Here is a 72,089-nt window from a genome sequence, read left to right as displayed (position 1 = left end):
AGGGAGATTGAGTTGGAGACTCAGGCCAGGGAGGAGGCCGAGTCTCAGAGGATGGATCGGCGGCCGGCTCAGTCTCAGCCGGCAGCCAAGCGGACCAAGTCCGCTGATTCGAGGACTGGAGGCCAGAAGGGCCGCACTTGCAGGAAGTGCGGCAAGGGTCATGAGGGGACCTGTCGATCGGGTGCTTGCTACAAATGTGGCAAGGAGGGGCAAATCGCCAGGGATTGCCCCAAGGGATTTATGGTTTGCTTCCATTGCAACCAGACTGGCCATCGGAAGGCCGAGTGCCCTCAGCTACACCAGGGATCAGCGCAAGGATCTGCGCCGGCTGCTAGGATTACCGAGGCTTGACCGGCGAAGGCCGAGGCTCCGAAGGCTCGTGGGAGAGCTTTTCAGTTGACTGCGGAGGAGGTCCGTGCGGCGCCCGATGTCGTGGCTGGTATGTATTCTTTCGTGTATTTATTTTTATGCTGAGATGTTGTGCTTATTTTATGATATGCGTAGGTACTTTTCTTGTGAATTCTGTACCTGCCTTGGTATTGTTTGACTCGGGTGCGAGTCGGTCTTTTGTATCTCTGGCTTTTAGTCAGCACCTTGGTATTGAGCGAGAGGTGATGAGTCGACCTCTGAGGGTTTCCATAGCTGATGAGAAAGCGGTATATGCCACCGACGTGATTCGAGGATGTGTGCTCAAGATTTTTGGTGTCGATTTTCCAATAGACCTAATTCCTATCGCTATAGGAGATGTCTGCGTCATCGTGGGCATGGACTGGTTGAGTAAGTTCGGAGCGGTCATTGACTGCGAGAGACAGCTGGTGACTATGCGAGACCCTAGTGGGGGAGTGCTTACTGTGTATGGCGAGGGGACCCGGTGCGGGTCAGCGTTCTGTTTGGCTGCCAGGGCGAGGCAGAGTTTGCAGCAGGGCTGCAGTGGATTCATAGCTTATGTGATTGACGTACGAGTGGCCACTGGGAGGCCAAGTTCGGTTGACGAGGTTCCGGTAATGCGCGAGTTCCCGGATGTTTTTCCCGAGGAGTTGTCGGGTGTGCCTCCTGAGAGGCAGGTGGAGTTTCGTATCGATTTGATTCCCGGGGCTGTGCCTATTGCTAAGGCGCCATATCGGCTAGCACCGCCAGAGATGCAGGAGTTATCCTCACAGCTGCAAGAGCTATTGGGGAAAGGGTTCATCCGTCCCAGTAGCTCTCCCTGGGGAGCGCCGATCCTTTTTGTCAAGAAAAATGATGGTTCACACCGGATGTGCATTGATTACCGGGAGTTGAACAAGTTGACGGTCAAGAACCGTTATCCATTACCAAGGATCGATGATCTATTCGATCAGTTGCAGGGGGCGTCTTGGTTCTCCAAGATAGACTTGAGGTCAGGATATCACCAGATGAGGGTTCGGGATGAGGATATCCAGAAGACGGCGTTTAGGACTCGTTACGGGCATTACGAGTTCATGGTGATGCCACTCGGGCTCACCAATGCACCAGCGGCGTTCATGGATCTCATGAACAGGGTGTGTAGGCCGATGCTGTATCGGTTGGTGATCGTATTCATTGATGATATTTTGGTATATTCGAGGTCTAGAGAGAAACATGAGGAGCATTTGAGGGAGATCCTTGGAGTTCTGAGATCGGAGAGGCTGTATGCCAAATTCTCCAAGTGTGAGTTCTGGTTACGAGAGGTCTAGTTCCTAGGACACCTTGTTAACCAGGAAAGGATATTGGTTGATCCGGCCAAGATTGAGGCAGTGATGAGATGGGACGTGTCGAGATCACCCACTGAGATCAGGAGCTTTCTGGGATTGGCCGGCTATTATCGGAGGTTTATTAGGGATTTCTCCAAGATCGTCGTGCCACTTACCAAGATGACCCGGAAGGGTGTTGCATTTTCTTGGGGTCCGGAGCAGCAGTCCTCATTTGAGACCCTACGTCAGAAGTTGTGCGAGGCCCCAATGCTCGCACTCCCGGAAGGGATGGAGGATTTTGTGGTATGTTGTGATGCATCTATATCTGGGTTAAGGGCAGTTCATATGCAGAGGGGGCACGTTATAGCGTATGCATCGAGGCAGCTGAAGCCTCATGATTCGAAATATCCCACCCACGATCTGGAGTTGGGGGCTGTGGTGTTTGCCCTCAAGATCTGGCGGCACTATCTATATGGGGTTCGGTGTACCATATACACAGACCACAAGAGTCTGAAGTACTTGATGGATCAGCCAAACCTGAATATGCGCCAGAGGAGATGGTTGGATGTGGTGAAGGATTATGATTATGAGATCCTGTACCACCCGGGCAAGGCTAATGTTGTAGCCGATGCTTTGAGCCGTAGGTCGGAGAGCGTCCCGATCCGAGACATTTGTATGAGGTTGACGGTGATGACTCTGGTATTGGACACCATCCAAGGGGCCCAGGTTGAGGCTGCGAGACCAGAGAACCGAAAGCAGGAGCAGGTTGTTGGGCAGGTGTCGGAGTTCGTAACCGATAGTCGGGGACTTATGACATTTCAAGGCCGGATTTGGGTACCATTTGTGGGCGGGACGCGTACCATTTTGAAGGAGGAGGCACATCGATCGAAGTTCTCGGTCCATCTCGGGGCTACTAAGATGTATTTGGACCTAAAGAGGGAGTATGGGTGGCCCTGTATGAAGAGGGATGTTGCATGGTTCGTCGAGAGGTGCCTAACTTCTCGCCAAGTTAAGGCCGAGCACCAGCATCCGCATGGTAAGCTGCAACCGCTGGAGATTCCCGAGTGGAAGTGGGAACAGATTACCATGGATTTTATCACCAAATTGCCAAGGACTGCAAGGGGAGTCGATGCAATTTGGGTGATTGTGGACAGATTGACGAACAGCGCTCATTTTCTTGCTATCAGTGAGAGCTCTTCTGCTGAGAGGTTGGTGGAGTTGTATGTGAGAGAGGTGGTATCGCGGCATGGGGTTCCGATGTCGATTGTTTCAGATCGAGACGTGTGATTTACTTCCAGATTTTGGAAGAAGTTTCACGAGGAGTTGGGTACGGGACTACATTTCAGTACCGCATACCACCCACAAACAGACGGGCAGAGTGAGCGGACGATTCAGACGCTCGAGGATATGCTCCGAGCGTGTGTTTTGGATTTTGGAGGGTGTTGGGACACCTATTTACCCTTGGCGGAGTTTTCGTACAACAACAGCCATCATTCGAGCATTGGTATGCCACCCTTTGAGCTGTTGTATGGGAGGAGGTGTCGGACCCCCATCTATTGAGGAGAGGTGGGGCATCGGGTAATGGGTAGTACGGAGACTGTGCTTCAGACGACAGAACAGATACAGCAGGTCAGGCTGAGATTGTTGACCGCTCAGAGTCTCCAGAAGAGTTATGCGGATAGGCGTCGGTCCGAACTCGAGTTTCAGGTTGGTGACCTTGTACTCTTAAAGGTCTCTCCTTGGAAAAGAGTGATCCGATTCAGGAAGAGGGGAAAATTGGGGCCTCGATATATCGGACCTTTCAGGGTAATCGCGAGGATAGGCAGGGTAGCCTACCGTTTAGATCTACCTGTGGAGCTAGGACAGATTCACGACACCTTCCATGTGTCTCAATTGAGGAAATATATTGCCGACGAGTTGGCAGTGGTACCATTAGAGGATATTCAAGTGGATGCGCACCTGAACTATATTGAGAGACCGGTGGCAATTAGGGATCGAAAGGTTAAGGTTTTGAGGAACAAGGAAGTGCCCTTGGTGCCAGTGCAGTGGCAGCATCAGAAGGGGTCCGAGCTGACATGGGAGCCCGATTCGGAGATGCGGGAGCAGTATGCGGGGCTGTTTTCAGTATAAGACTTCGGGGACGAAGTCTGGTTCTAGTGGGGGAGAATTGTAACAGCCCGGAATTCAGGTATAACCCTTTAGCCCTTCATCTTTTCATAAATGTCATGTTGGCCCTTTTGTGTTGGGGCGAGTACGCTGGGCGTACAAAGAGTATGTTGCGTGTACTCGCGCGCTTAAATTGAACGCGTTGCCACCCGGGTACGCTGGGCGTAACCGGTCCAGACCCAAAACCCTAATTTGAGTTGTTGGCTACAAAAGGAATGAGATGGCTTGGTTCCTCAGCCACCATCCTTCAGAAAGAAACCCTAAGAGAGTGTCCCTTCGTTCCTAGCCCTTTTTGTGAGTGTTCTAAGTTTGGTGGTGTCATTTCAAGGTAGCAAAGGAGAAGAAGAGTCCATTGTGAAGGCTAGAAGTTTGTGTTCAAGTGTAGATCCGGGCTTAGCAAATGTTGGAGCTTCTTTCTAAGGTAAAAAGTTCGGATCTTGACTTGTAGATCTTGTGATATGCTTTATGGACCATTTTCTAGGGTTTTGGTCACAAAGGTGGAGACTTTATGAGCAAGTGGTCTCCATTAGCTTAGATTCATCATATTTCTGGTCCATTTGAGTTGTAGATCCATAAAAATGTAATCTTGGACGTGAATGATTAGCCATGCATGAGATCTAGATCCTTGAGTTGAAATGGAAAAGTGTTAAGAAGTATAAGAGCCTTTACATCCATGCCAAGGCTTAAAGGTTCCGACTTTATGAGTAAGGATGCTTAAATAAGGCCGGATCTAGAAGTTGAAGTAGTGGCTTAACCGATTAAGACCAGAAATGAAGAGTGTCTAGATCTGACTATTACGTTGTGCGTAACTCCTAGTACGTGCAGCGTACTGGGTGGAGACCCCGATTATTGAGTCGGCGATGTACGCCCCGCGTACTGAAGATGTTGACTTTTGCTGACTTTTAGGGTCTTGGTCAACATGTGGACTTTGAGTCAAGGGAGGGTAAAATGGTCTTTTACCCCTGTGAGGAATTTTAATAAGGGGTAAAGTCTAGTGGTGGAAGTCTATATTAATTAAAATGATATTCGTTATGATTAGGCGAGGTTGAGTCTTCGTTTGGGATTCGGAGATAGCGACCACGTGAGATTCTAGACTTTCCACGAGGTGAGTTTTCTCACTATATTGTACCCGGAAGGGTTTTATTGTGTGACCGGAAGGTCGGGTATGTTATGAGTTGTATGCATTGAATGTGATTAAGTTAGCCGTTTATATGTGCTATGTATGCTATGCTTGATGGGGGCTGGAAGGCATTATGTTATAGGCCGGAAGGCATTTATGTTATGGGCCGGAAGGCATTTATGTTATTGGCCGGAAGGCATTGTGGTGTGGACCGGAAGGTCGATGCGGGTAAGACCGAAAGGTTTACCGGGTTGGGAAGGAAGTCCCCTGAGACACATGGACCGGAAGATCATGGCCTGGAAAGGCGTATGTGCGTAAGAAGTATATTGGGGAACTCACTAAGCATTTATGCTTACAGTTGTTGTGTTATGTGTTTCAGGTACTAGCGAGGACCGTGGGAAGGCGCCGGCATGATCTGTACACACTGATGGGGGATTTATGATCTTGGGATTTATATGATGTGTATTATGATATGATACATGGGATCTTTATGTCTTGTTTTGGAGGAAAACATGTTTTTAAGAAATGAAAATTGTGTTTTGAAAATTTACGTTGTTACAATATACCTCCAAAATGATGCTCTGAGCTCCAAAATCGAAGGATGTCCACCTCCATTGCCTCCTCTTAGCTAGAATCTCCTTTGCCTTGCCAAACAAAGCTTCAAGGGTCAATAATGGCCTCTTCTCCCTCCCAAAACGCTCAAAATCTCTTTAGGTTTTCCCTTTGGGGTTGGTGGCCGAAAATGACGGCCATAAGCCCCTTTAAATAGGTCTCAAACCCTGGAAATTAGGGTTTCATAATACAGCGTGGACTCGCCGAGTCCACTTTTGGACTCACCGAGTCCAGACGCGAAACCGCGTACAAAATCGTGATCCTACTCGGCGAGTTTGGACTCCAACTCGCCGAGTCTCCTCACAATCACCCAAAAATAAAGAATAAAATAATACTTGGGAATCCGGGGTGTTACATAATTCGCCTTATGAGGCTTCAGCTGTCTCGAAGCGTAAGTAACAACGCAAACCCTATGCATCAGAATGACACCCAAAACCGTGATCGATGCATCACAATAAACCACGAAATCCTCAACACCTCCGACAGGGTCAAAATCAATGCCTCATACAATCTCTGTCTCGGGGTCTCAAAAGTTGTATGTTGCTCAGGCCCCCATCGAAAAGTGACAGTCTTATTCGAAAACCGAGTCAGAGTTGGAGAACTCCTTAATGAACCTCCGATAGTAACCTGCCAATCCAAGGAAATTTTGAATCTCGGATGGAGACCTAAGAACCTCCCACCTCATCACGACCTCGACCTTGGCCAGATCAACCATAATATCATTTTGGTTGACAAGGTGCCTTAGAAACTGCACCTCACGCAACCAGAACTCACACTTGGAGAACTTCGCATATAGTCTCTCCCTCCTCAAAGTCTCCAATACCTCTCTCAATTACTCGGCATGCAGCTCTCGGGTCTTGGAATAGACCAGGATGTCATCAATGAATATAATCACAAACCGATCTATCATCAGCTTGCATACGCAGTTCATGAGGTCCATGAATGCGGCAGGAGCATTGGTGAGCCCAAAGGGTATCACCACGAACTCGTAATGACCATAACGAGTGCAAAAGTCCATCTTCTGCATATACTCCTCTATGACCCTCATTTGATGATAACCTGAACGTAGATCGATCTTGGAAAACCAAGATGCACCCTGAAGTTGGTCAACCAAATCATTAATCCATGGGAGTGGATAACGGTTCTTCACCGTCAGCTTATTCAGCTCCCGGTAGTCAATACACATTCGACACGACCTATCCTTCTTTTTCACAAATAGGATCGGTGCTACCCAAGGCAAACTACTTGGTCAAATGAACCCCTTGTCTAACAGCTCCTACAACTATGTAACATCTCCAAAGGTACTCTAGGCAAATCCTTCGGAAACACATCCGGGTGCTCCCGTATAATCGGCATATCATCCACAGTCACCTTACCCATACCCCGGGTATCATAACACAGGCGACATATTCGGAACAACCCTATTGGAGATAGCGTATAGCCCTAGCTACTGAACATAGAATTGGCCCATGCTAAGCAATCTCCCACCCTGAATCACTATCTCTCCCCCACTTCGGTTACGAATGCATACCAACTAACACTCGCAATCAATCACCACCCAATTGGGGCTCAACCAGTCCATCCTTACAGTAACCTTGTTCCTACGCAAAGGAATAGGAACCAAATCAATCGGATACTGCTTGCTGAACATATCAAGAACACAACCCCAATGAACCCTCGATACCCAAACAAATCAATCATCCGCAATCTCAGCCTCTAAGGGACAATCTAGCTCCCCTGGAGCTCTAACAAACCTCTTGCAAAGCGTAAGCGATACAAAAGATCAGGTAGACCCCGAATTAAACAATACCAACATAGAGATACCGTTCACAAGGAATGATCCTAAAACAAAAACACAAATATAATCAGAGAAACCAATATAAATAAAGAGATAAGGAAAAGATACATACCCGTCACCACATCAGGTGTTGCGCGAGCCTCCTCGGTTGTCAGTTAAAAAACCCTGGTCCTCACCACAGGCGCATCTGCCTCGCCTCGGCGGCGATCAGTAATCCATGGAGTCACTGGAGTGGGTGTACCATTGGTCCCGCTTCTTCCAAACTTGGACAATTGGCCCTTTCTTTGGCCCATTTGATTCCAATGGAAACAAATCATATTAGATATTGGGTGGTGGTGGTAGTAGTAGTGAAATCCCTGCTAATATGACCCGTTCGATGACACTTGAAGCAGCCAGAACCACCCACCCTACATGCCCTATCGTGCGTCTTTCTGCACTTGCTATAGTTGCTCTGGCTCTCCTGGCCTCTCGATCTTGTAACACCTGGTTTTGAATCGTTTCATTATTTGGGGTTGTGACCTGAAGATCAGTTATCATAAGGCTTCGAGCCTTGAGGAAAGAGAGATGTAGACCCTTTTTGGATGTGAGTATTATAGATTAGGTGATCCAGAAGTTTGGTTTGTGTTTTGGATCCCAATGGTATATCGATAATGTGTCAGTTCGGGCCTTTATGGATTTTGTATTGTAATTTGAAAGGATTTAATGCAAGGATGAGTTGATATAAGTGTAGAGCTCCTTATTACCTTTTCATGGATATACTTTGGGCGTACAATGGGCATACTAGGTAGAAGAATTGCGGGCAACTTATGGAGTATGTTGGGCATACTGAGAGTACACGGGGTGTACTACAACCAGCTTAAAACCCTAATTTTAGGGTCTTTTCCGTATTTAAACAACTTATATCACTTTGGGCCATCTTATTGATCAACCTCCATCATCCTAAACCCTAATCTCGACCCTTAGTCACCTCCTTAGTGTTCTTGAACTCTTGTGAAGGATCTTAGTGTCTTTTTGTGCTTTTTGAAGAGATAGAAGGTTATTGAAGAATCATCTATTTGTGTGAAGCTTAGACATCCAGATTCATCATCTTTGCAAGCCATTTGAGGTATAAAGTTCTCTACTTGATGGTTTATTATGCTAAATCTAGTTTTGGGACCTTGTTTACGCATTTTTGGGTCTTTTGAGCTAAATTTGAGCTTTTGATCTACTCTAGAAGACATGGATGTTAGATCTTAGCTCCATGGTGGTCCCTTGTTCATAAAAATGCAAGCTTTACGGAAGATTTTGGTCCATGCATATGTTAAGAGCCTTATTAAGCCTCTTTTTGAGTGTTGGGGCCCATCAAGTTAATGCATGGGTGTAAAGTTGCCAACTTTACATCTTAAGTCACCCTTTAGAATTAGATCTAGGAGTTTGGCTTAAGGTCTTAACCACATAAGTGCTTAATGGAGTGGTTTGGTAATATGGGGAGTACGAGTTGGTTGTGCATTGATGATACATAAACGCATCAATAACTTGATGTTATAAAATGTATTATTGTACATGATTTGATGAGTAAATAGTACAAGCATATAAGTCAAAGTTTATTTCTTGCTTTTCATCCGTAGGGGGGAAAAAGCGATATATTTGGGACCCTCGATGATTTGGTGTTGACTTATAGTGTTGGGCTCGGCCAGGACTAAATTGATGTGTTCGATTAGTAGTTCTTTGTCATTACAAATCAGAAATCAGGAAACAAAGTATTGGACATGAGATTGATTTTGTTCCATGTCTCATATTTGTGCGATATCTTGCAGAACGGAGGATTATATGATCACTTGTCTTAGGACACATATCTGACTGGGTCATAGTTCATCAACGGTTTTTGAGAGCAATAATTTGCTAATCAAATTTTGAAGTTATACTATCAACTATAGTTATTAGACTTATCCGACTGGGAGACTATTGGATTAGGTGTCTAAGCCCATAACTATAATTGTTATATATATACTTAAATTAATAGTAGCTCAGTCTTTTTGGGTTGCCATCAAAACTAGCAACCAAACAGGATGATTTTGGAGAGAGAGATTGATTTATTATTTGATAAAAATTTGAAATAAATAATTTATTAATATATTATAAAAATAATATGTTAATTAGAAATAGTAATATCTAATCAGAAATTAATTTTGGGATTAAAAGAATTAATTAAAAGTGTAGGGACTGAAGTGAAATTGTTCAATAGTTGAGCAAGAGGCAATCTAGAACCCTCCATAAAGGATTGGACGGTTTTCTTAAGGCCTAAGGGATTCTAGAATAATCCTAGTGGATAAACCGGAAAGTGGATAATTACTCGGTTAAAGATTATCTTGAATTAGGGATTATTTAGGGTTTCTTGATTGCACTATATAAACAGCCTAAACCCTAGAAATTTCGGCCACATAGACCAACTAATAGGGTTGCATGAACACATAGGATTATTATGTTTTGCATAATAACCATAATGCCTAGCAATGGACCGAAGTCAGAAGTCCAATGGACCAACAAGGCCAACACCCTAAAAGTCCAAAATATGGCCCAAACCTGTGAAATTCAACTGAAAGTCAAGCTCCTAAGTACGCTGGGCGTACGTAGACTTACGCTTAGCATGCTCTTTCTGAGGCCAATACCCGCAGCGGACGACCTGAGTACGCCCCGCATACTCCGCATATAACCAATCCAACCCAATAAGCACTTAATCGGTTAATCCATCAATCCAAACTCTCATATCTGATCCTAAATGGTGACTTAACACGTAAAGTTGCCATCTTTACTCCCATGCATGACATAACGGGACTCAAAACTCAAAAAGAAGCTTATTAAGGATCCAAACACATGCATGGACCAATAAAACTCATAAAGGTTGCATTTTTATGGACAAACAACCTCAAAAGTGCTAATATCTAACATCCATGGATTATAGAGTAGACCATAATCTCAAATATGGCTTAAAGGACCCAAAAATGCACAAATAACACCCTAAGTTGGATCTAGCATAAGGAACCATCAAAATGGGAGCTTTTTACCTCAAATGGCTTGCTAAGTTAAAGATGACTCTGGATCTACAAACTCAAGCCACTCCCAAGAAACCACTAAGTGTTCTTCTTCTTCTACTTCACCAAAACTCACTTTCAACCTCAAATCTCACAAATGGTAGTTAGAGTTTTGATCTTAGGTTATAGAGATAGTGAGGTTGTTCATTTGGAGGTCCAAGGGTGTCATAAGTTGTTTAAATAGGGAACAAACCCTAAAAATTAGGGTTTTTCCCTGCATTGCATACGCCCTGCATACTCCCACATACTCCCAGTAATGTAGGTGCATTCGCGATCCATCAATGGGCTAGTACGCTAAGCATACTTATAGAGTATGCCCTGCGTACAAGCTAGGGACTATAAATGAGAGAAATTTTACATTAAGGTTTAAAAGGAAATAAACCAAGAATCTTGAATGTTACATATAACGTTGACTTAATGGAAATGTTATGGTTGTTATCAGTAGTTCTATATGGAGCTTCTTTTTAATAGATCCATGTTCGTTTTGTGATAATAGTTTCATGTGAGTTAAGTTTCCAGTAATGGAATTCTTTGTAGATCTCTCGAATAATTTCTCAAGTGGTTTGCAGAGCTGTTATGGGAGTTTGGATGTCACACAATATTTTTTTGGATTGGCCAAGGTTACGCTCGTGGGAACGGTTGGATTAGTGATGACTTTTCAAGAAGTCAAGTGCATACTTGAGGTCTTTTGGGCATGAATTTACGGATTTAGGGTTGGTTGAAATTCACAATCGGCATGTTTTGAGCGTTCATTATGCATTTTTTGATAGTGCTCCTATTAAGGGACCGGGGGAAGGTGCGAAGAATGGATGATCGTTTGTCTTTAGATATGGTTTCTGGAGTTTAGACTAATGGGTTCACATTATTGTGAAGTATATTGATGAAGTTGGGTTGTAGTTGCAGTTTTGAGAGTTTCCCGATTTGAGTGGTTTTCGTTGTGAGTTTGGTCTTATAGCTGGAGAGAGAAGGGTGGTTATTGCAGTTGGGTGTTTTCAAGCGATTGGGTTGTTTGTTGGAATCGGTTGGGTTCCAAGTTGTCTTAGGATATTTTGTTTTTGGTGTTTCATCCGTCCAGTAACTAGTTTTGAGAAAAACACAAAATATTTTCTTTTAGGTATGTTTATGAATTATAGCAAAATCAGATTTCGAGGTCGCAATCCAATTAAAGTAGGAGAAAGCTCTGACACCCGTTCTATGGATTATTTAGTTTAGGAATTTGAACTCTTGAGTATTTCAATTTTGAATAAAAACCTTCAAGTATAGCTTGGTGGTTTGGGGTCCACAGTACGACCACATCATTAATTAAAGGGGGTCTGCATAACAACCATGACGCGATACTAGTATATACCATAGTGTGTTGGCCGCCACAGCCCAAAATACTAGGACTCGGGCCTTGAGCCCTATTTAAGGAATGCAAGGATTAGGTTTTGCCCATTTTGTAGCCTCAAGCTCCAAAACTGAAACCATATATATCTCTCTCTCCCTCTATCCCTTGTGTTGTTGGAGTTTAACCTTGATTTTCCAATGATGGTGAAGATTGTGGTTGTAGAAGCTGGTTCTTATGGTCTTGAAGTCTTGTTCCAACATTCCCATTATGCTCCTGCAGCTACTTCAGGTATAAAGTCTCAAACTTGTTCATTACATTCTTAGATCTTGGTTTTATTCCATTTTGGTCTATTTTATCCCATTTCTTTGGAGGTCTTGGAGTTTATAGAACTCCAAAGCAATATTCTGAGATGTAATGACTTTTGGAGTTGTTGATTGGCAGAAAAAATGCATATACATGCTTCTCATTTGAGCTATGCTCGGAGATTTGTCCCAATTGTAATTACTAATTAGGGTTTAAGATCCTGACTTATTGGATGGAAGAAATGGATAAGGTTGAAAATTTTATTCAATAAGAGGATAAATTGATCCAGATATGATTTTTAGAGCTCTGAACTTAAGGGTTAAGATCTTAATGGAACTGTAGAGAATGTTCATTGCTGCACGGTGGGGTATTGGCCATGACACAGTGGTCTGTGTACTCGCATCTGTTTTGTCCTCTAGTTACCACGATGCGGCCAAGAAGATTGGCCACAACGTGGTGGTTGGTGGTTGGTTGGCCGTTGACTTTGACTATTAACCATTAACTTTTTGACCAAATTGACTTTTGGTCAAACTTTGGTAGAACCAAGTACTTGACTAAGGAATGGTCTCGGTTTAGAATTAGGCAGCTTGGTTTATCTATTGTGTTGATGAGGTAGTTGTTGATCTTATGTTGAGTAGTTCATGTGAGTCTTCTGACGATATTGTGTAGGATGCTAGACGGCCTTTGTGACTCTTGCATGTGCATTACGTATGTTGGGCATGGCCCATTATGTATGTTTAGTACGACCCATTATTGTAACACACACTTTCCAGGATGGATCAAATGAGGGCTCTGAGGGATCAAAGGTAAGATTTTCGGGAAAAATCAAGTGCCACGACGTGGTGAATGGATCACCATGACGTGACATGTCTAATGCAAGAATGCGTGTTTGGATGGTCGCCACGACGTAGCAAGCGGAAGACCACAACATGGAAACTGATGCAGCCTATGCCTATGAGTTTAGGGTTTTCTCCATATTTAAACACCTAATCTCAAGGATTAAGGCATCATCTTCAACCTCCAACCCGTCTCCAATGAAACCCTAGCCTCTATGATGATTTGAGAGCTTGTTCTTTTGATTTGAAGGTTATTCCTTGGATTTTGGTGAAGCTTGAGAAGAAGGAAGTTTACAAGGAAGTAAGAAAGAAAGGAGCTGGTTTGGATCTGTTATTCTCTTCATCTTCTGAGCTATTTGGGGTATAAAGTTCTCATATTGAAACCTCTTCTTCTAGATTCAAGTTTAATGTCATTTTTGGGGTAGTTTTGGTTCCTTCCATGAATGCTCTTGGAGTTTAAGGAACTCTAGAGCTTGTTATTTCTCTTTAATGATCCATAGGTTCTGTTGAGTTAGAAAAAGGCCTTAGTTTTGGATGGTTCTTGGTCCCATGCATAAGTTTTGGCCCCATTAAACACTTAATGGACTTAGCATGTAGATCTAGCCTTGGAATGGAGTCATAATGGATAAAGTTGGAAACTTTATCCATTAAGTCATTCAAAAGAAGTAGATCTAGAGTTTTGGGCTTAAATCTGTAAGGATTGAGCACTTAATAATGAATATTGCAATCTTTCAGTTCCCACGATGTGGCAATGGGCTTTCCACGACGTGGTGATTCTCAGCTTCATGATTTTTTTGTCTTGATGTTCCCATGATGTGGCCAAAATTCCTCCACGTTGTGGTGGGGGTTGACTAGGTTGACCATTGACCATTGACTTTTGACCGGTTTGACTTGGGTCAAACTTGAAGGAATTGGGTTATTGATTCAGGTTCCACCTTTTCGGTGCTAGTTGGTTCACGGGAGTAATTAGTGCAGGGAGTGAGTGTGTTGTTGTGTTTCCTTGGGTCTTAGATTCAGGTGATTTTTCTCACTATACTATGTGTTACAATATATATCCTTGTGTGTCAAGATATAGGAGAAGTGTTATGTTGGTTAGAGTTCTAGTAAGTGGGTAATCGCCTAGTGTGGTGCCCTAGGGGTTGTATGTAGTCACGTATGATAGCCTAAGAACTCTTGATCTAGGATTGCTGGCCTGTTCCTTGTTTCGTTGTGGCTCTAGAGTGGGATCACCTATTTGAATGTCTGTCTCACCTCTAGTTACATATAGTTATACATTCCTTGGAAATCTATCAATAGTGGCATAACGTATTATATGAGGCCTGGTGTACGGTAGTGATTTGTTAGACATGTAGACTAGGGTAGATAGTTGCATGTGTTTATATGTTTACTTGGTTGTTTGCTTGTTACATATGTTGACATATTGGGCGGTGGGTTGAGGCGGACTTTCTTTGTGTTGTATGCCAAGATACATGGGTGGGCCAACGGTGTGTTGTAGGTGAAGTGTGGATCAACTGTATGCTAAGAAAGAGCGGCCCATGTGTACTTTAGGCCTTCCCAGGCTGACCAGTTAGACTGTAGGCTCAAGAGCAGTTTAGGCATGCTTTAGGCCTTGCGAGGCAGGCCAAACAGACCGAAGGCTATTGTGTGCATGCATTGTATGTGTATTGTAGTGTGTGGTATTTTTGGAAAAATCACTAAGCTTTGGCTTATAGTTCTGTATTAAATGTTTTTCAGGTACCATTGGTGATTGTGGGTAGGCGAAGGTATGATTGTACACGCTCAACAACAACAATGGGTTTCTATAGTATTTATATTAACCTAATTTTCAAATGACTGGATTTTGGAACAAACGGGTTTTCTTAACTTCGGTTTTATGTAAATGATGATTTTACCTTATTTAAAAATGAAAATCTTGTTTGTGAAAAAGGGACGTTGCATTTATGTATGATGGGCGATGTAAGAACCTGAATTTAGAGAAAGTTTACTTTTAGTGAAATATTAGCCAAAAGGGTAAAATGGTCAATTATGAAAAATAGATGGGATTATGAAGTTGTGAATTCACAAAGATGTCCAATAAGATTTTAAGTCACTAAGATGATATTAGATGATTAAGTTCAAGAGAAAGAATGCATGAGAAGATGCATTTTGGGTCAAAAGGGTAAAATGGGAATTTTATGCTTTGTGGGCCAACTTTTTGACTTAATAGATTAAGACCCATATTAATTTAGTAAGTTATGAGTAAATAAAAGTATAGAGTATGTTCCCACCTTCATGTGTATATAAAGAACATCAAAAATAGGTAATAAACAAAGAACTTATGAAGGCTAGAAGTTAGGACAAAAATGTCCAAAAGCAGAAACTGAATCAGCCCAAAGGCTTGCTGTCAAGCAGTCACCGCGGTGCAATGAATGGATCACCATGGTGCGGTAAGTGTTCCAAAGCATTCATAATTTTTCATATGATAAAGAAATAAATATCAATGAACTTTTTCGTGACGCGACAATATGTTCCCCACGGTGCGGTGGTACAAAGTAGGCTGCCTTTAATAGCGATTCAAGTGGTTACCGTAGTGCAGTAAATAGACCACAGTGGCGCGGTTATGCACTTAGAACATAGTTGTTAATAACTCGTTCGATCCATTTATATGGGGAGATCAATTTGGAGCTCAAAGGGGCGATTTGGTTGCCTAAATGGTGCCAAGAGAAGCTAGAGATGGTGGGTTGTTAGGATTTTCATCCTCTCCACATCAAGGTAAGATTTCTCATTTTTGGTGAAATGTTTGATTAGAGTAGATTGATTGAATTGATCAAACTATAGCTTGGTTAAGATGTTAATGATAGTGTTTAGATATATTAATCAAGCTTAGAAAGTGATTTCCCTGATGAAATCTATGTATGTGAAGTTAGGGTTTGAAACCCTAACAAATGAGATTATGAATTGATGTACTAGAGTATATTATAATGAACTGAGTAGCATAGGATGTTTAATTCATTAATTGGACTGGATTAAGGTGAGTTATTACTCTCATTCTCTCTCTCTATCTCTTTCTCTCTCAATTTAAATTATTGTATACATTTTATGTATATATGCATGTATGTTTATGTATGTTAGAGTCATGTACCTGCATGACATAAAGGAAGAAAGTAAAGGGTTATACAGATTATAATTGTATGTAAGATTATGTAAATGTGGTTATACATCTAAGACATGTATCTGAGCATGTATGTAACAACCCGGATTTATATACATCTTTTTTAGGGGATTTATCAGAGTTTTATCGATAAAACACATAATTCTACTCAAATTAAAACCTTTACATCCCCGGAATAATCACGGGTTTACAATAAAAATCTTACATACAATTTGAAACAACAAGTAATATAATAATAACATCATACTATCTATTTCTTCATTGTGCTCTTGTCTTCTCTTCTGGTACAACGACTGTTATAACCTGAACCTGCAAAACATAAAAATCTGCGGTATCAGACACATAGTGTTTGATGGGTTATTCTTCTTTTTTTATTTCTAATCTTTCTTTCCTTCTCTTTCTCATACTCTATCTTTTAACTCTTTCTCTAATATCATACACTTCTATTCTTCTCATCCATCTATCTCGTTCATCTTTCTCTCTTTCTTTCATAGCATACACTACTATCTTTTTCTTTTCTCATCTATCTCCTTCTCTACTCTATTCTTTCTTTCTACTCTTACTCTTAAGACTCTTATAATGCACTTCTCATATTCTTCTATTAGCCTTTTAACAAGCCCTTCTCATGCTCTATTACTTAGTCCCTTTATAGTCTCTTTTCATACTCTATATTCGTTGTTAACTTTGTCTCTTCTTTAATATGTCTCTTACTCTACTCTTATCTATTAACAAGCTCTTCTCATGTTATATACATACACTAACTCTTTCTCTAAACTCATCTCTAGTTCCTCAACAATCTAGACTCATCTAGACCCAAGCGTCACATCTCATACTCTAAAGGAATAACATCCTGCTTTCATTACTAGGAACACTAACCTATTCTTACCCCTCTCACTTGTGATTCCTAGTGGATCCTTACTCTTTCTTCTTACTCTTGAATCCTTATGGATTCCTTACACTTAACCCCTTATTGGTTACATCTAAGTTCTTACAAAGAACTCTCTAATCTTGTCCCTTGCAAGGCACCTTTCTTTATCTCTTCTAATCATACTCAATCTAGATTCTTGCAAGAATCATCTATTTATATTACCAGAGGGAATCATCTATCTTTTTCCCTGTAAGGACATAATCTCATTCCCGAAGGAATCATATTCTTTTTCCCCATAGGAACCTCTACTCTATTCTCGAAGGAATCTTTATCTCTTGTCCCCAAAGGAACCATACTCTTGTCCCCAAAGGAACCTTACTCTTTTTCTCGAAAGAACCTTACTTTTGTTCCCGTAGGAACCATACTCTTATTACCGAATGAATCATGCTCTTGTCCCCGAAGGAACCATCTATCTCTTATTCCTAAAGGAATCTTCTCTCTTTTATCCCCATATAAACCTTACTCTTATCCCCAAAGAAATTTCTATCTTTTCTCCCCTTATGAACCTTACTCTTATTCCCGTAGGAATCTTCTATCTTTTTGTCCCCGGAGGAACCGTACTCTTTTTCTCGTAGGAACAACTATATTTTGTCCCCAAAGGAACATCTATCTCTATGTCTCATCAAGAGACCTTCTAATCTTTCTCTTCTAGTACTTAACTCATTAAGTACTTAATATTTATCTATGTATAGTACCATATATCATTCTACAATCTAATGGTAGCTAGAAATACTTACCTACTCTTATGATTATATTACATATAATCATCTTCTATCTCTTAGGTAACCATTTATACCTTTCTTATCATCTATTCATACATAGGAGAAACTTTACCTTAATGGAGAGAGGATGTTAATCCTTATTATACTCCATCTCTACTTCATCGAGCCTCCTTCTTAGCATTAAATCTCCTTCTCCGAGCTCCTAATCGATTTCCAAAGAAAATGATCGAGAATGAGGCTCTTAACAGGTTAATACTTGTGTTTTCATGTGTTTTGGCATCGCACATTATATTCTCCATGTCACGGTGACCCCTTTGACCTCAGTCAAGGTCCACTTAATCCCACACCTCGGCAAACACTTTCTGTGTCGTGGGAACTACTTGACAGCAATCCCTTGGTTGATCCCATTCTAGCTTTGGACATTTTTTTCCTAACATCTAACCCTCATATCTTCTTTGTTTCTTACCCATTTTCAATGTTGTCTATATCCACGCCAAGGAGGGAACATACTCTACACATATATTAAGTCACATCTCACTAATCGAATATGGGTCTTAATATATTAATTCCTAAAGTTGGCCTCAAAAGCATAAAATACCTATTTTATCCTTTTGACAAAAAATGCATCTTCTCATGCATTCTTTCTCTTTAACTTACTCTTCTAACCTCGTCTTAGTGAGATAAACTTATTTTGGCCATTTTTCATGATTTCACAACTTCACAATCTAATATTTTTCTCATAAATGACCTAATTGCCTTTTTGGTCAATATTTAACTAAAAGTCAGCTTTCTCAAAATTTTGGGTTCTTACAATGTATGTATAACCACAAGATATATAAGTGGGTAAAATAAGAATAAGGGTATTATGAGTAACACCCATAAGATTAAATAAAGAAAGAATCAGATTATATGTAATATAATCCTATGTGTGAATAGAAAATGAGAATGGTGTCTATGGATACCTAAGAGTTTGTAGATAAGGACAGAAATATAATCACAAGAGTATGTATGTATGTCTAGACATTATTGGTATTGTATAGAATACCAATATCTTATTAGACATAGATAAAGATTTAGTACTTAATGAGTTTAGTACTATAAGAGAAATATTAGATGGTCTATTGATGAGACAAAAAGATAGATTGTCCATGGGACAAGTGTCATGTGATGAGTCACATAACAAAGATAGAGATGTAGAGAAAGATGGTCTCTTGATGATACAGAGAGATAGATTGTTTATGGGATAAGTGTTATGTGATGAGTCACATAAAAACATTGAGATGCAGAGGAAAATGGCTCATTCAGGGACAAGAGATAGAGGTTTCTTTGGGGACGAGAGATAGAGTTTCTTTTAGGAACAAGAGTATGATTCCTTCGGGGACAATATATAGAAATTCCTTCGGATATAAGAGTTGGTTCTTACGGAGACAAGAGTATGATTCCTCCGGAAATGAGATTATCACCATGTAGGGAAAGAGATGATGATCCCTTTAGGGACGTAGGTAGATGATAGTTTCATTTTATTTACTTTTTTTATAGTTTATTTTAGCATATTTCATTATAAATTTAGTTAATCATCATGCATATTCTCCTTTTTATTATTTTATATCTATATCGGGTACTTTCTAGTCTTTTGATCTTAAATGTACGTTTGTTAAAGACTATATAACGTTGCATGATTGTGGGAGTGCGAGATATTAAAACATGAAGCTTGCGGTATATTTCCAAATTAGTGGATGCAAACAATTAGGCTTGGTGTTGAGAAGAGTATGGAATCAGTACATGCTAATGATATAATGAGGACATGATGATTTGGGATTTAGAAGATTAAAGGAAGAGTTGGGCTACCGTGGAAATGTTAAGATGACAATCAATTGGTATTAAAAGTCAATGAATTGGGCTAGAACAAATACAAGGAGAGAACGGAAGGAGAATGCTTTTAAAAGTAACGATTCTTCATTTCAGTGCATCTCACACGGTCCACGTGAGAATCCAAATGATTTATGTGAACGTTGCAGGGATAGATTCGAATTTTGGTTGCGGCAGATATATGGGGAAAGTTGGTGGGACTCTTTTCAAAAACTTTTGGTTCCGAAAAATTGTGTCTTTTCTCTGCACTTTGGAGCTCTTGAAGAACATCAAGAAAACTTTGAATATTATCATTTTTCTATAATTTTTTAATTGGAATGTTTGATACATTTAACTTGTATTTTGTTTTCTTGAGTTTAGCCATGTTAGGTTAAACTTCTATTGATTGACTTTGGTGGAAATCCTTGAATTTTTGGTTGATCTTGAAGAACTTCATGAACTTGTTCTTGAATCTTTATGAAAGTGTTTTCTATTTTAACATCTTCTTTCTACTTATATGTCTTTATTCATGTGTTTAGATGTAAATGTAGTGATTAGTTGGCTAGTTTCTTGATTAAGTAATGGATCTTCAAATTAGCAAGAAACAATGGTTCTAGTGTTAATTTTCACTTCACACAGTCATAAAATCGTTTTCTCCAACATGATAGTGCAAGCATTTGACTCCTCTTGGAGTTGGTGACTTTTTGGTTCTTAATGGCAGTTAACTTTCATTAATTACATGCTTAATGGAAATTGTGACTTTAACTAAGGAAATACGTTATGAGCTTCTCTAGCTATTTTATTAACTAATAAAGGTCTAGGTAATCTCAAGCTTCTTGGATTGCTATAGCCAAATTAGAGATTCATTACAAGTATTGCACGTTTAGTTCTAATGATTTATTTACCAAATGTTCAAGTGATGAAACCTAATTTTAACCATCTTTCCCTCATTGATTTACATCAAACCTTTGCTTTTGTTGAATGATGATTTCAATTTCTTAGTATATTTTTAGTTTCTTTAAACAACTAAAAGATTAAAACCCCTTTTTTTTTACTTCTATTTTAGTTTCACAAGTATTTGTACAACAAGACTTTCATAGAAGTTACAAATTCAACCAATCTCCATGGATATGATCCCTTTACCATACACAACATTGTGTGCAATATTTAGGGTATTTATTTTGTTGGCCTCGACAACTACCAATAGATGGTTCCTGAGGGGATCCATATTGTGCATGGTTAGAGAAAATAGAGAAAGGATCCTTGTAACGCCCGTGTTTCTAGGCTTGCCATTTTTAGCAATGTAATAGTCTAGGTTAGCCATTGTAACCCCAATTTGAAATAATAAAATGTATTATTTGTGAATTTGTGTATTATGTGAGTTATGTGTTTATTTGCTTAATTATGTGATGTAATTAAATTAAGAATAAAATAAAGCGTCAAAATTAAAGTGTGAGATAAGCCCAATATCTTTGCATTAAGTTGTAGTGGTTGAAACAAGGATTCCGGAGATATAAGGAATGCCAAAATCCGAGTTATAACGAAGAAGTTATGACCTGTCGAAGTTTCGTGACGGAACCGGCACGACGCCGAGTGACGTAAAATATGAATTTAAGATAGAGCGATATTTAGCCTTAGCGATCTAAACGAAAGTCGTAGATTTCGTTAAACCGAGAGCGTACGTGAAAGGAACGCCCAAATCTGACTTCGTATGATGAAGTTATGATTTTCTGAAGTTTCGACATGGCAGTATGCAGCCCGAATACTCGACTTGAGATCGAGCGATTTCTAGTCGAAACAATCTAAATGAGAATCGAAGATCTCGTTGTTAGTAGCGAAACGATGAAAAGATAGGCGAGAACGGACGTCGGACGAAGAAGTTATGGTTTTATAATGAAGTTTTCCTGTCCGAGCCTTCTAAAAATAATTAATAAAAATAAAAGTCAAAATTAGCCGACGGAGTCTAAACGAAAGTTGTAGAGCGTAGTCTCACCTTCGCGTGGATATAAAGAACGTCGAAAACGGAGTTCGTATGAAAGAGATATGAATTTTTGAAGTTTTAATAAATATTTAATATTTATTTTAATTTAACCCCGATATTATCCGAAGAGAAGCGAGGCGGTCTATCCGAAGTACGCAGCGCGTACTGCTGTACGCCCCGCATATAGAGTAGGGCACTCGAGTTCTACGGAGTAGTGAGTCGTATGCAAGGACGAAGATGGACCGGTGACGTAAGCGTTGACGACCACCGAGGCGTACGCCCCGCGTACGTGCGAGGGTTCAGCACCTATAAAAGGAGGTCCGAAGCAGCTTCTTTTCTTTTGCAAATTCCTCATTCTCTCTAGCCCTTTTGCCTCGATTTGCGTGCCAATTATACCCCGAATCCCCGGTATTATTCCCGAGCCCCAAAGCGAGATCCGAAGCCCCGAGAATCCCGAAGAGCGTTATTCCCGAGCCGAAGCCCTGCCCGCAAGGAGCCGGTTTTTGTGAAGATCTTCCAGATCTACGGAGAGACGCTACTTCTATAAGCCGTAGTGCTGTCGGATCATCTTCTGATCAAGTGAGTGTGTAGTTATTTTCTCTCCAATGCAATATTATGAAGTATTTAATATAAAATACGTGCTACGTGTATATATATTTTGTGGTTATATGTGTGAATGTATATTCTCTATGAAATACGTGTTATGTGTGTATGTCTCATCTGTTATGTGGAATATGTATTGATTAAAGCATGCTATACAGGTTTTATAAGCAATGTATAAAAATGTATATTTTTATCTACTAATGTGTTGGGTAGAACATGGGTAGATAATTGGTGTGAAATAAACAGATGAGAGGCCTCGGTGTTATTGGTGTTATTCTAGTCATTCAGCGGAGTATGGATGACGACCACGGACTATTCTAGACTGTCTTGTGGAACACTAGCAGGCTCATTACCTGTAGGTGTTGTGAACGACGTGTTCACCGGTGTACTCTATCCCCCACATGGTTGCCTTTAGGACACTTATTGTTGAGGAAGCCCCTCTGCAGTAATGTCCGTCCCGATGAAAATCCTGAAATAAGTTCCTTATAATAGACGTTATTTTTAGGAACGTAAGGTGAGGATAACGGGAATGGGTAATCGGGTTTATTGTTGATTGATGAAATTAAATATAATTATTGTGGGTTTGAAAACCCTATATGCTCACCAGGCTCCCAAGCCTGACCCACTCAGTTTAATTGTATTACAGGAAGTGGCGCAAGAGCTTAAAATGGGCGAATCATCAAGTCATTTTTGTTTACAAGTCTGCATATGTATATAGTTGTTGAATGACTTGTAATGTAATCGTTTATGCTTTGTGATCTGTATCGGAACATGACATCCCGACTTTTGATTATGAAATGAAATCATATTTCTATATGAAATGTTTTGATAAATATCTATCTTATCATGTTTTGTTTTTGGGAACAAATTCCGCATCTCTTTTAAAAATCAAATGGATTTACTCTGAAAATGTTTTAAAAAGCATAAATGAAATCGGTCTTTTCTGGCTGAGATTTTGGGGATGTCACAATCCTTGAGAGGCAGAAGAGAAGATAGTTCTTTGAAAGAACGTATATATAATCCACGGGGGATTAAGAGTAAGGAATCCGTGAGGGATTTAAGAGAAAAATAAAGATTAATGATCCATAATGGATCATAAGAGAAAGGGGTAAGACTAGATAAGTGTATCTGGTAAGGTAGTGGGGTGTTGATTCCCTTAGAAGATAAAGAATATTGCAGAATGAGATGTGGCCATTGGGTCTAGAAAAGAAACGAATATTAAGGCATTAGAAAATAGATAGGGTATAGGAGATAGAGCAGAGCAAGAGATATAGAAGGGTATGAGATAGAGAAGAGTAAGAGATAGAGCAAAGAAGAGACAGAGTAGAGAAGAGATAGAGTTAGAGACAGGGATATAGTATGGGTAGAGTATGAGAAGAGCCTGAAAAGAGGATAATAGAAGAGCATGAGAAGTATAGTAGATGACGAAGAAAGAGATAAATGAGATAAGAGAAAGTAGAACGAATGATTAGAGAAGAAGGATAGAAGAGATAGGTGAATGAAAAGAATAGCAATGTATGCTATTAAGAGAAAGAGCTTAGATGATAGAGTATGAGAAAGAAGAGCAAGAAGAAATATAAGAAAAGACAGAAAGAATAACTCACCAGACAATAGTGTCTGATGTTGTAGATATGTTTTATATTTTGCAGGTCCAGGTAGCAGCGGCCGTGGTACTAGAGGAGAAGACATGAACACAAGGACAAGAAATAGATAATAGATTGTTATTATTGTATTTTTGTTGTTGTTCCATTGTGTAGTAAATTTTTATTGTAAACCTATGATTTGTTCTGGGATGTAAAGTGCTTTATTATAGTAGAATTCCGCACTTGTTAGATAAAACTCTGATATATCCCTTAGATCAGATGTTAGAGAATCCGGGTCATTACAATTGGTATCAAATCCATAGTTTATGTGAATTAGGTTTGATGTATCCATTCCTAGTCTTAAACTACGGGACATAGATAAAAAGCAGATATTATGAGCTGGTTTTGTGATAAACCATGCTAAGAGATCAAGATGAACGATTGAATGTATGTGAAGACAAAGAACTTGTAGAATATAAGTTTAGTAGATTCACCGACCTTGAAGGTTTAGGTCTAGAATGCAAAGAAAGAAAGAATGGTCGTTTTGTTAAATGACATAAGAATTGATCTCTAGCTAAAGAGATGTCAATAATATATGTAGATAATGATAATGTAGTATCATGACAGAAAGATGTGTTAGAAAGAAATTAAAATTAACCTAAATTCAAATATCTTGTTACATTAAACTCAAAATAATAGTTTATATTTGACCATCATAGGAAAAAAGTCAAAGAAGTTTTTTTTTTTTTTTTTTTAAGATTTGTAATAATATCAATAATTAAAAATAACATTAAATAAAAACTTATATTTATTATTTATTAAAATAATACAATTCATATATATATAACATTTTACAATAATAATTAGTTATAATAAAATATAAAAAATTATCTTTAATTTTTTTATACATAACATGTGAGTGAAAAACATCAAGGCAATATAATTTTAATTGATTTCAACAAAATAATATATTTAGAGGGTGTTTGAGATTTTCATCTAAAAATGACTTATGGACTTATTGACTCTTGAAAAGTCAATAAGTTAAAAATGTGTTTAGATATATAAAAAGGACTTTTAAGTGAGTGTCTCTCAAATTGGTTTATTAGCTTATTGGCTTTTCAAAAAGCCAATAAGCTAAAAAGTGTTTGGGTTGTTCAAAATGACTTTTCAAGTGACTTTTTGGTTAAGCAAAATAAGGGAGTTTCAAAAAGCCATAAATCATGGTTTTTAGTGGTTTATTGGCTTTTTAGCTTTTTAGTGGTCATTTTACCCCTAAAAAGCTTTTTAGTGGTCATTTTACCCCTAAAAAGCTAAAACAAACACCTTTTAATATCAATTTATTTGACTTTTTAGTTTTTCCCACCATACAAGCTAATCTAGACACTTTTTAAAAACTCATTTTCCAAAAAGCTATAAGTTAGTAAGGGTTTTTCCCAAACACGTTAGAAGATTAAAAAACACTCCCAAACACACCTTAAAATAACTTTTTGTTAACTCTTTGAAAATGAGTTTTTAAGAAGTTACGATTTCTAATTTCTTAAAACAACGTATAACTTATCACGTTGAAAAATGAGATTTTAAGCCTTTTTGGTCATTTTACATGATACGCTAAGCAAAATACTTTTTAGAAAATATAACTTATTGACTTATTGACTTTTATTACTAATCCAAATACATTTTAAAAATTCATTTTCCCATCTTCATAAGTCAATAAGTCATTTTGCCTAAAAATCGTTTTGATGTTCAAAATGAAATTTCAAACACCCTCTTAAAATAACTATAACTAGAAAATGCCCATCCTCGCTTCGTCGGGGACGCATACAAGGTTTTGTTTACATTACAATAACCATTTTTGAAAAAAAAAACTCACAAGGACCCTTTTTGTAATTCATTTTCTATGTAGGGATAAAAGCTCGCTTTTTAAAATTTATTATTAGGAAGTGGCATTTATATAAATTTTAACATATACACCATTCCTATAAATATAATTATGAATAAGGACCTATTATGTAAATTACAAGGACCGTTTTTGTAATTTATTTTCTATGGAGGGACCAAACATGTGAAACCTACAAACTATAGAGATACGAAAGGTAAGAGATGAAAATGTTGGTGTTCAAAATTAAAGGGATTGCTAGGGAAAACAGTTGATACTTATCAAGACTCAAAACAAATCTGATGCCACTTACCAAGTTCTGATAACCCTTGTTAGGAAGTAATGTGGATAACACACAAAACTAAAAGCATACAAAGACACATTATTTACATGGTTCAGTCAAGGTGGCATATGTCAACGGGCAGGAGGGGAGTACTCTTTATTCACAGAGGTCTCAAATAGAGATTACAAATACACACAACAAAGATTCGTCCTACTCACTAAGGATACAAAAGACACAACACAAATGACTTAGCATGCATCCCTATTTATACATGAGAGATTAGACCTAAACCCCTAATCGGATAAGCCTATTAGCTCATGGGCCCATGAATGGTGACAACCAATCACAATCCGCCATGCATCACCTTCTAGAACATTCATCATTGCATGAGCATCAACAACACACATAATGGAGCAGCATGATCCATAGTGGCACATCAAGATCACCAAGGCATATCAACCATCATGGTGACACATCAAACGATATTGAGCATCCTTGAGTATCTTCAACTTTTGAGCTTCCTTGAACAATATTGAGCATCATAGGGGACTTCATAGCATACGACTCATCAAGGGATACATTGGCATATCAAGGAACTAAGTGGCGCATCCTTGCATCAAGATGGCACATCAGGCATGTGGATGACGCATCTTGATCAAAGGATGACACATCCTCTCCAAGGTTGGCAGATCCTCTTCCAAGTTGGCATATCTAGACTCCAAGTTGGCACATCCTCTCCACAATGGTGCATCTACCTCATGAATGGCATATCCTGCCACTTGGTGACATATCATGCCCACCTTAGCTCTCTGTATAAAAGTTAAGACTTTAAGCGGGGCTAACTTAAGCCACTCAATGCGATTGTGAAGGAAGGCATAATTGAATTCTGCTAATATAGACCGCACTGCACTAGTTGTAAATTTGTCACTAGAGTCCAGCCTGCACCTCTACCCATCACAAGTAGTGCTTGGGGTGAACAATCCAACAACCATGATATTGGCTAGCTCCTATGATAGACCAACTCCATTGACATCACAACTCCAGTCACGTTCAAACCCATACAACTTAATTCTTTCAGCCACTATACATCTTTTTCCCCTTTAATCAAATATAGTCCTAGAAACCGGTCTTTTAATTTACCTCCCTCGACCCATTCATCCTGCCAAAATAATATCGACATACTTGAATTGACTGTCTTCATTATGATGTCTTTGAATTGCAAACTAATGCTCTCCAATTCTGATTTTACCCCTACAATGTTGTTCTAAACACCCGAGATAGTCTCTTGTGATAAGTGGTCTACCGGTTTGTCCTTTAATTTGTGCATGGTTGTGATCATTTAGGCCCATAAGGACATATTATCAAGTGTACACCTCCACCACCATTTTACCAATAACGTTAGATTAAGTGATTGCAGTGAACCCACACCTAGCCCGTCTTTCTTTTTAGAAACTATAACCTTATTCATGAGACCCAAGTGATCTTCTTTTTGTCTTCACACTTCCCAGAAAGTTTCTTTTGATCTTCTCAAGGGACTTAATCACTCCACGAGGAGCTTTAAACACGGATTAATTTTTTATATCCATTTTGTATGAAAAAATATTTTTTGTTGATTGTGATATAATTATTTTTAAAAACACATCAATCAATGTTTTTTGTAGCATAACTATATTACGTTGAAGTTTGAACACAAACAAATCTCTATTCTAATCTACCCTAATAAATAAGAATGGTTTTGCCACATGTCATTCTCTTATTCAATTTGTCACATGTAATTTTGTCATAATTTAGAGATATATTTATTTTTCACTTGTCATTTATTTCATTTTCCATTTCTAATATATTATTAATTAGTTTCCATAAATTAAACTTACCATAATGAAATTAATTTCAAATTTTAAATTTTAAATTTCAATTTCAATTTCAAATAAATTTACAGTTTAAACCTTTGTGTTTAACATTTTGTTATAATTAACCTGTTTAGTATACGAGTCTGATAACTAAACAATAATTTTAATTTATTTATTTTTTACATGTTTTTTTTCTCATAATTTTTATTTATTTTAAATTTCGAATTCAAATAAACTTCTCATTTAATCGTTTTTATTTAACATTTTGTTTTAATCAACCCATATAATATACGGGTTTCACAACTAGTAAAAGAATAGTTTTAATCTCCTATTAACAAGTGTCATACAATTAAAACTCGTCATTAATGTTATATATCAATTATCATGCCACTTGTCAACCTATTAATTATTCATTTCAAATTTCAAATTTTAAATATTTACTCTAATTACATTAAATTAATAATTGATTCTTCATTTTTAATTTCAAATTTTAAATTTTTCACTCTAATTATATTAAATTAATAACATTAAATTGAAAAATAAAATAAAATTAATACATATTATAAGATGATATAACTTTATGTATTTATTTAAATCAACGATTATAATTTTATATAACTAAAAAAATATCTTTTAAGTAATAATTTATTTAAAATAATTAATTAATAATTTTGAATTTTGATATGAAAGTTTAATTAATTTTATAACCATGATTTTTACGGGTTATAAATTAGTGGCAAATAAATGCAATAATAAATTTCCAAATATGAAAAAGATTTGTTTTGAAATTTTGAAAAAGTGGGTCTTTGAAAAAATAATAAAGACTACTAAACGGTATAAAATATTTAAAAAACACGTTTATAGAGATATCACTGCTCCACATGCTTGACCATTGACCACACAGTCGCACACCACCACCACCACCAACAGGTGCACCATCGCCGTCGCGACCACACAACCACGACGGAGCTCTGAAGAAAGAAGGAAGCAAAGCATTGAAGAGGTTTGTATCTGAGGCTTGAACTTCTATCAAGCCTGGTTACAAAATCACACAGATACGTACCGCAGTGTGTGTGCGGCTGTGGTGGTGGATAACGTCGTAATTTTTTACGGAAACCGATTCTCCCTCTCTTTCAATCGTATGCCTACAGATAAAGCTATTCGAGAATAACAAAAGCTACACAGTTAGCTCAAGGTAGTTGTTCATAACACCACTAGTCGGTTCACGGATATTCATCGTTCTCGATTCTCGTGATATGCCCTACCAAAAGGTAATATTCCTTTTAGTGTTAATCATTGCTCCCAAATTTATGTAGCTTGATTACGTTCTATTCATAATTTGATTGAACTCTTCATAGAAATCGTTGAATTTTTCATTTGATCATATCGTCAATCGTAGAATTTCAACTTTCTGATTTTAATGTTCAATTCCGTTTGCATGCTTTTCAGATCATCAAAGGTGATTGATATCCGATTCAACCTAAAAGTGCGTGTGGTGTGGTGGTCCTTTTGAAGTAAACAGTAACCTCTAAAGTTTCCCCCCTTAAAAAGGGACATTTAGAGTTCCTTTTGGCCCCTTTTTATTCAACTCAAATTACACCCACACATAAAGCCTCAATATAGAGTCTCACCTTAGCATGCGAGAAGTGGATCTTCTGGATAAAGGAGATAGAGGCACTGATACTCATAACTGCAGAATATGAAGAAGAAAGCTTGTGATTGTAGTAACAGTGATAAAGATGATCCGAAGCAGAAAGAGAGGCACATAGTTTCATGGTCTGAAGAGGTTCAGTTTAACTTTCATCTCCCTGATTAAGCCTTTATACTTTTTACTCATATTGTAGCTTATTACTTATTTCTCCTTCAGGATGATGATATATTAAGGGAGCAAATTCGTATTCATGGAACCAATAAGTATGATTCCTTTACTTCAAATAATCAATTAGGGTTTCACTTTTCAGTTTTCCCATTTCAAATGTTTTGAAACCAATAATGATTTACATATGTTATATCATATTTTCAGTTGGGCAATTATTGCATCCAAGTTTGAGAACAAAACTACAAGGCAATGCAGAAGAAGGTAAAGTAAACTACAAGCTTTTATCACTTTCATCAATTATCATATATATGGAATTACTAATCTTGGATAATGATGTAAAACCTGTAATGCAGATGGTTTACTTATTTAAATTCTGATTTCAAAAAAGGAGGATGGTCACATGAGGAAGATATGCTCTTATGCCAAGTAAAGTTCTACTTTTACAAAACTCTTTTTTAATCTACTTCAAGTCATGAATGTATACTTTATTACTATTGGGACCCAATGAACATAATCAAAGCATCATATTTTCATCCCACTATAACTGTGTACTCTGAAAAAGTGGATTAGGTAATAACCCTACTGACTTAATCACTTTATTTATAGGCACAAAAGATTTTTGGCAACAGATGGACTGAGATTGCAAAAGTGGTTCCAGGAAGGTAGATAAAATAAATTGTTCAATTTGATTGTCATATTTTCATTAAGAACTTAATTATAAGATTTTTGTATAACAATTTTTAAATAAATGTCACTCTAAACAGGACAGACAATGCTGTGAAGAATCGGTTTTCCATCTTATCTAAGAAGAAAGAAAAGTGTGAGTCATCAACTAAAGAGAACAACAATGGAGTTAACATGAATACCAATAACAAAAGAACAAGACAAAATACAGATAAAATTTTAGAAACTTCGATGCAACATATGAATATAAGGTATGTTACATATAATATTATATAGTTTTGATCACATGTATATGAAAAAAAAAATTAAATTTTTAAATTTGAATAGGAGGAAACAAATTGTTGCTACAATGGAAGATTGTGATGCTAAAGAGCAGAAAGTAAGACCTCCATTTGTTGTAATATTGCAGAACTGTATGAAACCCTGTATAGAAGGTAAAATTCTTGGATTTTTTTTTTTTTTTTTAAATAATAAAATAAAATGAACGCTAATAAGGTCTTATTGGTTGATAAAAAGAATCTAGTGGAAATACAGTTGAAGGAAAATCTCTCATTGAATTAAATCAAGGATCCCCCGAAACTATTTCCTCTAAAACAATTGAGAAAGCAAATGATTTATGTGATGGACGAAAATGCCCCTTGCCAAATTCAGAGTTCAATTCCCCACTCCAAGTAACTCCATTGTTTAGATCAATGGCAGAAGGAATTCCAAGCCCACAGTTTTCAGAAAGCGTAATTTTATTTATTTATTTATTTATTTTTGTTGTAATTGATGTCATTTAGAAGCAATAATCTGACCTTTATTTTATTATTTTACAGGAAAGGAACTTCCTGCTCAAAACACTTGGAATGGAATCAGCGATTCCGAATCCAACCTCCAGAACCTCACAATCTCCACCTTGCAAACGAGCCCTACTCCATTGCCTTTAAACAAAAACCTTTCTAGATTCTATGGAATCAGTGATTCCAGTGTTTTATTGCATCTTGTTTTTTTTAGTGTGTTTGGTTTTTGGGGGAATTCAGATTCCGGTATTTGATATTCCCATCACAAGGATTTGGCTTGAAACATGTCAAATTCTGTACAGAACATTTTTTTGTGTGTGTTTGAGAGTGCGAGTATACATCGGCATATAGCTGATAATTACATTTATGCCCCCCACTATACATATAGTTAGAGAAAAGATGGGGGGTAATTAAAGTATAAAAAGAGAGTGAATTAGACTCCTGTTTGTTTGTTTCTTGTATTGTAGTGTATGGATTTTCGTCATTTGATTGGTTTTCATATAATATGATTTTTGTGATTGTGTATTGAACATGAGTAACTAACTATCTATTAAAGACAACAAATATAATAAGTAACAAAATAATTATTAGAATCATTTGATAGTTTTTTTTTTTCAAAAAAGAATGGTGCACTAATAGAAAAAATGTTTTTTTTTTTGTTTGTTTTTTGTTTTTTGTTTTTTTTTTTTTTTTTTTTTTTTGTTTTTTTTTTTTTTGTTTTTTTTTTTTTTTTTTGTGATGTATCCTCTAATCGGTGCATATATGTTTTTTATATTATTATGAAAAAAAGCATCTAAAAAAAATTCAGGTTTTCACCATCTAAAAAGAAGTATTATGCGAAATAAAAATTATCAATTTGACTGTTTCCAATAAGAGTATATAAACGTTGGATAAGGATGGCGTTGAGGTGATGTCAATATTTTGAGTCTTAACAAAAATTAAATTTATGAATCATTAACAATTTCTGTCAATTATAAAAGATAAAATGACCAATTCAAAAAGAGCATTAATTCATGATTTTGAATGTGGGTCTCCTGTCAAGATAACAATTATTTTGGCTACCACTGAAGTGATTGTCAAGACTCAAGCGTCACGTATTGCTATAAAGAACTGATGTCACGTATTGATATAAAAAAGTAAAATACGAATTATTTAAAATTAATAAAAGATTTTTCAGTCAATTAGGTTGTTAAAGTATTTTTTTTTAAAGACGACTACTAAAATTATTTCTTAGATCATCCTATAGGAACTGAACTCTCATGGAAGAACATCTGACGTTAGATTAAAAACATGTTGGTAGGACGTTAAACTATCTGAAATTTATTCAACATAATGTAAATAAATTTAGTGCAAATTATATAGATAATAAAGGTAAAAATTTAAATTATGAATTAATATAAAAAGAACCAGTCCTTTTAAACTTAAAATGTAAAATTTGATTTGATCAAGTAAGACATTTAGAAAGAACAAACATTATGAGTCTTGTGATGTTTGCTTTTCATGAGGCAAAGAAGCAAGAATAAGTCAATGCGAACATTAAAATAATCAAAGAAAATATAATCAAGATACATATCAACAATACATATTAACTTCAGAAATTATTCATGTAAAATTGTTTTTTTATATATATATATATATATATATATATATATATATATATATATATATATATATATATATATATATATATATATATATATATATATATATATATTCTGGTTGTGAAATATTTATTTTTATAAAAAGTATATTATTGAGTTTTATTATAGTTTTATCAAAGAACTTCTAATCCGACCAACATTTTCGAAACCAAAACCTCAATCGGACCAGAAATGTTGCATCTAAGAGAGATCCATGCTCCAAAAAAAAAAGATTTTATGATTTTTTTTGGAATTTGCTTATATGCACATTTTTTTTTTTTTGAGATTTTAAAATTGCAATTCTCTTAGACGCTGATATTAGAGTCCTATTATTGTGTTGGTTTTGAAAAGCTATTAAAAAAAATACAAAATGTTCATATATTGCACATTTAAATGTCCATATATGCACATTTAAAAAAAAACGTCAATTTTTTTTGAGTCTACATTTGACTTAAATGCAGCTCTAGGAGTCCAGTGGTGGTGTCGATTTTGAAAAAAATGGATTATGATTTCTCAAGTCACCCTTCAAGCCATTGCCACAATCTCTTTGTTCATTGCTTCCATAATCATACTCCCGATTTCAAGATGAGATCACTTAATATTGTAACACGCGGACTCCCATGTATAAAATTTAAAAGCTTAAAGTCATATTCTTAGACCTACTTGATGAGTTGGTTGTCCCCAACTCGTTGTGTAGAAGTGGATCAAGCCACGTGATTTATGAGGTCTACTCGACGAGTTGGAGGACCCCGACTCGACGAGTAGGAGCTGAAAAATGAAACCCAAATTTTTAGGGTTTTCCCCTATATAAAGAACTTAATCAACCTCATGTGGCTTCCTTTACCACTTCATTACCCAGAAAGGAAACCCTAGTCGTTATTTGTTGTCCCCTTGAGCTTGTGAGACTAAAAGAGTGCTTTTGGTGTATTTTGTTGAAGAAGTTGGAAGGTTGAGAAGCTTGGAACAGGAAAGAGCTTGTAGATCCAGCATCTACAATGTTTGGGCATCCATTTGAAGGTAACAAGTTGTTACCTTGATCATTCTAGCATTAGATCCCTTTTTTCTTGGGTTTAAGGTCATTTTTAGTATATTTGTGAACCATTTTGGGTATTGGTCATGATCTAAAGTTGTAACTTCAGATCTGGACTCCTCTATTTCCATATAGTCATACAGTTATCAAATTTAGCAAGCCTTGGTCTTTCTCCTTGGGTTAAACCTTTCCCTTAGCTTGGTTTTGGCATTTAGGGCCATGCATGTATGTAAAGTTTGCAACTTTACGTGGAAACCATGCCCTAGGAGGTTAGATCTGCAATTTGGAGCTTTGGGGTAGCTTAAAAACATCTAAATGAGAAAATGACTGAAGGGACTCGACGAGTTGCATGGTCAACTCGACGAGTCGGATGAAGATTGGTTGTTTTGGGTTTCTGCATGGACTCGGCGAGTTAGTGAGACTACTCGACGAGTCAGTTAGGGTTTTCCCAACATTTGGACACGCATGGACTCGACGAGTTTTCTGGAAACTCGGCGAGTCAACTAAGATTTTCATGATTTCTTGAGTTCTGGAAGGACTCGACGAGTCAGTGAGTTGCACTCGACGAGTTGGCTCAACATGGACTGTTGACCTTGACCGTTGACTTTGACTTTAACCAAGGGTTGACAAGTTTAACTTATGGGGGTATTTTAGTAAATTGAGAATTTATGGAAGTGGTCCTATGATGAATATAGGTAGTGGAGTTCATGGATGTGATTCGAGAGTTTGATCTTATCACTACAGTTCGACATTTGTGAGGTGAGTTTTTCTCACTATATCAACAGGGTCTAAGGCACCAATATCGGCCCTTTCGGATTTGTATTCGGGTTTATTGCATGATATGCTTATTGATTTACATCCTAGTAGTTAGGATGCTGATATGCTTAGTGACATGGTAAGTCGGTATCCTGGTATATAGGATAATGCTATGTTAGTGATTGGTTAGGTCGGTATCTTGGTTATAGGATGTTGTTATGATTAGTAATATGTTAGATCGGTTTGACTGTTATATATATGCTAGCGTATGATATCTATGTGCACATGTTTATTTGATTTGGGGGTTGGGTTGAGGCGGAGTTGCTTTGTGCTGAAGGCCAACATACCCTGGGCGGACAAGATAGACTGCAGACCCAGGAGGGCTATTTTGAAAACAAGTTTGTAATAATTGTTGGTTTTTGAATGTTTTAAAAAGTTTAAATTTGGCATGATTTTTATGGGTGTTACAAATATTTTTAAATCCTTCTTGCCTTCCATAATCATAGTCTCGAATTCAAGATGAGATCACTTAATATTTCTAAATCCTTCTTGCCTGATACACTTGATGTTTGGAAGGAAAAACATATCCTCATTAGAGAGAAGATGAGAGGTCTCTAGAAAGGATTGAATTGTATATTGGTGTCATTATTTTGTGTTTCTATTTGATTCATACGCGACTGTTCGAATTTTAGGACTAACATGAAGTTTACGATCTCTAATAATGGTAGATCATCCTTGATGTATCCAAATTATAATTTATAACACACATATTTTTAGGTAATATTTTTTTTACATATTTTAGTAAATTATTTTTTTGAAAATTAAATACAATGTTAAAAATATAAAATGTGAAGTAAATAATTATTAGTAAGTTTAAAGTGTCTAAGATGATTAGAAGATAAACTTTAAAGTTAAAGATATAATTTGAATTAGAGTGACTAAAGTTTTCAATTTCATGAAACCTAGGTTTAACCATGTTTTTCTTTAATTGGGGCAAAAAAATTTAAGAAACTTATTTGCCTAAGTTCCTTGTAAGAATTATAACTTTTTGGGTAAAGTGAACTTAGTTAAGGATACTAGTGAGGAACTTAATAGTTGAGGGAGCAAAACATTATAAGGGTGAATATTTGAAATCAAATCCCCAACTTTCCTTTTCCCTTTCATTCACAGTTATGGGAAGAAATAGGAGAGCTTGGTGGTGATTTTTGAGCTAGGAGGAGAGTTAGAGGTGGATTGGAGGTGTAACAAAATATTAGAAGATAGAATCACTTTCTTGAGATACTAAAATGTATAATTATTCCTTCTTATTTAAAGATTAACGTAGGGTTTGGGTTTTTCCCAAAATATAAAGCTTCTATTGTTCAGAGAGTTCAATTAAGTCTCTAACTTTGTTTTAACCATTTGTTTATGAATCTAAAGTCGTATCTCTCATTCATAGCTTGATTTGGAGCTTAGATTTCATTTTGAGTTTTCAAATCCTAATAACGGTGGATTCGAAGTTTGAATCTTATATGTGTGTTTGATCTATGAATTAAACTTATCTTCGGTTTCTAAACTCCTTCAACAAATGAATCCATCATATATTAATAATTACACATATTGATTAAATGAAGTGTTAGCTTATAGCTTTAATAAAGTTTGGAGTTGTGATTATGACATGATATAACTTTGGAATGGATTAAAATTCAAATATTTTCATTAACCTAACTCACAATGTCCATTAAATTCAAGTTTTAAGATGATCCAATATTTATTTACAAGTTACAACTAATTTTGAAGTCCAATCGATTCATATAAGCATAACTTATGTAGTAAACCATTGGATCATCATATTTTAATCATTCATAGCATAATTAATTTTTTCATAAATTTTGCATATTTTGGCATTCGTTGTACGACTTCAATGAATAATATATTTATTTGTAAGGTTTTTATATGATTCATGAATTTTTCATATTCTAAGTCTTGTCTTTCTTTCCTCAATCTTTGAGGATATGGAATGGTAGGTTTGTATTCATTTAGTTTTGATGGTTCCCCATTTGACCTTTTTGGTTCTGGTGTATTTTTCGTTTGTTCTTGCTCCACTATTTTCTTACCTATGTTAGGTTTTACAGGTAGAGGTTCTAGTGCTTTTCCGCTTCTCGTTCCAACGACTTCTACTTCTTCCTTTTGTCCTTCTGTAAATTGATTTATCTTATTTTCTATGGTTTTAAAGGATTCTCTATGTTTTTGTAAAGATAGATCTATGGACTCTTTAGTTTTGATAACTAACTATTTCGTATCTTTCTGTCTTTGAGTAGAGATCCCAATGAATTAGGCAATCAAATCTTCTAGTTATCATTTCTTCTTTGAACAAATTTTCTTATTTCTAACTATACATCACATAGTCTATACTAATCATATTTATCTCCTGACCATAGACATATTTCTTCTTTTTTATTTCTGTTTTTATCAAAAGGACAATTCTATTTAAGATGAGCTTCCTTATAATTATCACATCCCCTTTTTATTGCTTGTAGCTCACTGTTCATCAACTTTATATGACTTCCTAGATCTTCTAACTTTGCTAAAACTATAGATAGATTTTCTAATTTCTTTAATCTATTATCAAGAGAGGCCATTCTTTTGTATGTTGTGCCATTTCTTCTATTATTTCTTTTGCTTCCACTGGTATTTTCTTCAAAATTGGTCCTTTACAGTCCATTATCTTTCTAGTTTTTATATTTATTCCGTTATAAAAGATGTTCATGATTTGATGTTGGTTTCAATCATGTTAAAGGCATACTATTAACTTTTCTCTATACATATTCCAAACTTCATAGAGTGATTCTTCTCGTTCTTGTTGGATATTATAGATTTTCTTTTTGAGTTTTTCTATCCTAGATAGTAGACTATATTTCTTTACAAATTCAACCTTTAATAATTGTTAAGTATTTATATTTCCTATTGTTATAGATTTGGACAATCTTTTTTTTCCATTCCACGTAAAGTTATTGGGAATACTTGGAGCATATACTCCCAAAATATTGAATATGTGGACAATTTCTTCCATATCTTCTGTATGTTGTATTAGATCTTCTTGTTCAGTGTCGAAAAAGGTTTTTTTCTTTTAATATTCCTAAGAATTGTTATTTTAATTCGAATTTGGTTTATGTTTGGATTTTTGGTCCAACTATTCCGGGTGTTATAATATCTATATTTCTAAGAGTATATTTTTCTAATGCCAGCTTCTCCATTATTTTGTTTTTAGCAAGAAATCTCGACGAAATTTTCCGGTTGCAACGCGATTTTGTTACAGGTTTAATTATTTTGATTTTTATGATTTTTCCTACTAACGGAAAACTATTCCTCGACAGCGCCGCCAAAAACAAAATAGTCTAATAAAATAAACTTAATTCGAACTACAAATCTTAGTTTTAAATTTATAAATCCTAACAAACTAAACCGACTATTAGCACTAGGCAGTGTACCTCATCAGGAATAATATTAGTTGAAGAAAGTAAGAGCATCGAACTCAAGGAAATTAGAGATGTTTCAATTAAGAAAAATCTAACTAAATCAAAATACTAAAATTATCAAACAAATAATTAAAGAGTACTTTCGTTTAGAATTTGAGTCTCCTTATGATTATGTTTAATTCATTCATGTAACGCCCATAGATCAGAGCTAGTCAATTTAGAGACGATAAGCGTCAAAAATAACTTTTTGATAGAATATTATTTAGGATGAATAATCTTAACTAAGTTGTAGTATATGTTACAAGGATTCCGTATATATAAAGAACGCCGAAATCCGAGTTATAACGAAGAAGTTATGACCTGTCGAAGTTTCACGACAGAACCAGCACGACACTGAATGATGTAAAAAGTGAATTTACGTTGGAGCGATTTTTAGCCTTAGTGATCTAAACTAAAGTCGTAGGTTCGTTAAACCGAGAGTGCGCATAAAAAGAACGCCCAAATCTGACTTCGCATGAAGAAGTTATGATTTTCTAGAGTTTCAGCTTAGCGTTATGCAACCCGAATACTTGATTTGAGATTGAGTGATTTCTAGCTGAAACAATCAAAACGAGAGTCAAAGATCTCGTTAATAGTAGTGCAACAGTAAAAAGACAGACGAAAACGAACGTCAGATGAAGAAGTTATGAATTTATAACGGAGTTTTCCTATCCCGGCCTACTAAAATAATATAATAAAAATAAATTCAAAATTAGCCGACGAGTCTAAACGAAAGTTGTAGAATGTAGTCTCACCTACGCGTGGATATAAAGAATGTCGAAAACGGAATTCGTATGAGGAAGATATGAATTTTTGAAGTTTATTAAATATTTAAAATATTAAATTTAAATATAAATGTCCGATATTATCCGAAGGGGGGGAGTCACCGGACTTATCGGGGTTACGCCCAACGTAACTGGGGAACTACGCCCAGCGTAGTGCGTAGGTTTAGCCCCTATAAAAGGGATACGAGGGCAGCCGAGTTCTTTGCTCCTTTTCTCTTCTCTCTCTCCCGTTTTACCTCTTTTTTTGTGCAAGAAATATCCTGAAGCCCCGGTATCATTCCCGAGTCCCGAAGCCCCGAAGATCCTGAGAAGTAAAGTTTCCGAGCCGAAACTCTGCCCGCGTGAAGCCCGGTTTTGGAGAAAACGTCCCGGTTTCATAGCAGAAGATTATTTTAAGAAACGAGGCGCTGTCCAATAATCATCTTATCAAGTGAGTATATAGTCACTTTCTTCTTACACATAAATATTAAGTATTTGCTATGAAATACGTGCTATATGTGTATATATTGTTGTTTATTTAAGATGATTGTGGAATGGATGAATTATATAGATTTTAATGAATTAAACTGTATATGTATTTTGTATCTACAAATATGTTGGGTAGAACATGGGTAAATGAGATTGTTGGTACAGGATAAAAGGGTAAAGAGATAAACTTGTTTTAGATCTGGGAGTATGAATCAGATCAGGAGGTTAGTTTTAGATCCAGAAATATGGATTAGGTAATGAGGTAAATTTTAGATCCGGGAGTACGGATTATGTATTGTGAACTATGTGTTCATTCGATAAGGTATCATGTGTATAGTCCCTTTCATAAACACGATTTTAATACAAGTATTGTTTGAATGTATTAAGTATATGTTTTGGATGAGTGTGTAGTCACTCTTTTCTAACACATAAAAATGAAGTATTTGCTATAAAATACATGCTGTGTGTTTATATATTGTTGTTTATTTGAGATGAGTGTGGAATGGATGTTTTATTTAGTTTTAAATGTGTTAAACTGTATATGTATTTTATATCTACAAATATGTTGGGTAGAACATGGGTAGATGAGATAGTTGGTGTGTGATGCCGGATGAGTTTAAGGATGAGACAAAAGACGAACCTTGGTAGCTATGGATTTAGTATCGTATAGACAAACGTTGGTAGCTATGGACTTAGTACCTACACTGGTAGCTATGGATTTAGTACTGTTAGATAAACGTTGGTAGCTATGGACTTAGTACCTACACCGGTAGCTATGGATTTAGTATTGTTAGATAAAAGTTGGTAGCTATGGACTTAGTACCTACACTAGTAGCTTTGGATTTAGTACTGTTAGATAAACGTTGGTAGCTATGGACTTAGTACCTGGTAGCTATGGATTTAGTACCTGGTGAATGAACCATAGCAGCTATGGAATAAGTGCTTTACAAAAGAACCTTGGCAGTTATTGTCTTAGTGCCTAATAAAGAATCCTGACAGCTATTGTCTTAGTGCCTAATATGGAGTGAACGAATAGATGACTCTTAGGGTAGACCCTTAAGAGTAAGGAAGATAATGGGAATGGGTAATTGGAATTGATGTTTTTATACGGGTGTTAAATGATTTAAAATGTGTTTGTATTTATATCTACAAAAATGTTGGGTAGAACATGGGTGGATGGAATAGTTGGTGACGATGCGACTTCGTGCCTATTGAGTAAGCCTTGGTGACGATGCGACTTTGTGCCTATTGAGTAAACCTTGGTGACAATGCGACTTCGTGCCTATTTGATAAACCTTGGTGACGATGTGACTTCGTGCCTGTTGAGTAAACCTTGGTGACTATGGAGTTAGCACCTAATAACTATGGATTTAGTACCTGATAGATAAACTTTGGCAGCAATGGACTTCGTTCCAATCCCTTAGATAAATCCTTAGGAATGAATGGATAAAGGATAGTTGATTCTTAGGGTAAACCCTTAAGAAATAAAGGAGATATGGGGATGGATAATTGGATTGATTGTTTGATAATTAAATATAATAATTATATTATTGTGGGTTGAAAACCCTATATGCTCACCAGGCTCCCAAGCCTGACCCTCTCAATTTTCTTTGTATTACAGGTTATGACACGAGAGCATAAGTTGGCTGACATAACGATAGATTTTGGATTATAGGCCAGTAGTTATGAATAACTGTTGTAAGGTCTATTTTGTTTTGTTTATGCTTTTGGTCTGTATTGACATGACATCCCGAGATTTTGTTATATAATGAAAATACATTTCTTTAAAGGAATGCTTTGATAAATTCTTATCATATTTTTGTTTTAGGAGCAAATTCCGCAACTGTTTTCTTTAAATGATTTCTCTGATTTTAAAAACAAAGCATAAACAAATCGGTCTTTTATGGACGTGAAATTGGGGATGTCACAATTCAAGTGCAAATGAAATTAATAGTCATTCACCAATTTCTAATTTGATTAACTAAATGCTAATATCATAGATCTTATGATTTTGAGTTATCTATCGACAATGATAGTTTTCTTAGACTCGGTCTATTCGTTCATATTATCTACTAATGTAATAGGTACGATTACTCCCAAGGTTAGTGGCAAAACATTCATATGCCCAAGAGTAATTATAGAATGATATTGCTAGATAATATATGAACCTAAGGTTGATACTAACAACAACTTGATGCAAATGTATTATTTATAAGAATTTGAATCTTGATAAATAAGTATATATCTTGTAATTAATTAGAAATTATTTATTTCATAGAAATATTAATTTTAAATATTAAGTATCATAACATATCATAATATATCATAAGGTATGATTTATTATGTCATGTATATCTTTTTGGACTAGAAAAACTTTTGTCTTTTAGCTAAATAGATAGGGGTTTATAAGTCATAAAATATATAAGAGTTTTTCTAAAACTTCTCCTTTTTTTATATATTAAATCCCAAAAAGAGAAAGGAGACAAGAAAGTGATAAAACAACATGCTTGTATTTTTTTATTCATAAAGCCATACTCTTGATTTTGTAGCCTTTTGTTACTAGAAGCATGATGCTCTAAAGTGACAAGGTTCATTTGGTAAGGACTCATCTTAAAGCTAATACAAGGCTTGCATTTGGTTCACTAATAAGCTACTGAAATCTTATTTTTCATATACGCTCCATGAACTCTCTCTAGTTTTGTCTCAAAGTGTTAAGATCATTAAGGAAAGAGTTGATACTTGAATACTCTATTTTAAGGCAAACTAGTTTCTTTGTCTTAAAAGCTTAAGATATTCTTTTATTACAATAAGAAGATTAGCCTCTTATCAAGTTGGATAATTATTGGTGGATACTTCTAAAGAACTTCAACTTGGAGTTTTAAAGCCATCTTCATCAACTTCTAGAGTTACCAATGTCTGCCATTTGGTAGACTCGGGGCCTGCCATGGCTTCCGCGTAACTGTTAGGTTCATCCAGACTTACCAATGTATCATCACTGATAAGTGTCTCACCTTCCTTAGTACTATGGAAACCATAATAATGATTAGGTGTATTCCTAATCCTTGTGGAACGCCTCAGAGGTACAGACTTGTCAATTGGCTCAACATGAGTTTCCTCCTCAGGTTAAGAGCTAGGGTTTGAAGTTCCTTCACCACTTGACTCTTGAATTTCTTCAAGGTCAATTTGCCTCCCACTGTTTCCTTGGCTGATGAACTCTCTCTCTCTCTCAAGACACCTCTCCTCGCTACAAAGACCACATTGTCACTAGGTCTATAGAAGAGGTAACCAAAGGATTTCTATGGGTAGCCGATGAAAATACACCTCTCACTTCAAGGTTCGAGCTTATCATGAGTCTCGCGTCTCACAAAAGCCTCGCAACCCTAAATCTTGATGTGGTCTAGTTTGGGAACTTTACCAGTCCACATCTCATGAGGAGTTTTGGAAACTTTCTTTGTGGGGACCATATTAAGGATATGGGCGACAGTCTCTAAGGCATATCCCTAAAATGAGATTGGTAGCGAAGCTCGACTCATCATGGAACGAACCATATCCAACAAGGTTCGATTGCACCTCTCAGCCACACCATTAAGCTGTGGTGTCCTGGGAGGTGTCAATTGTGAGATAATCCAACATTCCTTAAGATAGTCGAGGAACTCTGTACTAAGATACTCACCACCACGATCGGATCGAAGCATCTTAATGTTCTTGCCCAATTGATTCTCGACTTCCTGTTTAAACTCTTTAAACATTTCAAAAGTCTCTGACTTATGCTTGATTAAATAGACATACCCATATCTACTATAATCATCAGTAAAAGTCAGATAATAACGATTAGCATCCCTTGTGGTAGATTTGAAGGGTCCACACACATCTGTGTGTACCAGATCCAACAAACCTTCACCCCTAGCACAAGAACCAGTGAAGGGTGACTTTGTCATTTTTCCAAGTAAGCATGATTCACAACTATCATCTGACTTTAGGTCAAATGAATCGAAGAATCCATCCTTTTGGAGTTGGCCTATGCGTTTCTTGCTCACATGTCCAAGACGACAATGCCATAATGATGCTTTATCCAAGTTATTATTACTTGAAGAATCAATACACAACACATTATTTCCTAGATTATCTACAGCAGATACAACTTCATACACACCATCACAAGTTAATGCTTTAAAATAAAGAAACTTTTAAAGAAAACATTTATTCCACCAATTTATTATCAAAAGAAAAGGTAAACCCTTGTTTGTACAAAGCATGAAAGGAAATAATATTTCTTGCCATTTCTGGCGAATAACAACATTTATTCAAATCTAAAGTAAACCCACTACTTAGCAACAAAGAATAAACTCCAATCTTGGTGACAGGTGAAGCTTTCCTATTCCCCATGATCAAGTTTATCTTTCCATGCTCCACATTCTCACTTCTTCTTAGTCCCTGCAAATCAGGACATATATGAATACCACAACCGGTATCAAGGACCCAAGAGTTAGAATAGGGTGAGTTATTAGATAGAATAGTGTAAATACCTGCATGGTTGGGTTTAACTTTCCCATCCTTCACATCTTGCTGGTACTTTGGGCAGTTCCGCTTCCAATGCGATTTTTCATGACAATAGAAGCATTCAGCCTCTTTTGGGTCAGAAGAAGGAGTGAAAAAACCTTTCTTGGTTCCACTTGAAGAAGAGCCATCAAGGGTCCTAGCCTTGGTACCCTTCGAAGAGATCTTCCTCTTCTTCCCTCTACCTTTCCCGATTGCCAAGATAGGGTCGGAGTTTGGAGTAGGAGTAGGAGTGTTAACAACCGACTTACCTTTAAGACCTGTTTATGCGGTCTTTAGGAGTCCCTGAAGTTTGCTGAGTGTAACTTCTTCCTTATTCATGTGGTATGTCATGCGGAATTGATCATAACACGAGGGTAAGGAGTGCAAAGTGATATCTATTGCAAGCTCCTCAGGGAAGTTCACATTAAGCTTCAGCAAACGATCCACATACCTTTGCATTTTCTGCATGTGGCTCATGACGGATTCTCCGTCCTTCATCCTGGTTGTTATCATGGAGGAGATTATTTCATACCGCTCTTGACGAGCACTCTGATGGTATCTTTCCATCATATCTTGGTGCATCTCAAAAGGGTAGTAGTCCTCATAGGACTTCTGTAGTTTAGCTGTCATGGTGGCCATCATGATGCATGCCACTTTGGTGGCATCTGTTTCATGAGTCCGGAAGTCAGCAATCTCTTAGGGAGTAGCAATGGACTCATCGATCTCCTTTAGCTCCTTGTCGAGGACATATTCCTTGTCCTCGTAACGAGTCACCATCCTGATGTTCCGAATCCAATCCATAAAGTTGGAAACATCGAAGATGACCCTACCACATAGGTTCATGAGGGAGAAGGAGCCAATAGGGTTTGAGCCAGAAGTAGTGTTGTTAGAAGACATCTGAAAAAGAAGAGAACATGTTTAGTTTAGATATAAGGATAGTCCTTAATAAAACACCCAAATGTAATACTAAGGCTAGGATCCAATCACAATATATCATAACTTAGAAGAGGTATGCCGTAATCTAAGCTATAACATATTTGAAAGGTAGGTGAATGACGATTCACTAATTTCCACCAAAAACCGAAATATAAATTATTAGGTTTTAATTGGTTCTTAGAAATTCGTAGATTCTTTTGAGATTCAATGAACTTTTCAAAGGTATGTTTCAATCTCGAGTGTGCCCTCCAAGTTTTGTAACTAGGATACCGAGGATCACAAAAAGAGGTGTGAAGTAACCATGTTAATCACTTGGTACCCTTAATGTTTATCACTCAATCGATGTGCCGGTTAACCACATGCGCTCCACCAATACTATGAGAAACCTTAAGTCACCCTTTACCTACCTTGTTAAGTCCATGTTAGTGTGCCAGTTAACCACACACGCTCCACTAACGACTTAAATAAAGTGTAAAGTGTAATTTGATGGATTAGCACCTTATTCAAATTTTCCTAAAGTAACTAAGATTGGGAATTTAATAAAACATTTAGTTACTTTATAATATTCATCATACATTTAATGAGAAATTATAAGTCCTTGTCCTACCCGTTCGGCTAACGACCATCCACCGATCAAGGAAGCGGTGGGTAAGAGTGAACACCCATTAAGCTTCCATTTTATAGGTAGCAACCTTATACCCCCCTTATCGACCGACTTCGTGAATGAGGCCTACTAATGGTAGGACGACTTGCTCTTATATATATATATATATATATATATATATATATATATATATATATATATATATATATATATATATATATATATATATATATATATTATTAACTTATAATATTATAAAGTATAAGGGTTGATTTTTAACTTTTTAAAAATCTAGGGGTTGGAACTAAAGTTTATTAGATGACTTTACATGTTCCAAAATTTGAAGGCAAGTTTTGTAACTTTACAAAACCTTTTAAATTCATAACTTATGAGTTATTAAAATGAAGACTCTTCATTTTATAACTTATGTGTTCTTTTTAATGGTTTTTAACACAAAGTGACTTTTGGTTATCCATAACTTGAGGACAAGTTATGGACTCCATTAAAACACATAAAGATCACAAATTAAACATTTAAACAACTAATTCCTATGATCTATCAAAAACTCATAAGAACATGAATATTCATATCAAAGTTTCAAGAACATATGAACACATAAGATAACGAAAAATTGATATTAGCCATTGAAAATTGATTAGAACAACCATTACACCATCTAAAACAAGTTTTACAACACCAAAACATTTTAGGGTAATGTTTCTAGTCCATTTCGAACAGCAAAAATCAAAATTCTACACTCTGCCTGGCCAACTCGCCGAGTGCACGAACTGACTCGCCGGGTTGGTTGCATTTTCACTTGGACTTGTTGAGTCCCCCTGGACTCATCGAGTCCCCTGTGCAGACAGCTCAAAAATCGATTTTTTCCACTATTTTGCATCAAGTATTTACAAACAAACATGGCTCTTATACCATTGAAGAGTTTTTGAGCATTCTAACACCCCTAAGTGTACATGCAACCCTAGAAAACCTTGGATCTATGTTTGTCTAAAATACATGCAAAATATGATTTCCAAGGTTCATAATCCTATCTAGCATACATGGAGAACTTTTAATCTAAAATATGGCTAGAATTACATACCTTGTAGTTGATTTTATTCCTTGAAAACCTTGAGAGTCTAGCACCCCAAGTGTGCTGCCTCAAATGCTTCACACAACACCAAATGCTTTGGAATAACTTTAGAGTATGTATAACACTTGTATAAATCAGCTTGCCCTCTCTAGTTCTTAGTGTGTAGCCGATTTTGGTGAGTATTGTGTCCTTTATATAGTGTGTCACATCTAGGGTTACACCATGTAAACCCTAATGTGACATGACTCTTCATTTCCATGACCCATGGGTTTGTAACTCCCATGGAGCATCTTATGGGTTTAACCCAACTTGATAATCCATGGAGCCTTTTAGCCCACCATACAAGTTATGGATGATTTACATAATCAACCCATATATTTAATTAGTTATCTTTTGATCACTTAATTAATTCCAAATTAATTCTTGATCAATACTAATTAAATAATACTATTAATATATTAGAACTTGTAATATATTAATAAACCACAAGTGTTATTTCTCTCATTAAGTCTATCCAAATGCATGATGCCATGCAACCCAAATGGACCATGTCGGGTCGGGTCAAATACATACCAAATATAGTTATGGACTTGGACACCTTATCCAATAATTTTTTCATTATGAATCGTGTCTCATACGCTTCGAGTATAGGATCGATTGCATATGCTGTAATATTTGACCGTTTTAAAATTTTCCAAATGCCTATGACATTAAGAGGGAAAAAGAACTAGAACCGGATTTGACTAAAATAATTAAACGACTGTCAAGGACAATCTAAGGTTCGCCAAGGATTGGTCGCTTGTGATCAGTTGGAAGTATAGTGATGAATGGACCATAATGACATTATTATGATTAGATATGATTCTATTAATAATAAGTTGTCGTATGGAAAATATGGAAATGTTTCCATATTGGGAGTTGGACGTTAAAAATTTATGTCTAGATTAGAAACTTTTATGCAAGAAGAATGTTCAAAAGAATGTACTTTGAATGTGAGACTTCACATCTATGGGATTGTCTTGTAACAATCACCAATAGAGCACTTTGTAATATCATTGATAAAGTCTTGGTGGCTTTGGTGTTGTGACATTACGAAAGGATCATTGCATAAAATGTTAGAATCTAACATATTCTAGTAGTAGCGAGAATTTTTTGTTCTTACACTAAAGATAAGGATTAGGGATTGTGAAATGAGCATCATTGGAAATGTTTTCAATTGATCTATTTCACAAAGTGTGGACCATAGGTAAACAGATTGTGCATGCTTGGTGCATGGGACAATTGCTATTATAATTCAAGTAATAAGTTAATTATCTGAAACATTATACAATGAATAATGTGTAATCAATATGGCGACTAAATAAAAGGAGTTTTATTTATACTCAAAAGGTTTGGGCCATGTTGGATTCGATTATTATTGTGTTTCACTTTGCATGTTTTGACTTCCTGAATAATAAGATTATTCGAACGTTTTACAGTCGCTCATACTTTGGGAGTAGGTATGAAAGAAGATTGTCATGAATTGGTTTGTAGATTGTAAACCCACGCTCACTTGGATCGCTTCATGGATTTTATCACGAGTGATTGGTGAGACGATAATATCTTATATTCTTGAAACTGAGACGTGTGAGTTGTATTCTGCAAGTTGGTTGCACATTGATGATATATAAACGCACCGGTAACTTGGTGTTATAAAACATATTGTTGTGTGTGATTTGATGGGTAGGTACAAGCGAGCATTGAGTCAAATTTTATCCGTTCCTTTTACCCAAAGTGGAATAAAAGCGATATCTATGGGCCTCTCGATGATTTAGTGATGACACCCTAAGTGCTTGGCCAAGCTGGGACTAAGTTGATATGTTCAATTATAGTCTGTTGTCCGTCGTCATAAATCGGAAATCGGGAAACAACACATAAACTGAGAAATTGATTATAATCCATGTCTCATGTCTATACGATATCTAGAATGGAGGAATTTATGATCCCTTATCTAAAGGACACGTTTCTGATATGATCAAAGTTCGACAATGGCTTTTGAAAGCTACGATTGCTGATCAGGTTCCGAAGTCATACGCAATATAGCTATTAGACTTATCCAAGTGGGAGACTGCTGGATTAGGTGTCTAAGCCCATAACTATTTTGGTATGTACTTGACCCGATTGTGAGCATGATCCTTTTGGGTTGCTTTCACAATAGCAATTGATAGGATGAACTAAGGAGAAAGAGGATTAATTATGATTTATTAATATATTATATTAATAATATATTAAAAGAGAAATCATATTGTTTAATTAATATTAGTCAAGAATTAATAAGAATTAATTTTGTGGCTAAAAGACATTAATTAAATAAAGGGGACTAGCACTGTCAATTATGTGATAGTTGAATATTGGGCTAATGGAATCCATAGAAGTTGGAGTGGACGAAATCTATGGGGAAACCCATTAGAATTCGTCCAAAGCTTCTAAGGAGGGAGTCCATGGGCTGCTTAGGGCCTAAGCAGTCAGCTTACAGTTTCCTGGTTGAAAACCTTAATAGCCTAAGTATAAAAGGAACCCTTGGCAAGCCAAAAACGTACCTAACCTTCTAAGAGAAACCCTAGGATGTTTTTGGTGCCTCCTCCCTCTCTCCTTGTTCATCTTGTTGCTCATGGTGTTTGTGACTCCATTAGAGGTGCAACATTTGAGGCACTAAGCTTTCAAAGGTCAAGATCAAAAGGAATTGAGATTTTTATTGCTACATAACAATCAATGTAAGATCTAAACCCTAATTCATATGTTAATTCGATTATTGTATGCTAGAACTAGGGTTTATGAGCTTTGGATGATTATTGCATGTTCATTAGACAAACTAGATCCAAAGCTTTAGGGTTTGCATGTACACCATAGGATTGTTGTAGTGCTCAAAACCCATCAGCATGCTATACAAATATTTACACACTGAATCAAAAAAAACATGAATGGGTATTTATGGAAATACTTACTTGAGCTCGGCCGATTGCACGCATCACACCCCCTTTTTTATATAAAAACCCTTTAGAAAATATTTTCTTTTTACCAATTCCTCAATTTGAGTTCAGACACACCTGAGAGTGTGTCCGAATCCCTCAAACCAAGGCTCTGATACCAACTTGCAACATCCCAAAAATACTAAGTAAATTGTTTTTGTTTTTAAATCAACCAAACCATCAACGATACATTTCAAAAACCATCAAAGTATGTCACTATAGAAAACCGTTATCAGAGTACAATCTCAAAATCATAAAATGTAGAACACGGGTTGATGTTGTATGATCATGCCTTGCCCTTCCCCTTCGAATCGGAAGTACCTGAAAACATTTTAAACGTAAACCGTAATCACAGATCTTAGTGAGTTCCATAAAATACCTCATACCATACATACATTGCCATGTGCTACCCCTATTGTCTTACATATAAGTGTTATGGGCTACCCCCATGGTCTTTCCCTGAAAATGCCATGGGCTACCCCCAGGGTCTTAAAACTAAGTGTTATGGGCTACTAACATGGTCTAACATCAAAGTGTCATGGCTACCCCCATGGTCTTTCATACGAATGCCCCGGGCTACCCGTGAGGTCTTCCATGCAAGTATCACAATAACAACTATCATCCTACATAGTGTAGTGGGAATAATCACCTCGATCTGATGATAAACAATCACACATACGAGATGCTGCTACAAAGGCTCCTCACACTGATCATATCCAAAAATCGACCATAATTAATAATTAGGGCAATAACCCATAATCAAATGTCCAAATCAAATTCTCTCTTACTAAGGGTAAAAGACTATTTTACCCATCCCATACTAGACCCAACTAAACATGGCCCATGGCTAAAAAATGGCCCAAAATGCACCTTTAGGAGTACGCCATGAGTTCCCCTTAATTACAACCTATGTACTCAGTGTCCATAAAGAATATCACAGGAAAAAACCCATTACTCCCCGCGTACATAGAGGTTACAGCCTGTGTAAACATTTATTGTCCAAAACCACCTTTTAAGCACTTAATACCTAACGACTAAACGTCCAACTTACAGATCTTAATATTGGGAAGGTCTTAGCTGATAAAGTCGACAACTTTAAGATTTACATGGCTTAAAAGAGCCCAAAATCAAACACTAGGTTCATAACTTCAAAAAATGACCAAAAATTTATGCATGGGTGGAATATAACCCTTAAGATCCAGTTTTTATGCCATGAAAACCTTAGAAACACCAATAAATGCTAATCCTAAGCTCTGGAGTAGCTTTTACTCACAAGAAACAAAACATTGCAAATCACTAAAGTAACCTATATCTACATAAAAGAAGCATAAAGGTGAGAGATTTATACCTCCAGAACTTGGCAAATGAGAAGAAAACTCTAGATATACAAACTCTAAGTCCAACAATCCTCAATGGTGAACTTCCTCTTCTTCCAAAATGCACCAAATACACTATAAAGGTCCAAAACAAGCTCTTAAGGATTAAGGTTTCAAAATGGTCGTTTAGGGAGAGTGGAGGTTGATTATGAGGAGACCTAATGGGACTTAAAGTGTTTAAATAGGGGCTCAACCCTAAAAATTTAGGGTTTTGGGTCAGCTCGAGTACACAATACGTACTTAATGTGTATACCTAACGTACTCAAAGAAATCCCTTCCTCCTTTAATGAGCTATGTCCAACATACTCAAGGAGTACGCCCCGCATAATGGACCAAAATGCATCATTTTTATAATTTAAGTCATAAATGAAAATACTTGGGAACACAGGTGTTACAAAAAGATTATTACTCCATCCAAAAGTAGATCAAAACGTGGAATCATTAGAAGGTTTCAAGTGGAAATGTTTCCTAGATGCCTACAAAGGCTACCACTAAATACTGATGAGGAAAGAAGAAGAAGAGAAAACAACATTTTACATAGACCATGACACCTTTTTCTATCAGAAGATGCCATTTGGGGTCAAAAATATTGCGACAACTTATTAGTGCCTCGTCGACAAAATATTCAAAGACCAAATTGGGCAAAATGTCGAAGTACACATCGAACATTGTAATTTATCTAGCGGCTCGCCAAGAAGCGATCAGTGTCGTCCTTATAGTAGAACATGAAAAGAAACAATTACCAATCTACTTTGTCGGTAGATCTCTATAAGGCCCATAGTTAAATTACCCAATGCTAAAGAAACTGGTACTTGTACTAGTCTATGTAGTCGATGACTACGGAGATACTTCCAAGCACATCACGTTGAAGTACTGACTACCCAAATAATATGCCATATCCTTTTAAAGATAGAAATATCAGGTTGATTAGCCAAATAGGTTATCGAGCTAGGGGAGCACGATATTGAACACAAACCAAAAGCAAGTATTAACGCACAAACAATGATTGATTTCCTCGTGGAAATACCAACGCCGGAAGAAACACAACAATCGTGGAAATACTAAACTATTTGTAAAAATCACATACTAAAAACCAGATCATATGGTCTTTTAAATACATTACTCATTTTATGTTTTTTTTCAATTACATTTGAAATATTCAGAAGTTTTAGGTCCCGTTTGATAGTTGCTGGTTGAGAAAATGCTGATCGGGAAAAGTCTATATGGGTAAGAAATTCTAATTGAGTAAGAAACCATGTTGTTTGATTGTACATCTGACTAAATGTGTGGACTGATAAAAAATGACCAATTTATTTTGCTGACAGTGATGGATGAAGTTGCTGAAACTTAAATAAAAAAAATATGAAAAAGTAATTACAAGCATACAAGATGTACATGAAACTTAAATAAAAAAACTATGAAACATTTTCTAGTTCATCTATTGATTCACAAACACGTTTTTTCTTTTTGATGGTTTTAATAATGAACCAACTTTTATTTGTTAATAAGTAATATATGTAAATGAATTCAAATATTCAATCCCTGAATGTACAGTGGAAAACAAAGACAATAGAACCAGGGAAAACAAAGACAATAGAATAGTTTAAACAAGAACTCAATATAATCAAACAACTCAAATTCACCGTATTAAATAAACACAATTGTGTAAAAAAATCACAGAACAATTGCAACTCTTATTAATCTTGATCTAATCATGATGAGTTTCAACGATCTATTCAAAAATCACATATTTTAACCTATCAAGTACCAATTATTTTGGCATTCAAAATTGCAATAACTTTAATGAAAAGTAACAAATATTTGAACATAAACTACCAAACTGATAACTGTTTTGACGTTTCAAATTGCAAGAACATAATTGTGGATTCTTCTAGACATAAACGATCTATTCAAAAATCACATATTTTAACCTATCAAGTACCAATTATTTTGGCATTCAAAATTGCAATAACTTTAATGAAAAGTAACAAATATTTGAACATGAACTACCAAACTGATAACTGTTTTGACGTTTCAAATTGCAAGAACATAATTGTGGATTCTTCTAGACATAAACAGAAAACATGTTTGTATCTATAAAATGCATAACATCTGAAAACATACCAAATAACTATTAGATAGCCCCAAAGATAATAGAAAACAGAAACATTATGCCAAACAACCCCAATTCATACCTATAAAAGTGTAACAATGCTTAATTTTAACCATTATAGTGGACTAAAAGTGTCAAAAGAAGGTATATATGTACAATTGATTCAACCCTAATTTATATAGCACAACGATTTGGATATAATTTGATTACTAATTCTTTTTCCGATTTGATGAAAATATTTGGAGAAATCGATTTGATAACTAGCGATTTCGAGAACGTTGATGGAAGAAGGAAGCGATGTCAACAACGATGATGGAGGATTGTCGATGGTGCTGGCAACGACGAAACACGGAAGCGGTGTCAATTGCGACAAGGATGAGGATTTTCGTCGCTCAAAAGAGGAGCGATTTGGCTCAAGACCGTTGGAGATGGGCGACGGGTAAGCTTGGAAAATTTCTCAGTCAACAATTTTTTTTGAAGGAATCGATTAGATGGAAAAATACCCGGTTTATCTAAATGTGCAAATCAAACAGACCGGACCGTACCGAGTCAGACAAAATGTTTGATCCAGTTTCGGTCAGACCCAAATCAAATAGAACCTTAATCAAAGGTTTATTTTCAAAACTTGCAAAACATAGATTTTGCATAAAAATATTGTTTTTAAATCATCTTATACGTGTTTTGGCCATATATATATATATATATATATATATATATATATATATATATATATATATATATATATATATATATATATATATATATATATATATATATATATATATATATATATATATATATATATATATATATATATATATATATATATATATATATATATATATATATATATATATATATATATATATATATATATATATATATATTTGACATATTTGAGCATGTTAGCCACAAAGCCTGTTTTACATTTATGTTCGACTTATCATGAGCCCAAAAAAATATGATTATAGTGCATTGATTTTGCCATTATAAAACCGTTCCAATGTAAAAAATGCACTATACCTATTCTACTTTATAAACTAAACCAAACCACAACTAAAAGGACATACCTCACCAAATACAACTAAAACTGAGTACCTCACCAACTACAAATATTGAATTGTACGGTTTTAACAAGCTAAAACCGATCTTTGTAGTTTTCATACGCTTTTAATCAATAATCATAGCCAACTGGAGTATGATTTTTTTCTTCTTATTTTCATTATATATAATTCAATTAGCTATGGATGTAAACAATTCGGCAAAAATACAATATAGATAAGATTATGGTACTAGGAAATAAAAGAATTTAATTAGGCGCATGAAAATAACAAGGGTTTAAAAATTTATACCTTGTGTTCAAAAAAGTTTTTAAATATAGTTTGCATAAACTTGACTAATAATGGTATAGATTCTTATGTTCTTAGATTAAAACTTAATATTATATTTATAACTTTGTTTTTAATATCATATCTTTGATACTCATATCAAATCATGTCGTTGTCCATGTGTAAACACGAAAAAACTTTGTTGATAAAAAAATATGTGATTTTGATAGTAAGGGTTTTATACTTAAAAAAATAGAAAATGGAAATCATGGATAGATTAAAAATTAATTAAGTTAGAGGACATGATTCTAGATATATCCTGTAAACTGTTTTATTTTGACCCCTTCAATTATAAAAATATATAAAAATGCCTAATTTTACTTGTAACATTCCATTAAATTTACAACTATTTTTTTTTTTGTTTTTAATATAATAAATCATAAGATGCCGAGTCAATTGAAAACGAAGGTTACTTTTCAGAGAGACTGATTTGGTCAATGGCCAAATTTCTCTTCGTCTTCTATATGATTGTCTCTGCTTCGCCCCCTTTTTCACTTTTGATAGCGATATGCTCTTCCTTAAAAGGGCCACCATATGTGAACTCCTAGTTCCTTTTCTCACTAAACCCTTTCTTGACTTCTTATCTCCATCCACTACCTTCATTAAACACCTATCCTAGGTTTCTGATTTCAAATCATTTCCTCATTTCTAATATGGGTAACTGTTTGAAGTCTCCTTCCCCGAAAGTCGACGCCACTCTTAGCTCCCGAACCTCTGGTAATTTCTTTGATTTCAATGGAATTTTATTGTTTTGTGCGCGATTATCAGTTCTAATGGATTGTATCTAAAACAGGGAGCTCGAAAATCAACAGCAAAATCAGTTCATCTTCAGGTCTTTCCAGCATAACAGTTTCAACTTTCAGTGGAGGTAGCAGCATTGATGGTGTTTATACCCCAAAATCCGAAGGTGAAATATTATCGTCTCCGAATGTAAAACCCTTCTCCTTCATGGAGCTAAAGAACGCCACAAGAAACTTCAAAGTCGACAGTCTTCTCGGAGAAGGAGGATTCGGGTACGTTTTCAAAGGTTGGATCGATGAATTCACCCATATCGCTTCAAAACCCGGATCCGGAACTGTCATCGCTGTCAAAAAGCTTAAACCTGAAAGTTTTCAAGGCCATAAAGAATGGCTGGTATGCATAATTTTCCATATTACTCTTTTGATTCATCTCTCTGTTCATCTTCTTCGCTAATTCTCTGTTATTTGCAGACAGAAGTAACCTATCTTGGCCAGCTACACCACCCGAATCTTGTAAAACTCATCGGCTACTGTTCAGAGGGTGAAAACAGGCTCTTGGTTTACGAGTACATGCCAAAAGGAAGCTTGGAGAATCATCTTTTCAGAAGTATATATTCTTAAAGTCTTGCAATTTGCACATAACTCTTCATCTTCTTCCATTAAAACGTTTTCTTTCGATTTACAGGGGGGCCACAACCACTTCCATGGGCAACAAGGCTGAAAGTCGCCATAGGTGCTGCAAAAGGTCTAGCTTTTCTTCACGACGCGAAAGACCAAGTCATATATCGTGATTTCAAAGCTTCAAACATCCTTCTTGATGCGGAATTCAATGCAAAACTTTCCGATTTTGGATTAGCGAAAGCAGGGCCAACGGGAGATAGAACACACGTGTCAACTCAAGTAATGGGTACACATGGATACGCAGCTCCGGAATACATTGCTACAGGTCGATTAACAACAAAGAGTGATGTATACAGTTTTGGGGTTGTTTTGTTAGAGCTATTAACAGGTCGTCGTGCTGTTGACAAGTCAAAGATTGGTGTTGAGCAAGATCTTATTGAATGGACAAAACCGTATCTTGGAGACAAAAGAAGATTGTTTAGGATCATGGACACTGGATTAGAAGGACAATATCCTCAGAAGAGTGTGTACACCGCAGCCATGATTGCTTTACAGTGTCTTAGTATTGAACCCAAAACTAGACCTCGTATGTCTGAAGTTGTAGTAAATCTAGAAGAGCTTCAATCTGCTAAAAATGTTTCAAAAGATAATCATCGAAAGTCATCTAGTCCTGTTGCTCTCAAATCGCCAGCTGGACATCGTAAACGGCGTTCGACACCTTCGGGGTCTCCTTTGCCGACCCCACGAGGGAGTAATAATAGAGTTTGATCATAAGAAATGTGGTTCACTTAAGTTTTGTATGTTGTAGACATAGTGTGTTGAATTAGAATCTTGTTTTGTAAGTTTGTGTATTTGGTAAATAAGCAGAAAAGTTGACGTTTCTCATAGATTTGGAATGTCATATGAAAAGAAGGGAAGTGATTCGTACACAACAGTTTTTTGTCGTACACAACAATTTATGTATTATATAGTTGTACAGTATAACATTTTAAAGCACCAATTGTTGTGTATGGAGAAAAAGTGTTGTGTATAAATCATCTAAAAACTCAAAGAATTTGTGAGGTTGTATCATGTCACAAAGGAAGTGTAAATCTATCTCTAGATGTTTGTTATGATGATGAGATACTAGATTCATAGCAAGATAAGTGGCCCCAAATTAGCACACCATAATGTGGACAAACAAATGAGCTACAAAGAAAGATTAGTAACCAAAAATGTAGTCCAATGCAACTTAGAAGTAGTAGTAACTAATGCTCGGTAGTTGGTCTCTATACTAGATCAAGATTATAATAATATGATGTTTCGTGGAAGTTGGACCCCAAACTAACGAGAGTGGGTCATGAAACGCACAATGATCACAAGTGGACCTTAGTTCCTAAACACAATCTTTAGTTTCAAAATATCAAGGTTGTTTCCTATTTGCATGATGAATAGATTAGGTGCAATTTAGCAAGTTAATGTGTTACATTTGTATTTAAAGGTCCACTTGTGCTCATTTTTATTTTCTAGATTTTGATTTTTTTTTCCCGGTTTATTCTATTTCGTATCTTCCTTGACAACAAGAATTTAAGCTTGTAGATATTTGTTATATGATTTTATGCATCTATTCAAGAGTAAACTTTCTAACTGAAAAACACGTGGTCTCTCTTTCGGTGAAAGGCTAACTATCTATTTTGTGAGGTTTGAATATATTAAATGACAAAGAATTGATTTAGATTTGAAAAAAAAAAGATGTTTTATAGCCTTGAAAGTATGGATAATCTTGAGAATTGTCAGCATTCAAAACAAAATTTATATATGAAGGATCTATGGTAGCAAAGAAATGAAAAGAGTTTAAGAGTTGAAATTGGATATGAAATATGCCAATAATATACTCTATTAAAAAAGAGAAAAAAATTCATGAATTCTAACACTTTTAAAATTTTTTATTGAGTTAATATTAGATTTTTAAGATAATAATTTTTATACAAAAATATGTCAACAACCATTTAAAAACTAAACACGAGGCAAAAATTATGTAGCCAATCTTGTGTGATTGTATAAAGGTAATATCATATTCACCATACTTTTCAAATGACATGTCATTTTTTATTACATCCCACAAAATTAGTGGGTATCATACCTCACTTTGCCACTAAAATAACCTACCCCCTATTCCTACATCGGATTCGAACCGATTCTTTCAAGTGAGAAAAAGCTCCAAATCATCGTCGTCGAGGTTGTCTACTTTCATTTTCAAGATTTTCATATCGGTTTTGTTTGAAGCGTCTCTTGTGCCTCTTGAAATGACGTTTGTTCTTCAATCATTTTTTGTTCCATCCGAGTTATCATCTCCGCCTTCGTCTCTTGAACTTGCACATATCGATCAAATTTCACTCCAAAATGATCCATAAAACTAGAGCCCAAAGTCGCCGAAGCCACTTTTTTTTTTTTGCTTTATTTCTTCCAAAGGACCGACGGAGAGGTTGTTCGTCTTCAAGATCGAGCGGATCATCGTTGATGTCGATGTGTGTTCGTCCGTTCGATTGTTGGGAAGTTGCATCGGGGTTTCGTGAACGCTTTGAATCGGAAGATTGTGAAGTTCCTTCCGTTTGCTCTTTCCATTTTGGAACATCTTTCAACTTTAGTCATAGTTTCACATATGGAAAAGCTTTGCGGGTTGGCGTTATTTTTTCAAACTGGTCCAAAGCTGCCTCGAAGACTTCGAAATCGTTTGACCTGCTTCTTCGTATGTTAGAAGGTTGTTGTAAATTACTCAAAATTCGGTGCATTTTAGTCGAGTATCGCGCCACTTCGAGCTAATTTAATCTGGATTTCATTTTTCACTTCCCGTTAAATCATAGAACACGGCTCGAACTTTCTCCCAAAAACAACCGAAGGTTTGACTATCTCTTTCAAGTGGGTCTTGGGAAGCCGAAATTCATGCATCCACTAGCTTTTCTTCTTTTTCTTTTGTCCATGGGACTCTTTCTTGGGTGATGGTGGGTCGGGCTGAGTTTTTTTTTTTCATTTTTTCTTTTTTGGTTGAGGTGGCGGTGGTGAAGATTGTGTTTTCGAAATAAAATCCGACGAATAAGGGGGTTGTCATGGTTGTGGTTGTGATGGTTGTGGTTGAAATTGTTGTTGTTGGAAGGTCGTGAAAGGTTGATATTGTTGTTGGAAAAGTTGTATTTGTTGGATAAGAGAACCGGTTTGAAGCAAATTGACAAAACCACCTTGATGTGATTTCATGGTCGGAAATTGGCGAGGGGTTGTATCTAACGCAAAAACGTTATTGAGTTTGCGATTTCTAAAGTTTGGTTGGGATCCATGTTTTTTGGTTGTAAAAAGATTGTGTGTGTATTGTGTATATAGAGAAAAAAATGGTGTAAGAAATATAAGTGTATAATGTGATTTTTATAGATAAAAGCTGTTAAAATTTATGTTTATTTTTTTTTTTAAAGTTAGCCGTTCAAGGGCTAGAATATTTGGTCAAACATCGGATTCAATTTCATTGGCCGTTGTTCGTCGTTTCCCCCACCACGAACCATCACAAAAAAAGCCAACCACGAACAAGCGTGCTAGTGTGCACGGCCGTTGTCTATGGCCAGCTAGACCACAAGATTGCTTGTGGTATACATACCGTAAGGTCTAAGTTATGGCATGTGAAAAAGTATCACTGGTTCGAATCCTTGTCGTGATGCTATTGTAACGGCCAGATAAGCAAAACGGATGAATCACCATGTAATAACTTATTATCATACTAAAGAGTAAAAATGCCTAAACGAAAAGGTATACCAGTATTCTGGTGTAACTTATGAAAAATGTTAGCGGTATTAAAAATAGCCAAACGTTGTGTATTTTGCAAATAACCCTATTCAAAATATAGTAAATGTTGAATATAGTAAATGTATAAAAAATAAAAAAAATAAAAAAATAAAAAAATAAAAAAACTAAAAATCTAAGGGATATAGTTATAACACATTAGATATGTTAATGGGTTATTATTGAAACTTTAGAGGGGCTGTTTTGTAACTTTTACACATGTTATTGAATTGTGGGAAATGTGCAATGGCCGCTTTTGCAAAAACTCACTGAAAAACAACTTCTTCGTCAGTTTTTGGCAAATAAATAGTTCATCAACGAGTGCTTCACTTTCACGTGAACCTACAACAAAAGTAATTCCTTCAGCCATATAAATTGCCCAATTAAAAACTTAATAAATTCGTTGAAGTAATTAAATCTCGTTTCAACTTAGTTTTGGAAAAACTATATATATATATATATATATATATATATATATATATATATATATATATATATATATATATATATATATTCCATTTTTAATTTTTTATATTCATCCCTGTGACTTATATAATACATTTTCTTTTAAAACATTCTTTATATTTATTATGTTTTATTACAAACTTATATATAGAAAAATATAATCAAAGGTTATGCCTTATTTTTAAATATAAAAAAATTAAAATAAAGTGTGTAAATACAATAGATCATTTAACTAGGTAAAAAGCTAAAGTTTAAAAGGTTAGAAATGTAAATATCGAGTGGCCCATTGTCCCATTACAACATTAATGTATATATTTTGAAATATCTAATAGCATCGTACTTTCATAGAAAGCTTCCTAAGGCATTCCACGGACAAGAAGAAAACAAATAAAACAGATAGATTAACACTACTCTAATACCATATAAGAATATTTCTTTTTCACAATCAGTTAACTAAATTCATAATCTTCAACGCCATGTAGATAAGTACTCCACTCCAGCGGATGAAACAAAGAGCTGAAAAATGCAACCACCAATCAAGACCCGTTCCTTATATCATGCATTAGATCGCAATCCAATACATAGAAAAAATGACGAAGTCTCATCTATAATAATAAATTACATTGCATTTACAAGATTGTATATCTCAAATCACATGGCTTCTTACGATTGTTATTTCTTTCATCTTTCTTCTTCTATACTTTTGTCATTGTCGAGTGGTTAACCATCTCTTGTACCTACACCTTCGGATGTACATTGATGTTTCATGAACTTGTATGAATCTTGAAATTGTGAGAATGAAGTCCTCTTAGCACTATCTCTAATTAATACATTCAAACATTTGATGGACACAAAGAGTTGTCATGGCTACGACAAGATTACGAAGAAGTTGTTGTGTGGTACCCATGGCAATTGTTTGTTTCCATCAAATGTTCGAAGGTATTAATTAGAGATAGTATTAGGCTTCGATCAATGCCAAGAACGCTTCTGTAACGCCTTTGTTTCGAGGCTAAGCATTAATTCGATGATGTAATAGTCAAAGTCAACCATTGTAACCTACTTTAAAGTAATAAAGATGAATTACTGGAATATTATGTGATTTTATGTCATTATATACTTGTTTGTAAAGATATAATAAAAATAAGCGTAAAAAATAAAACGTTAGATAATCCCGATATCTATGAAGAAAGTTGTAGAGGTCGTGATAAGGATTTCGGAGATATAAAGAACGCTGAAATCCGAGTTAGAACGAAGAAGTTATGACCTGCCGAAGTTTCGCGACAGAACCGGCATGACATTGCGTAACGTAAAAAGTAAGTTTATGATAAATTGCTTTTTAGCCTTAGCAATCTAAATGAAAGTCGTAGTATACGTTAAACCAAGAGCGTGAATAAATAGAACGTCCAAATCTGACTTAGTATGAGGAAGTTATCAATTTTCTAAGATTTGGTATAGTTGTGTGCAACTCGAAATTCGAATTATGGATCAAGCAATTTTTAGCAGACACAACCTAAACGAGAATCTATGATCTCATCAATAGTAGTTCAGCGGTAAAAAGACAGACAAAAACGGACGTCGGATGAAAAAGTTATGAATTTTTAACAGACTTTACCTGTCCCGACCTGTTAAAAATATAACTTTAAAAATCAAGTCGAAATTAGCCAACAGAGTCTAAACGAAAGTCGTAGAGTACGGTCCCACATACGCGTGGATATAAATAACGTCGAAAACAGAGCTCGTATGCAAAAGTTATGAATTTTAGAAGTCCGGAGTACCATTTGCGAGGTTGCTCAAGTACGCCTCACGTACTCGCATGCTTGGTCCGGAGAAGTCCACATCGCTCCACCCAATTTCGGACACTTGTCCCTCGGAACGCCCAGCGTACGCAGGTACACCCTGTGTAGACCGAGGCCAACAACTATAAAAGGGTGCGAGGTGTAACCTCATTTTTCACACATTTCACCCACACTTTCTCTCTCTACTCTCTCTAGCCTCCCTAAACCACCCCGAAGCCTAGGAAACCTTCCTAGCACTAGAAGAAAGCACCAAAGTGTCTGAAGACCCTTATAACAGCCAATGAGAGATGGTCGATGGATAAGCTTGCAAATGCTTAAGTGAAGGAAGTTGTAAGACTTAACGGTGTTCCTCTAACGATTGTACCGGATCGTGATAGTCGTTTCATGTCAAGGTTTTGTAGGAGTCTACAAGAGGAAATGGGTACGAAGTTGTGTTTAAGTACAAATTACCGTCCTCAAACTGATGATCAGAGCGAAAGAACGGTTCAAACATTGTAAGACATGCTAAGAGCTTGTACCCTAGAATTCCAAGGTAACTGGGATGAACACTTACCTCTGGCAGAGTTTTCCTACAACAATAGTTACCATGCGAGCATCAAGATGGCACCCTATCAAGCTTTGTATGGAGAAAAGTGTCGTACGCCGTCTTGTTGGCTTGAGGCTAGAGAAAAGCAGTTCAAGGATCCCTAGATAATCCATCAGACTGTTGAAAAGCTAAAGGTGACTAAGGAAAGAATGTTAGCAACTTAGGATCGTCAAAAGAGTTATGATGATAAGAAAAGACGACCGATGACATTCAAAGTTGGAAATTCGGTTTTTCTTAAAGTCTCACCATGGAAGGGACTTATAAAGTTCGGGAAAAGAGGAAAGTTGAGTCCAATATTCGTTGGACCATTCAAAGTTCTTCAGAGGACTGGAAACCAAGCTTACAAACTAGAACTACCAGAAGAACTAGATGGTATTCATAACACTTTCCATGTTTGTTATTTGAGGAAGTTCATGGGAGAAGTTCCCGACATAATTCCAATTTCTGAGTTAAGGATGGATGAAAATAAGAGGCTAATTGAAGAACCAGAGGCGATTGTTGACCATAAGATGAAGAAGTTACGACGCACGATGGTCGACTTAGTGCTTGTACGATGGAAACACTCGAATGGGCCAAACCTTACCTGGGAAACGGAGAGTGACACGATGAGCCGCTATCCGCATTTGTTTGCTGATGCATGATTCCGGGATGGAATCAACCTAAGGGGGAGATGTTCGATGGATATGCATGCAAATGCTTAAGTGAAGGAAGTTGTAAGACTTCACGGTGTTCCTCTAACGATTGTACCAGATCGTGATAGTCGTCTCATGTCAAGGTTTTGGAGGAGTCTACAAGAGGAAATGGGTACAAAGTTCTGTTTAAGTACAGACTACCGTCCACAGACTAATGATCAGAGCGAAAGAATGGTTCAAACATTGTAAGACATGCTAATAGCATGTACCTGCAATTGTTTGTTGATGCATGGCACCTGCCTCTCGGAACAACCAGCACACGTAGGTACGCCCCGCGCAGCAAGGTACGCCCAGCGTACCTCCGCAGGTACGCCTTATGTAGACCGAGGCCAATAACTATAAAAGGGTGCGAGGTGCAACCTTATTTTTCACTCGTTTCACCCACACTTTCTCCCTCTACTCTCTCTCTCTCTCTCTCTATCCTCCCTAAACCATCCTGAAGCCTAGGAAACCTCCCTAGCGCTAGAAGAAAGCCCTGGAGTGCCCGAAGACTCCAAGAAAAAGAGTTTTTCGGTTTAGAAACTTTGCCCCCGCAGAACACGGTTTTCAAGGAAACCTCTCGGTTTCGTCAAAGGAGATTATTTTAAGAAGCGAAGAATTATCCAAATCATCTCATTATCAAGTGAGTGTATAGTTACTTTCATCTTACACATAGATATGAAGTATTTTATATAAATTATGTGCTATGTGTGCATATTTAATTGAGATCTGTGCTAGATGAAAGATTTAAACTTCTTTTTTTTAGATCTAAACCGTATATGTATTTTGTTTTAAGATCTGAACATTTTCTTCTGATCTAGACTGTCAATGTATTTTTTTTTCAGATCTTAACCTTTTCTTCAGATCTAGACTGTAGATGTATTTCGTTTTTAGATGTGAACCTTTTCTTCAGATCTAGACTGTAGATCTATTTTGTTTTCAGATCTGAACCTTTTCTTCATATCTAAAACTATAGATGTATTTTATATCTACAAATATGTTGGGTAGAACATGGGTAGATAAATGACGAGGGATGAAAGATGATATAGATGAATATTGGTAGTTGCGGCACCACCTGTAGATGTTTTTCGAACTACGATGTAGTCTAAACATCCTAGCAGCTACGCAAAAGGATAATATCGGCAGCTGCGCCTAATAGAGAACGTCATAATCCTGGCAGTTGCGCCTAAATGATAATATTGGCAGCTGCGCCTAATAGATAACATTGGCAGTTGCGCCATAGGCAACGATGGACTTCATGCCTATTCCTTAGGATAATCCTTAGGAATGAAAAAGTGAATGATAGATGATTCTTAGGGTAGATACTTCAGAGTAAAGAAGATAATGGGGATGAGTAATTGGGTTGATTGTTTGATGTTTAAACATAATAACTATATTATTATGGGTTGAAAACCCTATGTACTTATCAGGTTTTCCAACTTGACCCACTCAGTTTATTTGTATCACGGGTGTCGATATAAAGCTACACTACACCGAGAGATTAAAGAGATGTAAATCACTAGTGTAAATGAATGTAAGTTCTATTTATGCTTATGTTTCTGTATTGACGTTGACATCCCAAAGTTTTAAAATGAATAAAATACGTTTCTTCGGAAATGCTTTGATAACCTATTTATCATGATTTTCTGGGAACAAAAAAATTTGCAACACTTTTCTTTAAAAGTATACTCTGATTTTAAAAATAAAGCATAAACAAATCGGTCTTTTCTGGCCATTAAAATGGAGATGTCACAACTTCATTCCAATAGATCCTGGATTTATACAAGCTCATGAAACATCCTTGCACATCCACATTCAGATGTATAGGAAAGGGTTGCTTGGCCACAACAAATGTAGAGGAAGAGAGATGGCATAAATTACAACGTACAAAGCCATGTTTGTTATTTAACATATGGAATCTTGTAAACGAAGCTCAATTTGTAATGAGGCTTTGTCATTTTTTCTATGACATCTATAGCTAATAATAGAAGGAATGGGTTGGGTCTTGATTAGTGGTTGCATTTTTTAGCTATTGTGTCCATGGAAATTCATGCTGCCACCCACTTCAGCTGATATTATGTTGATCTTGATGGCATACACGCTTGAAGCCATGGAATCTAGCATAAGAGTGAAAATGACAGATAACATAGCAACAAAGCTTGTAAATAGATACTTATGTGAGGGCTTATCAACTTAGCAACTAGACCGGAATGATAAAGTCAAAAGAATCCGAAAAGAGGTGAATAAAAACTGGTGGCCAAAATGACACCCGAATACATATTACAACTTCGAAGAGTAAATGTGACACAAATTGATGCTGGTCATGGACGTTTACGGGCTACCTGATTGGTTATTCGATTTTTGACCGTTTGGGCATTCCTTTTGGACCGTTTATCATTAATTAAAAAAAATAAAAATTAAAACTTCACCTATATCTAAAAAAACATAATACACATCAAATATATCACAAAAAATACACTCAACAATATGCATAATTTTTTGGGTGTCATTTCTTCTTCTTCACCTGATGAGGATGAGTTGATTATGCACACATTGTTGTCCACGGCACACAACATTGTGTGTCAGAGAGGCGAAAGTTCAAATGTCGAGAAGAAACGTAGAAAGTTGATCAACCGGAATCGTATCGCGACAAATGAACTTTTGGTACGTGATTACTGTGACATCCCCAAAATCTCGGCAAGAAAAGACCGATTTTCATTTATGCTTTTAAAATAATTTCAGAGTAAATCCTTTTGATTTGAAAGAGTTGCGGAATTTGTTCCAAAAAACAAAACGTGATAAAACAATGTTTACCAAAGCATTTCATAAAAGAAATGTATTTTCATTATATAATCAAAACTCGGGATGTCATGTTCCAATACAGACCATAAAGCATAAACGATAACATTACAAGTCATTCAACAAATATATACATATACAGACTTGTAAACAAAACAACTTGATGATTCATCCATCTTATGCCCTTGCGCCACTTCTTGTAATACAAATAAAACTGAGTGGGTCAGGCTTGGGAGCCTGGTGAACATATAGGGTTTTCAACCCACAATAAATAATCATATTTAATTCCACCAACCAACAATAACCCAATTACCCATTCCCATTATTCTCACTTTACATCCCTAAGACAACTGACATAAGGGACCTAGTCTAAGAATATTTCATCGGGGCGACAACACATGCTTCCGGGGTTCCTCAGCAATATAAGTCAAATAAGGCAACCATGAGGGGGATGGAGTATAGCGAATGAACACCCAAGTTCATTAACACCTACAGGTGGCGAGCCTGCTAGTGTTCCACATGACTGTCTAGAAAAGTCTGTGGTCGTCATCTAAACTCCGCTAGATGACTGAATCAAAACAACAACGAGGCCTCTCATCTGTTTATTACACACCAACTATCTACCCATGTTCTACCCAACATATTAGTACATAAAAATATACATTTTTATACATAGTTTGAAAACCTGCATAGCATGCTTTAATCAATACATATTCCACATAACAGATGAGGCACACACACATAACACGTATTTCATAGAAAACAAATCAGATCCATAAGATAGAAGAGAGTCAATATACATTCACACATATAACACAAAATATACACATAACCCGTATTTCGTAGAAAATACTTTATAATTACGCGTTAGAAGAAAGTAACCACACACTCACGCATATAAACAACAATATACTTAATACACTCAAACCATACTTGTATTATTATCGTGTTTATGAAAGGTAGTATACACTCACTTGATCAGAAGATGATCGGACAACACTACGACTTGCAGAAGTAGTAATCCTCAGCAGATCTGGAAGATCTCTACAAAAATCGAACTTCTCGCGGGCAGAGCTTCGGCTCGGGAATCTTACTTCTCGGGATCTTCAGGACCTCGGGACTTGCTTCGGGGCTCGGGAATGATACCGGGGCTTCGGGGTACTTCTGGCACGCAAAACTATGCAAAACGGGAGAGAGAAGAGAGAAAAAGAGCAAATGAGTCAGCTACCCTCGCATCCTATTATAGGAGGCTGGAGCCTCGGAGTACGCGGGGCGTACGGCCTTACGCGGGGCGTACTGGTCCGAAATCGTCATGGCGTTCGTCATCCGAAGTCACTTGAGTGCGAGGTGTGTCATACTTTACGGTACGCTGGGCGTACTTCGGATCAGATCGGTGACTCCTTCGGATATACATCCGAATTAAAGATTAAATTTAAATACAAATTATTGAATAAACTTCGGAAATTCATATCTTCTTCATACGAACTCCGTTTTCGACGTTCTTTATATCCACACGTAGGTGAGACTACGCTCTACAACTATCGTTTAGACTCCGTCGGCTAATTTTGACTTTATTTTGATTAATTATTTTTAATAGGCTGGGACAGAAAAACTTCGTTATAAATTTATAACTTCTTCATTTGACGTTCGTTCTCGCCTAACTTTTCATCGCTTCGATACCAACAACGAGATATTCGATTCTCGTTTAGATCGATTCGACTAAAAACCGCTCGATCTCAAATCGAGTATTTCGGGCTGCATACCGCTAAGTCGAAACTTCAATAAATCATAACTTCCTCATACGAAGTCAGATTTGGGCGTTCTATATATATTCGGAAACCTCGTTTCAATTACTACAACATTGTCCAAAGATATCAAGTTTATTTTACACTTAAATTTTGATGCTTATTTTTATTCTTAATTAATCAAACCACATAATTAAGCAATTAAGCACAAAACACATAATACTCCAATAATACACTTCTATTATTTCAAAATGGGCTACAAAGGTTAACCTAGACTATTACATCAACGAAAATGCCTAGCCTGGAAACGCGGGCGTTACAATTCTCTCCCCCTTAGGATGATTCCGTCCCCGGAATCACACATCAACAAACAAATGCGGATAGCGACTCAACATGTCACTCTCCGTTTCCCAGGTGAGATTTGATCTATTCGAATGTTTCCAACGGACAAGCACTAATTCGACCATCTTGCGTCGAAGCTTCTTAGTCTTTCGGTCAACAATTGCCTCTGGTTCTTCAATTAACCTCTTGTTTTCATCTATTCTCAATTCAGAAATTGGAATTATATCGGGAACTTCTCCCGTAAACTTCCTCAAATAACACACATGAAAAGTGTTGTGAATTCCATTCAGTTCCTCTGGTAGTTCAAGCTTGTAAGCTTGGTTCCCAATCCTCTGAAGAATTTTAAACAGTCCAATAAACCTTGGACTCAACTTTACCCTTTTACCAAATCTTATAAGTCCCTTCCACGTCGAGACTTTAAGCAAAACCGAATCTCCAACTTCGAAGGTCATCGGTCTTCGCTTCTTGTCAGCATAGCTCTTTTGACGATCTTGAGCTGCTAACATTCTTTCTCTAATTATTTTCAACTTTTCAGCGGTTTGATGGACCATCTCGGGACCCATAAACTGCTTTTCTCCAGCCTCAAGCCAACAAGACGGCGTACGACACTTCTATCCGTACAAAGCTTGATAAGGTGCCATCTTTATGCTCGAGTGGAAACTATTATTGTAGGAAAATTCTACCAAAGGTAAATGTTCATCCCAGTTACCTAGGAATTCCAAGGTACATGCTCTCAGCATATCTTCAACTGTTTGTATTGTTCTTTCACTCTGACCATCAGTCTGCGGATGGTAAGCTGTACTTAAACACAACTTGGTACCCAATTCCTCTTGTAGACTTTTCCAAAACCTCGAGGTGAAACGGCTATCACGATCCGACACAATCGTTAACGGAACACCGTGAAGCCTCATAATTTCCTTCACGTAAGAATTTGCAAGCTTCTCCATAGACCATTTCTCCTTGGCTGCTATGAAATGCACACTCTTAGTGAATCGATCAACGACCACCCAAATCATGTCGTGACCATTCTTTGTTCGGGGCAGTTTAGTGACAAAATCCATAGCAATGTCTTCCCACTTACCCATAGGCACAGGCAATGGTTCTAAACACCCGTACGGTTTCTGATGTTGTGTCTTTACTCTCGCACAAGTCACACACTCAGCCACATACTTTGCAACATCAAGCTTCATCGTCGGCCACCAGTAGTAGGGTTTTAGGTCCCTATACATTTTAGTGCTACCGGGATGAATCGAGTACATGGTTTTGTGAGCTTCTTCCATCAGAAGATCTCTGACTCCTCCTGTCTTAGGTATCCAAATCCGATCTTGGAACACCTTCAGTCCATGACTGTTTACACCGAACACCAACGTTTTGCCCAAATGTTCCTCCTTTTGGTCATTCTTCTCAGAAGCTTCGCTTTGAGCTTTCTTTATACTTTCCAAAATAGTCGAGACAACTTGAATTCTCAACGCTCTTGGCCTTTTCCTTTCAAGATTGACTTTCCGTCTGAGAGCATCAGCAACAACATTAGCTTTACCGGGATGGTAAAGTATCTCACAGTCGTAGTCCTTGAGTAACTCTAGCCAGCGTCGTTGCCTGATATTCAATTCTTTCTGATTAAAGTGATATTGGAGACTCTTATGATCAGTGAAAAGTTTTGCATTTCGTGCCAAAGAGGTAATGCCTCCTTATTTTCAAAGCGAAATTTACCGCTGCCAACTCCAAATCATGAGTCGGGTAATTATTTTCATGCTCCTTCAGTTGTCGAGACGCATATGCTATCACCTTTTCTCTTTGGGGTCAAAACACAACCCAATCCAACCCTAGACGTATCGCTATAAACAGCGAAGTCTTCAACTCCATCAGGTAAAGAAAGTATCGGTGCCTCGCATAGCTTCTTCTTTAGCTTCTCGAATGCTTCTTTATGCTTATCACTCCAAGCATAAGTAGCTCCTTTGTGGGCCAAAGTTGTTAATGGAGTAGCAATCGAAGAAAAGCCTTGGATAAACCTTCGGTAATATCCGGCTAATCCTAAAAAGCTTCGGACCTCCGTGGGACTTTTTGGTTGTTCCCACTTCATCACAGCTTCAATCTTTGCTGGATCAACCATTATCCCTTCTTGGTTGACCACGTGACCCAAGAATTGGACTTCACGAATCCAAAAATCACACTTAGAGAACTTTGCATACAACTTCTCCTTCTTCAAGACTTCTAACACTTCTCGCAAGTGTCTGCCATGCTCCTCTTGGCTTTTCGAGTAAATCAGAATGTCGTCTATGAACACTATCACAAATTTATCAAGGAACGGATTACAAACCCTATTCATCAAATCCATGAAAGCTGCTGGAGCATTGGTTAGTCCAAACGAAATAACCAAGAACTCATAGTGTCCATATCTAGTTCTGAATGCAGTCTTCTCGATATCTTGCTCTCTTACTTTTAGCTGATGATATCCTGACCTAAGATCGATCTTCGAGAAATAGCTCGAACCTTGCAATTGATCAAATAGGTCATCAATCCTCGGCAACGAATATCTATTCTTTATCGTTGCCTTGTTCAGCTCTCTGTAATCGATGCACATTCTCATACTTCCATCTTTCTTCTTCACAAATAACACTGGAACTCCCCAGGGCGATAAACTAGGTCTAATGAAACCTTTGTCCAATAACTCCTGAAGTTGCATCATCAGCTCCTTCATCTCCATCGGTGCTAATCGATAAGGTGCCTTTGCTACTGGCGTGGTTCCTGGTAACAAGTCTATTCTGAACTCCACTTGTCTATAAGGTGGTAATCCAGGAAGATCTTCGGGAAATACTTCCGGATAATCACACACCACTGGTATACTCTGTATCACCTTCTTTTCCTTCTTAGCATCGATCCACGAATGCTAAATATGATGTACATCCCTTGGTCAAACACCTTCTGGCTTTCATTAGGGAAATGATTCCAGATGTTACTCGCCGTTTGTCCCCGTACACCATAAATGAATCCTTCCCAGGCGGGTTTACTTTAACTATCTTCTTCTTGCATAAAATTTCTGCATTATTGGCGCTAAGCCAATCCATTCCCAAAACAATGTCGAAACCATTAAGTTCGATAGGTAATAATTCCTCGTGAAACTTATTCCCATTAAGGTCGATTAAGATGTTTTTCATACGATGGCTAACAGGTACAAACTTGCCACTAGCAACTTCGACTAATAAAGCATTATCTAGTCTATCAATAGGCAAAGCTAGTTTTCTACCAAACTCATGCGAAATAAAGGAGTAGTTGGCTCCAGAATCAAACAAAATTTGAGCAGGTAATTCGTTTACGAGAAAGGTACCTGAAGCGACATCAGCTTCATCTTTCGCAGCCTCGAGTGTCATCTGGAAGGCTCTCGCCTTCGGCTTTGGTGGAATGTTGGGCTTAGCTGCCTCCTTCTTCTACGGACAGTCTTTCAAAATGTGCCCCTCTTCATTGCAACCAAAACACATCATTTTGTTGTTTGGAAACTCATTGTAAAAATGCCCAATTTTTCTGCACTTGTAGCAAGTTACATCCTCACTACATTTCCCAAAGTGCTTCTTCTTACACTTATCACACCATTTCGCTTCGCCTCCTTTTCCTCCACCAAACTTTTTCGAATCAGATTTCGAAAATCTGCTTTTCTTACCGGAACCAGATGTTCCCTCAAACTTTCTCTTCTCACCAACCTCAACCTTGTCGGTGGTTCTCCCCTTAATCATGTTCTCAACAGACTTGGCAGCCCAGATAGCTGCCTCTAGAGTATGTGCCTGACGTACTGGCACCTCGTACTCCCATGGGAGTCCCTTCGCATACCGGTCCACCTTTGTCAACTTGTCTGGGACGATACACAAGGCAAACTCCATCTTATCGGTGAAGTTATTGGTGTATTCATCAACTGACGGTGACTCCTTCGGATATACATCCGAATTAAAGATTAAATTTAAATACAAATTATTGAATAAACTTCGGAAATTCATATCTTCTTCATACGAACTCCGTTTTCGACGTTCTTTATATCCACACGTAGGTGAGACTACGCTCTACAACTATCGTTTAGACTCCGTTGGCTAATTTTGACTTTATTTTTATTAATTATTTTTAATAGGCCGGGACAGAAAAACTTTGTTATAAATTCATAACTTCTTCGTTTGACGTCCGTTATCGCCTAACTTTTCATCGCTTCGATACCAACAACGAGATCTTCGATTCTCTTTTAGATCGATTCGACTAAAAACCGCTCGATCTCA

General features: G+C 36.6%; 2 protein-coding genes across 2 annotated transcripts; both read left to right on the top strand.

Moving 5' to 3' along the window:
- Positions 1–28,596: 28,596 nt before the first annotated feature.
- On the top strand, positions 28,597–31,559 carry LOC111891131 (transcription factor MYB124). The gene is made up of 10 exons (XM_023887215.2): positions 28,597–29,020; positions 29,199–29,535; positions 29,617–29,663; positions 29,773–29,829; positions 29,922–29,994; positions 30,175–30,230; positions 30,333–30,503; positions 30,580–30,686; positions 30,769–30,983; positions 31,071–31,559. Exons 2-10 carry the CDS (start codon positions 29,449–29,451, stop codon positions 31,179–31,181), a joined length of 924 nt encoding a protein of 307 aa, XP_023742983.1. The 5' UTR covers positions 28,597–29,020; positions 29,199–29,448; the 3' UTR covers positions 31,182–31,559.
- Positions 31,560–54,748: 23,189 nt separating this feature from the next.
- On the top strand, positions 54,749–56,512 carry LOC111891137 (probable serine/threonine-protein kinase PBL3). Its single transcript, XM_023887220.3, has 4 exons — positions 54,749–54,981; positions 55,058–55,398; positions 55,476–55,611; positions 55,690–56,512. Exons 1-4 carry the CDS (start codon positions 54,918–54,920, stop codon positions 56,391–56,393), a joined length of 1,245 nt encoding a protein of 414 aa, XP_023742988.1. The 5' UTR covers positions 54,749–54,917; the 3' UTR covers positions 56,394–56,512.
- The last annotated feature ends 15,577 nt before the right edge of the window (positions 56,513–72,089 follow it).

Source organism: Lactuca sativa, chromosome 3, assembly GCF_002870075.4.
Source record: "Lactuca sativa cultivar Salinas chromosome 3, Lsat_Salinas_v11, whole genome shotgun sequence".
Classification (NCBI taxonomy): domain Eukaryota; kingdom Viridiplantae; phylum Streptophyta; class Magnoliopsida; order Asterales; family Asteraceae; genus Lactuca; species Lactuca sativa.
Note: the sequence above shows the minus strand (reverse complement) of the source record. Positions and strands in the feature narration are given on the sequence as shown.

What these genes read in the sequence shown, in the direction of transcription:
- LOC111891131 (XM_023887215.2), top strand. Translation starts at nt 29,449, where the DNA reads ATGAAGAAGAAAGCTTGTGATTGTAGTAACAGTGATAAAGATGATCCG. An exon ending in CGTATTCATGGAACCAATAA is followed by an intron (nt 29,664 to 29,772) that starts GTATGATTCCTT and finishes TCATATTTTCAG; the next exon opens with TTGGGCAATTATTGCATCCA. An exon ending in GCCCACAGTTTTCAGAAAGC is followed by an intron (nt 30,984 to 31,070) that starts GTAATTTTATTT and finishes ATTATTTTACAG; the next exon opens with GAAAGGAACTTCCTGCTCAA.
- LOC111891137 (XM_023887220.3), top strand. Translation starts at nt 54,918, where the DNA reads ATGGGTAACTGTTTGAAGTCTCCTTCCCCGAAAGTCGACGCCACTCTT. An exon ending in TCTTAGCTCCCGAACCTCTG is followed by an intron (nt 54,982 to 55,057) that starts GTAATTTCTTTG and finishes TATCTAAAACAG; the next exon opens with GGAGCTCGAAAATCAACAGC. An exon ending in GGAGAATCATCTTTTCAGAA is followed by an intron (nt 55,612 to 55,689) that starts GTATATATTCTT and finishes TTCGATTTACAG; the next exon opens with GGGGGCCACAACCACTTCCA.